This window comes from Benincasa hispida, chromosome 7, assembly GCF_009727055.1.
Source record: "Benincasa hispida cultivar B227 chromosome 7, ASM972705v1, whole genome shotgun sequence".
NCBI lineage: Eukaryota > Viridiplantae > Streptophyta > Magnoliopsida > Cucurbitales > Cucurbitaceae > Benincasa > Benincasa hispida.
The window spans coordinates 32,644,153-32,716,117 of NC_052355.1; the positions used below are offsets into that span (position 1 = coordinate 32,644,153).

The 71,965-nt window shown below is 33.3% G+C and overlaps 4 protein-coding genes and 1 long non-coding RNA gene across 6 annotated transcripts; 2 read left to right on the forward strand and 3 right to left on the reverse strand.

Moving 5' to 3' along the window:
* The first annotated feature begins 79 nt into the window (after positions 1-79).
* On the forward strand, positions 80-3,289 carry LOC120082037 (3-ketoacyl-CoA synthase 19-like). The gene is given in 4 exon segments (XM_039037251.1): positions 80-735; positions 738-886; positions 1,625-1,994; positions 2,993-3,289. Coding segments are annotated over 4 exon segments (1,440 nt in total). The 5' UTR covers positions 80-98; the 3' UTR covers positions 3,277-3,289.
* Positions 3,290-9,401: 6,112 nt separating this feature from the next.
* On the reverse strand, positions 9,402-12,354 carry LOC120081286 (cilia- and flagella-associated protein 298-like). Of its 2 annotated transcripts, none has more exons than XM_039036027.1 (5): positions 12,115-12,354; positions 11,958-12,007; positions 11,408-11,543; positions 9,819-9,925; positions 9,402-9,744 (listed from the first exon to the last, which is right to left on the reverse strand). In XM_039036027.1, exons 1-5 carry the CDS (start codon positions 12,302-12,304, stop codon positions 9,703-9,705), a joined length of 525 nt encoding a protein of 174 aa, XP_038891955.1. In that variant the 5' UTR covers positions 12,305-12,354; the 3' UTR covers positions 9,402-9,702. The 2 variants fall into 2 exon arrangements, with proteins under 2 accessions (XP_038891955.1, XP_038891954.1); XM_039036026.1 differs by having other exon boundaries at positions 9,819-9,964.
* Positions 12,355-35,647: 23,293 nt separating this feature from the next.
* On the forward strand, positions 35,648-39,575 carry LOC120082153. Its single transcript, XR_005483076.1, has 2 exons — positions 35,648-35,784; positions 39,200-39,575. It is a non-coding gene; the product is annotated as an uncharacterized LOC120082153 (long non-coding RNA).
* Positions 35,891-39,204, reverse strand: LOC120082152 (probable membrane-associated kinase regulator 4). Its single transcript, XM_039037399.1, has one exon. The coding sequence runs from the start codon at positions 37,802-37,804 to the stop codon at positions 36,758-36,760; it is 1,047 nt and encodes a 348-aa protein (XP_038893327.1). The 5' UTR covers positions 37,805-39,204; the 3' UTR covers positions 35,891-36,757.
* Positions 39,576-41,481: 1,906 nt separating the features above from the next.
* Positions 41,482-60,412, reverse strand: LOC120081482. The gene is made up of 18 exons (XM_039036406.1): positions 60,085-60,412; positions 59,133-59,354; positions 58,538-58,633; positions 57,485-57,537; positions 56,900-56,996; positions 55,922-55,995; positions 54,995-55,112; positions 53,907-54,017; positions 53,708-53,784; positions 52,942-53,008; positions 47,217-47,282; positions 46,710-46,817; positions 46,486-46,616; positions 46,239-46,305; positions 46,051-46,118; positions 45,881-45,971; positions 42,215-42,285; positions 41,482-42,105 (listed from the first exon to the last, which is right to left on the reverse strand). The coding sequence occupies exons 1-18, from the start codon at positions 60,232-60,234 to the stop codon at positions 41,730-41,732; spliced, it is 2,043 nt and encodes a 680-aa protein (XP_038892334.1). The 5' UTR covers positions 60,235-60,412; the 3' UTR covers positions 41,482-41,729.
* Between the last annotated feature and the right edge of the window lie 11,553 nt (positions 60,413-71,965).

Consider the following 71,965-nt stretch of genomic DNA (forward strand, 5'->3'; position numbering starts at 1 on the left):
CACAAGCTTAGTTTTAACAACTATAAATAAAAGACATTCTTTTTTTCTTTTTCTATGTTTAAAACAAAAACCCTTCTCTTCTAAACCCCATAGCCAAAATGGAAGGACTCATGATAGCACTATGTTTAATCACTCTCTTCTTCACTATCACCACCCTCTTTAAGCTCCTCCTTCAATGGAAAAACCAACCTTGTTGCTACATGCTAGCCTACCAATGCTACAAACCCTCCGACCCGACCCGAACACTCGACACAAATTCTTGCTTAAAACTCGTCCTCCGCAACAAAAACCTCGGCCTCGACGAATACCGATTCCTCCTCAAAACCATTGTCAACTCCGGCATCGGCGAACATACTTATGGCCCAAAAAACATCCTCGAAGGACGCGAAGAAACCCCGACTCTAGACGATGCGGTTGCCGAGATGGATGACATCATTTTCGACACGCTCGACAAACTCTTTGCGAAGACTCACATTTCTCCATCCGACATCAAAATCTTGGTCGTTACTGTGTCGTTATGTTCGCCTTCTCCTTGCTTGACATCTAGGATTGTTAACCGTTACAAGATGAGGGAAGATATTAAGGCCTTTAATCTATCCGGAATGGGGTGCAGTGCAAGCATTGTTGCCATTGATTTGGTTAATAATTTGTTTAAGTGTTACGATAATTCTTATGCCATTGTTGTTGCTACTGAATCTATTGGACCTAATTGGTATATTGGGAAGGAAAAACAAATGTTTTTTCCAATTGTTTGTTTCGATCGGGTGGTTGTTCGATGTTTTTCACAAATAAAAGAGAGTTGAAACATCAAGCTATGTTGAAGCTCAAGTGTTTGGTTCGAACCCATCTCGGTGCGAACGACGAAGCCTATCAATGTTGTATTCAGGTAATTGCTTCAAGTTGATAAGTTAAGGTAAATTTTATTTTTTCTTTTGTTTTTAATATGATAATATTAATACAATATTGTGTTAAAAGTACAAAGTGAATAAATTTAAACAGGTAGGTTATGGTAAATCCAATCTTTTTTTAATGCTCCATCTAATAACAAGTTTACTTTTAGGTTTTACCATTTATGTTTCTTTCTAAATTTTCAATTATGAGTTTACATTTGTTAAAGAAAGACTAGACTTCCTAATCAAATTTTATAAACAGAAAAAATAAAAATTTAAAATTAAATAGTAATTAATTATGAAACTATGCCTTAATTTTTATTGATTTAATTATCACTTGTGGTTTTGAAAATTATTGCAAAGCCTAATAAGTAATGGTAATTTAATTAGTAAAGAATAATTTTTTTTAACTCTAACATGTGAAGTGAGAATTCAAATTCTGTGATGTCCTAAACGAGTATATATGTCTAAAATCAATTAAAAATTAGAATATAGAACTTCTAGTTTGATATAAACACCATAAAATAAAAATTAAAATTAAAATTAAAGGAGTTATAGTACATTTAATTTTTATTTATAATTTTAAAAAAATTTCAAATATTTGTGAAATTCAATTTAGTACAACAAGTAGTTACGAGAATTGAACCTCCAACTTGGATATTAGTAAAAAGAAAATCGAGATCAATAATGATTGAACTATTTATTTATTTATTTATGTTTATAATGGTATGAAGGTTGAAGACGATGATGGGTATCGTGGATTTAGGCTAACAAAGAACCTTCCAAAAGCAGCAGCAAAAATATTTGCAATGAATTTAAGGGTTTTAGTACCGAAGATATTGCCATTAAGGGAGTTGCTTCGTTATGTGATAGCTAACTCTGTTAGCCAAAAGGGCAAACTAGCAAAAGAAGCAATGGGAGGGGTTGCTGTAGGTCAAGGTCCAATTATAGGTTTGAATCTTAAGACCGGTGTCGATCACTTCTGCATTCACCCCGGTGGGAGGGCCGTTATCGACAGCGTCGGGAAGAGCTTGGGCCTCAACGTTTACGATCTCGAGCCAGCTCGAATGGCTCTGCATCGATTTGGAAACACTTCATCTGCAGGTAAGGGTAGAACCAACAAAGGAAAATAGAGGAAGAGTAGTTACCTACTGTCCTGAAATTTTTTTCATAATTACAACTAGTTATCGTTCAACATAAATAAATAATAAGAAGAAGAAGGGGTTTTTTAAATATAAAAAAGTATATAAAAATATTTACACTTCATAACATGAAAAGTGTAAATATTTTTTGGGTTTTCTATTTATAAGAATTTTCTAATAATAACCTTTTTTTTTTCTCAGAAAAAAAATCTTTTTTTTATTGTCAGACATGTTTATATATATATATATATGAAAAAAAATATTTCATTTAATTTATCGATAGGATATTGCAAAGGAAGGAAACGGTGGATCCCTCGATTGTCTTACATTATTAAATGGAGATTTTCAAAAATAGAAAAATAAAGAAAACTATTTACACAAAATAACAAAGTTTAATCTTATAGAAACGGATAAAAGTCTATCAGCATCTATCAGTAATAGAAATGAATAGAAGTTTATCATTGATACTATGTGATAGACGTTGATAGAAGTATATCAGTGTCTATCAATGTTTTTTTTTTGCTATTTCCATAAATAGTTGAACATTTTTTCTATCTATGAAATTTTTTTTTTTGTTAAATTATCTATATTAAATTCTTTTTTTTTTTTTTACTTTTAATAATAGGATATTTGGATAATTTTCTAAATGGTTTATGAATAAAAAAAAATTTAAAAGCTTTTAAATATTTAGAATAATTTTCTAAATTTTTAAAACATTCAAAACATCATTTCAAATAGGGTCTAAAAAATATAAAAGAAAAATGTGGAGAAATGAGTAAAATTGTTTAATCCTAAATCCACGGTGTAAGAAGTTAATAAATCATGAAATAAACATTTTTTTACTCATCTGATCCACAAACTCCGTGGGTCAAACAAAGAAGTGGATATAACAACTCCACTCCCGACTCCTACTTTCGACAAACTTGCCCTAAAAATTTATAACTCGATTTTCTCTCGAAGGATTTTGGTACGTGTTCGGATACATGGAAGCGAAGAAGAGATTGAAGAAAGGAGAGACAATATTAATGATAAGCTTTGGAGCTGGATTCAAGTGTAACAATTGTGCATGGGAAGTGATAAGAGATTTGGAAGATGAAAATGTATGGAAGGATTGTATTGATTCTTACCCTCCTCAATGCTTGAACAACCCTTTCATGGAGAAGTATAGTTGGATTTATGATGAATCTTTGAACTTCATTAGGAATATAGATTTATTTAAGCAACAATTAATATCTTCCACCTAATTAAGTTTTAATTCTTGCATTATTATTGTTTTTACTCTATTTTATTTTTTGTGTTTTCTATTTGGTTTTTGAATTCCAATAAATAAATTTGATTGTAATTGTTCCATAATTTGGATAAATCTCTATTGTTGATTATTCTTCTCTAAAAGGAGTCATTTTATCATAAGTTTGATTCTCTCTCTTTGAAAGAGTTCTTCTATTATTATGAGTCTATCCACACATGATTTGTTAAATTTGGAGAAGGAAAAAATGGGGAGAGAATACAATAGACAATAATTTCATTGAATAATAGAAAGTGTATACTAAAATACAACCATAAAAAATATGTTTGTATATGGTAATAAAAAATAAATCTTATGACACAAGTCAAATACTAAAGTAAATCTAAACCAAATAACTTAATCTAAAACTTGTCATAATATCCTTCTATAGAGTGTGTTTGAAATATCTTTTCAAGTATTTAATTAAAAAAAAATAAGTTAATATGAAAAAAGTAAAGTGTTTGACAACCACTCGAAATGAATTTTGAAAAAATGAGTTTATAAAATATGTTGTCGTGACTACCACCATCCTCCGCCAACCAACTTTGGCCACCACTACCAACCATCTTCATTGGCCATCACCCTCACCATCATCTCCAACAGCCACTTTCAGCCACCACTGTCATCAATGGCCAACTCTAGACACTACTGCAGGCAACCATCTCCAGCCACCGCCATTGGCCAACTCCACCATTGGCCACCTCCAACCAACTCTAGTGACCTTCGCCGTCGACTAACTCTAGCCGCCACCTCCACCAACTCCAACAACGACCAATTCCAATGATCATTATTTTAAATAATTAGTTCATAGTATTTTATAGTCGATTGACAAAAAATATTAATATTACCTTACTTTGACGTTCAAAAAGTATCAATGAAAGGATTTTCATTGACGGTTGTTCCATACAGTTGATGAGCAATGTTAACGTACCTTTAGTTGATGGCCAAAAATGTCAATAAAGGGTCTTAGGTGACTTTTTTGGCTATAAACAAAACAAGTTTTCTAAATGGTCAGACTTTCTTGATGTTGGTTTACTTGACTTTTTTTGTCATGAACATAGATATTTTTTAACATTTTTTATCCATCAACAAAGATCAAATTTATAGTAGCATCTTTACAATAATTTGACATTAATAAAAATATTTTTAATATATAACAAACCAAACAAATTTATAACATGTGATTCAACCGATAAAGTTTGTACATTATTTTATCTTGAATTTACATACATTCTATTATATATATATTATTGCCAAAGTACTCAAATATCTTTTGGAATTCCATTGTTAGAAGGCAACACTGTTCCTATAATCAATTTTAATTTAATTTAATCTCAACTTTTACATTGGAAGAAGCACTTTTATCCTTATAGGTTGATTTCTTTCTGTTTGTCTGTTTCTGAGTGTGTGGTTGTGCATGAAGACATGGGTTTACATGCAAACATGCAAGAAAAGCACTATCAGAAAGAAATTGAAGTTTGATGAAGCCAAATAATAAATGGTCAAACAAAATCTCTGAAACTCAATAAATCTCTTTCTGAAATGGTTTTTATGTCTGACACTCTACTTGTCAACTTGTTTCCAACTTAAATTTTGAAGTAAATAACCAACCAACCCCACCCTATCATATATATAATCTCACTTCATTGTGTAGTTTTCAAGATGCTGATCTGGCATACAATAAATAAAGACGAGTATGAAATTTTATACTCCTATTTTATACAAATTTTTCTCAAATTTCTTCGTACTTTCGTAATATATAAAATTTTCTCTAAATATTTATTTTGTGAGTGAGAAAAGTTTCATTATTATAATTCTATACTACTTCCATTCATTAGTTGTCATGTAAATATATTTTTAGGTTAAAATATCATTTTGATCATCGTATTTGAAGTTTGTATAATTTTACTCCGTATACTTTCAAATGACATCTAAACTTAGTACTTCAAAGTTAGTTAAAAATAATAACAATTTTCATGTAAGAATATATAATATAGGAAATGTTTTGTTTGCAAATTTTGTTGTAAATTCAACGATAAACTATATATACTGAATTTAAGATTTATTGAAAATACATAATAAAATTAGATATTTGAAAGTATATAAACTATATTTGAACAACTTCAAAATATCGAGACTAAGAAATGATAACCAAAAGAATATTTACAATTTCATATATAGTTTTAACTCCTATATTTAGTTCACAATTTTTAATAAATATTTTATAGTGTTTAAGTTGTATAAATGAACATGGGTGATGAAACTTTAGTATGTATGTGTTTAACTTTGGTTTATGAATTATATTGATAATCGGTAAGGATTGATGTATATGTAAGAGAAAAGCATATAATAAGTTTTATTGTAAGCTACACAGACATTTAGATTGGCATGACAAATTTTAAGAACTTTAGGTTTTGTGTTGAAAACTTAGATTATAGTAAATCATGTAATCAAATAATGTGTTTACAAATACTAATTAAAGGTCCAAAAAATCATTTTTATTTAAATATTTTTCATAAAAAAAATTAAAATAAAAATACTAACGCATTTGGTAACGCTTTTATCAGAAGTATACAAACTTATTTGGTATATTATATATTTGTTTTTATTAATGTCAAATTACTGTAATGAACAACTATAAAATATTATGAACTAATAATTTAAAACAATAGTCGCCTGGGTGGTCATCACTAGAGTTGGTGGTAGTGGTGGTTACTGAAGGTGGTTATTGATGGTGGGGTCGAAGGTGATAATCGGAGTTGGCCAATGACAGTGGTGGACGGAGTTGACCGGCAAAATACGATAGTAGCCACGATAATTTAGTGAAAATGAAGTAGATGCCTTTTAAAGGTATTTTGGTAACTTTAAGAAATATACAAATCAGAGAAAAATTAGGCTATTAAACACTCAACAAACTATTTATCCTAAACAAACTTATTTCAACTCGTTTTTTCAAAGGCTATTTTGAGTATTTACATTATTTCAACGGTTTTCAAAATGATTTTTTAAAAAAAAATTAAACAAGTGAAAAAGTTAAACTTATTCTAAAGTTTAAACATTTGACAAACTTTGATACAATTTGTCTATCTTAATCTAAACTTTAAAAAGTTCCAATTCAAGGCCTCTTAAGTTCTAAATTGTGATATCAATGTAATTTATGTATAGTTAACAAAATAATGGTAGAACATATCTACTATTGAACAAATGTTAATAATAAAGTGGCATGCTTGCATAGAGTGTGTGTTTGCCACATTCATTTCCATTCATTTACTTTGTTACTTTTATGTTGTCCAACTATTCATTTTCTTTTTCCATATATTTGCTATCAAATTAATTAAATTTCTTTATGGGATAATGAGTTAATTTTAAATAGAAAATAACTATAAATTAAATCACTAACAAAAATGACGTAAGTTGATTCACTAATGAAATTTAGCCTTTGAGTCAATACAATTACGTGTTTATGATTTTTTTCAAACAAATTTCAATTTATATCCCTAAATTTCAAGGTTATATCAATTTATATCCTAAACTTAAATTTTTTTGGGTTGCATCAATTTAAATTCTGAATTTTGGAAGTTGTATCAAGTTAAACCCTAAACCAATAATTGTATCGATTTAACTCCTAAACTTTTATAATTATATCAATTTAAACCCTAAATTTTCATAATTGTATCAATTTACACCTTTCTTTAGATTTAGTTTAAAAGATATAAAAAAAACATTTAATTCTTTTTTACGATCAAACTTATGTAAATTTAAATATTTAATTGATAAAATTACAAGTCTTACACTATGTTTATCCATATAAAACATGATGAAGAGTTTAAATTGATACATTTATGAAAGTTCATGGTTTAAATTGATACAACCTTTAAAGTTCAAGATTTAACAATTATTAATTTGGGGTTTAAATTAATACAACCGACAAAGTTCACAATTTAAATTAATACAATTATTAGTTTAAAGTTTGAGTTGATACAACTCCCAAAGTGAGATTATAAATTGATTTTTGCCTTTTTTTTTTTTTTTGGTATAACCTCCATAATATAGATCATAAATTGATTTTTTTTTCAAAAAGAAGTAATAACATAAAGATATCAACTATGATTACTATACTTAATCCTCAAGAAAAGGGAAATAATGAATACACAAATTATTTAAATTAACAAGTAGCAATTTCAAATTTCTTAAATCAATTTCATTTTTTATTATGAGTATTTAAATTCATGTCGGTCGTATTTTTATTTTTCACGATATCATATTGATTATCCTAGCTGTCGAATCTTCCGATTTATGGAAATGTTGAAATATCATATGGTTATTTGGTCAATTTTTTACTTTTAAAAATTTCAAGAGAAAGAGAGAGATTTGAAGACAGTATCTGCAATGGTGTCTCTTTAGTCAAGCTTTAGTACATTCATTTTGTCATTAAATGTTGTCTCACATACATACGGACATTTGGGATAATGAGTTAGTTATTATAGTCTTAAATTATTATAATTTGTGTTTGGGATGTAGATTATTTTAGTTTGGGTTATAATAGTATGTGTTTGACATGTAAACTATTTTAGTCACGGTAATAAGTAATAAAAAAATGTGAATGTAAAATAATAAAAACTATAGTAAATAGTAAATACTGTAACAAATTGAGGTTTTAAAATAGTGTTAACTATAGTTAATTTGAGATTTTGAAATAGTTTTTACTGTAGTAAAAAGTGGTTATTATATTTTGATGATAACCTTTGTTTCAAATGCCCCATAGTTGTTGAAACCATAAAGGAAATATTCAAATATTACTTTCCTCATCTTTTCTTATTTATGGAAGAAGACTTTTTCTCCTTTTTCTTTTCTTCTTTTGTGGAACTTGATCTTCTTAATTTTGCCAGAGAAGAGGGTAAAAAGTATGTATCACTTTATTGGAGGATGTTTTTTCAAACCAAAAATTAGTTTGGACCTATGAAAAATATAGCATGAATGTGTCAGACCAGTGTAGGCTAATTTGGAATAGAAAAGTGATTATAAGTGTTCAAAATATTTGGGTAGTTTTTATTATTATTAAATCTCATTTTGATCTATGAACTTTGAATCTTATTCTATTTTGGTTTCTAACTTTAGAAAACATCTGTTTTAATGTATTTTGGTCCCTACTATTAAGATTATGTTAGATGAAACATGTTTAAGGATAAAATTAAATCTAGCATAAGTTGAGCAAGATAAAAGTAAAGTAAAATATCAACAATCAATATGTCAAAATAATAAACGACCAAAATCTTGGACACAAAATGACTTTTGAGATCTTATGTAGAAAATTGTTTTACCATTTAATTCAAAATTGAAACTTTAGATTTTTTTAGCATGGCTAACTTATTTGTCAGCCTAGTTATAAAAAAAATACAAACAATCTCACCATTATGTTTAAGAGTTAAAATAAACATAATGGGAGGGACCAAAAGTAAGCACTTTTTAAATAATTGGGGACTAGAATGGACGTTTTTAAAAGTTTAAGAACCAAAATATAATAAAATTCAAATTTCAGAGACCAAAATAAGATTTAAACTTATTATTGTTTATTTTTTTTTAATTTTTTTGGTTGTTAAATAACTCATAGGATAGGAAGATTCCAACCTCTCAATTGTGGATAAAAACCTAAACATGTTAACATAATTAAGGTTAACAAGGTTATAATCTTTTGACTTAATAACAAATTTTGCCCTCGTATGAAGGTTTATCCTTATAATTGGTACAAAAAGTCTTGAAGGACAAAATTAGGACTATTTATGAGAATTTATCAAACCATACCTTCTTAACTTGTAAAAGCATATAGTAGCTAAATTTTAACTTACCCCAAATAATATTTTTATAAATCATATTCCACACATTATAGCTAAGTAGTCTAGAGTATCTTGTTTCACTTAATCTATGGGAAGTACATAGAAAATACAAAAACTAAAACTAGACAATTGAAAATACATGACCAAAATGGAAAGTACATAGATCAAAATGGTATATTAACCTTAAATATAATTTCGAATATAGTAACTTGAATTTCAATATTTCAAAATAAGAAACTAATTGCTTGGATATTGACATTTACACCATTTGAATAACTCAACTAAGATATTCGATGCGATCAGTTAGTCGAACAAAAGGCTGCAAGGTTTCTCTCCTAAAACTAAAACATAAGTTTTAGGACCAATGACAAATATAACAATTAATATTAGCAGATATAGTACAATATAAAAGAATTTACCGATATAGTAAAATTTAGATAAAGCTCTCAAAAGTCTATCGATGATAGATTATATCATTGATAGGAGTCTATCATGTTTATATCATTGATGGATTTTGTATCATACATCAGATGGATTTTAAATATCAGTATTCAACTCAGGGGCATGATTTTCGGTTGTAGTTTAAGAACGATCTGATACATAATTGGAGCAATTGGTCATCTATATGGAGAAAACAAATGAAGGGAACAATCTAATCACGAAATACCTTAATTTTCTCATTTCTTCCAATATAGTCACAAAGTTGTTTCTCCCTCTTGAGCTCTTTTCCAGCTAATTTTAGCTGAGTCGTATTCTCGTCAAGAAGCTCCACATCTGAAGGGTGAGATAATAGACAATCTCGTTTCTTGTCACCTTCATCAAGAATTATAAGATTGATCTAAAACAAAGCAATTTATTTTCTGAGGAACTGTTCGAGAAAATTATAGATGTGTGAATTGATCTCTTCATCACTAAGTATAAACTTATCGATGAGCAGATAGGAATGTTATTTGGATAGGAGTGGGAATACTATGGTACTAGGGATATATTAGTATTTAGCAAAGGAGTTGTTGGAGGGAAATTGTTGTAAATAGAGTGGGGGAAGGAAAGGAATGAAGGTAGACAAGTAATCCGTTTTGGGGCTGGGTGACATCTCAAGAGAAGGAAGATTCGAATTATCTTGAATGCATGGGGGAGTTATATAGTAATTCTATAATCATTTATGATATATTTGGATTCCATCAAGCATTATGTTGAAATGTCTTGAATTTGTTGTATGACACTCCGAAGGACCAAACACGGGGTCTTGTTATAACCAAAGAAGTTTCATATTTATGTTATTTATGCTATTTATGATTTTGACTTTAGAGTTTAGAGAAGTGCATTATATAAACTCTCTAACTCTACTGTGTCCTTTGAATTTGGAATCTATAATATAATGCTTTTTCTCTAATAATAAATTGTTCTCTTCCTCTGCCAGTGAACATAGTTAACACACTGTTAGTGTACCACGTAAATCTATGTGTCGATTCTCTATTGTTTACTTTTTCTATTTTCTTTGTTTGTCGATTTCATAACACATTAGAAAAGATAGTTTCAAGGGAGGTCTTTCTCTAAAAACTTCTTTTGACATAATTTTCCTTGAAACTTAATGTTGTTCCTTCGGGGTAATTTGTGTGAACCAGACCAGATATTCTTCGTGTTAGTATGCATAACACAGAAGTTCATATTTCAAGTGTGCATGAACCAAAAACAAGCAGCAGTAAACACCATAAAAATATGGCCTCTTGTTTTTTGAGTCAACTGCAATCTTGTGCTAAAGAACCTCACTAACAATTGGACAAAAAGAAAAAGATCCATGCTCGGTTGTATCTTTGCAGTTGAGATATCGCTTGTCAGTTTGAACCCCAAACAAAACTTTACATGGAATCTTGTTTAATAACTCAATAATATAGAACTGATAGGAACCAAAACAGAACAAAAATGTAATGCAATACAAACGGTAAAGAACTTAAAAGATAAACAAGTAATTTGAGATACTTGCACCCTTTCCTTTTGAGATCTCTCTCAAGCTTTAATTCACCAACTAAAATAATACCTCGATCCGTTCCCACTCTCTCTATTCATAACCAATCTCCTGAACCACTTTCCTAGCTAATTACTAATATAACCTAAATAGCATCCCTATCAAAAACATTATGTTAAAGAGAGATCATTCTGAACCATCAGGGTAATGCAGAAGAACGGTACATAAACCATTAGAGCAATGGATGGTTATATTATTGTTCTTTAAGAAGTAAGGAAAATATCAAATACCTGATAAAATTTGTTGATACTGAGTGGAATCAGAATCACCCAATAAATCAAACTTTGCTACTAATTCCCTTTCAATAGTCTCAAAATGGTGTCTCAACACAAGATATGATAAAGGCCTATCGTGGATAACCATGTCCTGTAGTGAGAAAGTTGAAATCAATCAATGAAAAAGATGCAAAAGAATAGGCTAATATTACAACATTCCCTTCTCTAAAATATACAATTCTACTTCCAAAGCTATAATAACAGATTTGATTTCGAATAAGGGAAAAACTAAACATCAAATCAATTAACGAGAAGATGCAAAAGAATAGACTAATAGTCCAGCTCCAGCATTCCCTTTTCAGAGGGGAAAAAATCTACTCTCAAAACTAAAAAAGTTCTGATTAGGAAAAGTATAAACAACATTACAACAGTACTCATGAGAAGATGCAAACGAATTATAATGAATTGGAATTTACTCTGCTTCACAGTGTAGGTTTACTAAATAACAGAACTCTCGTCGATTTTCTCATCATTCAAACAATAAAGGGGGAATATAGAGAGAGACCTTAGATGCGTAGGACTTTGCTTCCCAAAAAGCTCTCAAAAGAGGCGTAACTTCACATCACAACCATCATCGAATCGATGAGCGTAAGAAGATTACAAAGAGAAGGAAACAGAATCGAGTAAAACAGATTATTTGTTCGAATGGCTAATATTCAAACCTTTGGGATCGCCATGAAAGGGAAGTAGACGGGGTTCGAATTCTGAAACAAGCCGATGGATTTTAGATTGGAGATTGAAAATTTGAATAACATCCGAAGCAATTTCTTTGATCAATGAGTCGCTTTGACACTCATAAAGAAACTCGTTTTCGCCGGAATCGTCGCCGGACTTGACGTGAATTCTCACCATTTTTGGGGCTGCGCGGCGAATCGCTTTTTCGTACTCACTGAAATTTTAACAAAAACTATAAATAAAGGTGGTAGCAAAAAGTCCCGAAAAATATTTTGTACTTTTAGTTGTAAATATTTTTAAATATTTTTTATATTTAAAAATGCCCCTATTAAAACCCTCGTTACACATATTCATAATTTTATTCATATTTTTACATTTTCAGCTAATCGACATTTTTATTATATAAAAAAAAATCCACGAAAATATAAAATAAAAAATATCATTAATGTTTATAATATATAATAAATATGTCATAAGATATTTATTTATTCATTTAAATATTTGAATTATTTTCTAATATTCTTTTTAGAAGTTTACATCAACATTAGTAATCCTAAGGATATTTTCATAAAATTAAAACATTGACCTTTCGTCAACGACCAATATTCTAAACCTTATTTAAAACATTGTTCAATGTTATACTTTTAATCTATCTTTTCTAGAATTTTGATCTGAGTTATTTAGAACATATTTATAACTTATGATTTTAAAGTCAATAATACAAGTTTCAGATCAATTGAATTACACTCATTTTGATAATATAAGTTTTAGGTTAATTAAATTATACTCATTTTGATAATATATAATTCCTTTTTATCATAGTATTTAATTAACTAAATTCGAAGTCCATAACCTAGAGCAAGATGCTAATGTAAGTATAGTCGAAGGACGAAGAGTAATTGACATGTACTATTTTTCTTGAAAATAGAGATCAAATCTTTATACCCACAATTATTGTAAGTAAAAAGAAAAAATATAGTAAATAAATATATATTAATTATTGTTGAACTATACTCATATTTTAGAAATATTATATATTGTTAAAGTATATAGTGAATATATTTTATTTCTAAAAAATATATATATAGTGAATATATTTTATTTCTAAAAAAAATATAGGAATATAAACATTTTCTACAATTTTGGGTTTTGCCCTCTCCATGCTCATGTTAGTCTTTTTGGATATTTATAGACAATTTGGGGTAAAACTCAATACACTAGCATAATTTGATAATTTCAACCAAAAAAAATTAAAGATTTAAATCTTCACTTTCATCTCACATTTAAAAAAAATGAAAAAGAATAAAAAATATATATGTATACATGATTTAATTAGTTAAAATATTTTAATGTAAATTAAAATGTTAGATGTTTGAATTTCTACCTTTATTTTTTTATTTTCTGAGACAAACAATTACACATGGTTGAACTCAAATAAAACACATTCCCCCCCCCAAAAAAAAAACAAAACAAAACAAAACAAAGAGAAAAAAAACATAATTATAAAAAATTACTCATTTACCTATTCTTTAAGGTTCCATTTCTTTTATTTTCGAGAGACCAAGTACAGGTCCTATTTAAATTATATAAAATTTATTAATAACTCCTTTATTTAAAAAAAGGAGATGTATTTAAATTATATATTAGCCCATAACTTCTTATATCATATTTAATTGTGAAAGTCTCCTATCGAGCAGATTATTGAAGTTAAGTTATGAGTCAAAAAAACTCTTTAACTTTTCACAACTCCTCGGTTTAGTGAGCCTAAAAAAGTCGATATTCGAGGAAAACTCTTTAGATCTAAAAATTCATTAAATTTTATGTCTAATAGATTTTTTTTTTTTTTTTTTTAAGAATGATGTCTAATAGGTATTTAAATTTATGTTAGATCTCCAGAATATCTAATGAATATTTGGATGTTTAGCTTTTTTTAATTTTTTTTTTTTTTAAAACAAAGAAATACTGATATCTAAGACCATTTTTAAATATAATATAATGAATAAAAAATATTTACAAATATAGCAAAATGCCAATTCATTGATAGATTGTGACATATATTTAAAATATTTTCAGCCATTTTTTCATTTAAAATAATTTCTTTAATATATATTATAAATCAATTAAAATGACAAGAATGTTACACTAGGTTTAGAGTCTAGTTTATATTTAATCTCTAGGTTTCAAAATATTGCACATTTATTCTTTGAGTTTTGAGTTTGTTTCAGTTTGGTTCCTACGTCTCAAAATATTACAATTTTGCCCTTGACATTTGAGTTTTATTCCAATTTGAACCATAAATTTTAAGATTTATACTTTGAACTTCAATTTTTTACTAAATACTCATTTTCAATATTTAGTGTTAATGTAGGTTAATAAATTTAAAATAATTAAGTTTACTATTTATCATCTTTTTAAAAATTAAATTTAAAATTTCATTTCATACTTATTTATAATTAATTAAGAGACATTGATGTCAATTGAAATTAAGTATTTAATGAAAATTTGATGTTAAAAATATAAAATCATAAAATCTAGAGACCAAATTGAAACAAAACTCAAATCTCAAAAGTAAAATTATAATATTTTGAAATTTAAGGATTAAATTGAAACCTAACTCAAAATTTAAGGACTAAAATATGCGATAGACTTCCTCTTCTACATGATAATCCTGTCGTTTACTCGATCATCTTCCTCCTTCACTTCAATATTTTACTCAAACCAAAATAAGTCAGAGCCCACCACTTTTGGATTCGCATACTGAGAATACCAAGGTAATCTTGTGGTAGTGTCCGATTTGTTCGAGGATCGAGTTGCTACTCGTTGTTGTTCAAGGGAGATCGAGTTGTTATTCGCCGCGTTCGTGAACGATCAAGGGATTATCTTGAAGAAAGGTTCTTCAAAGGTATAATCTCTTAACCTTGTTTTTTACTTTTAATGCATGTTGTAATTTAGTTTATATTACATAATATAATCTGTATGACTGTAAACACATGTGTTCATTCACAATGGAGTTTGGATAATCTGCTTCCGCTCAAAGGTCCTCTGTAATCAGAGATCCTTCAGTGTTAAGAGAACTTGGTTGGACACACGATAGAAGACTAGTGTTGGAATCTTGAGGGTGAAGATTGGCCTAGGGTTGGACATATAGTACGACTTATTGTCACACCCCCTCTTGAGCCTTGTTTCCCAGACCCGAAAGGAGACGTGAGGATGACAAATACCACCCTTTTGTGATACCTGCTGCCCATCTGAACCTGTTTTACTCACTAAACTTAAATCCAAATAAATAAAGAACGGCTCATTGGCTTAACTTATTTTATTACAACTAGTACAAAGTTTACACAATCTTCAGTCTTAACTAGAAATGTTTACAATAACAACTTAAATCCGAAAGTGTGGTTGTGGCGTGGCAGACTTTGACTTTAGTAGTACCCTAGAACTCCTCTCTTTCGCTACCTAGGAAGAAAAACATAGAAGAAAAGAATGAGGTTCAAGGAGCCCAGGGAGTGGTAACAGCTTAACACGTCTCTTTCAACTCATAGTAATAAAAGCATATCACAATACAAGGTTAATATTCAAACCTCAATCTTGAATGAGTTTGTTCTCTACCTTACCTATACACACGGTAGATAGTTTAAGCTAGTACTCATCATATCCACTCTATCTCCTATGTGCACATAGTTTCTCCTCTTATGGGCTTAGAAGCTAGGCCTGTTGACCCTCTGACCATCCCATACAAGATTCCTCCCACAGGCTCAGGAACTAGGCCTCATGGCCCCCTGACCATCCCTGAGATTGGACGATCCGCTTCCGCTTAAAGGTCCTCTATAATCAGAGATCCTCCAATTGGTATCAGAGCCAGGTTGTTTTGTTTCCAAATTTCATTGCTATATTGAATTTCGTTTACAGTTTTGGTGGGTTTTAACATTCTGCAATATGTTTAAGTGTTAAATGTGTTTGTGGATGTTGTTGATGGATGTTTCTGGATAATTGTCTCTGTTTAATGCTTTCATTTACTTTACAAAAGTTAATTGTAAGGGCCCCTGCGTTTTTGGGAATATTAACTTGCAATCGGGTCTGTATTCGTTTAAGTTTTTTAGTCGTTCGTGAAAAAGCTTCAAACGAAGGAGTTATTCGTTTTGATGGAGAAGACGAATCGATGGTCGCATCATGTAGCTCAAGCTAGATGATCGTTTAGATTTGACTATGCGATCGTGTAGAAATGTTCTACTTGATCGTGTAATATTTGTTAAATGGTCGCATAGCTAATGCTACACGATCATGTAAAGAGTTTACTTGATCATGTTGCGTTGGCTAGACACTCGGGAGTAAACGATTGCATAGTATTTGATACTCAACGCAAGGCATGTGCGCTAAACAATCATGTAGGCTATCATGTTCATCGCATAGTCAGTAGCTACACGATCACTTGGTATACGATACTCAACACTTGCTACCCGATCGTGTAGACTATCATGCTCATCGCATAGTCATTAGCCACATGATCGCATAACATACGTTACTCGAAGCGTATTGCACGATCACGTGGACTTTCATGCTCATCGCATAGTCCTAAGCCTGTCTCTTATACACATCTAGATGTGGACTATCATGCTCATCGCATAGTCATTAGCCACATGATCGCATAACATACGTTACTCGAAGCGTATTGCACGATCACGTGGACTTTCATGCTCATCGCATAGTCCTAAGCCACGTGATCATCGCTACACAATCGTCTATACTCGATGTACGTTACTCGATGATCAAAGGATTTGCTACATGATCAAGTGACGATGCTTCAAGGCAGGCGGTTCAAGACCTAGTTCACCTGTTCGAAGCAGCTGACTCGAATCTTTTGTAATAGTTTAGCATTTTTTCTGGTTTTGAGGCATACTATCCCGGTCCATCAATTTTTATTAAATGTGCATGTGATGTATATTTATTTTATATGTCATAATGTATGACATATAATTTTAAAACCCACCATAGGTTATGCATTTTTTCATGCGTCGTCTTTATATTATAAGTGTTATAACATATTAGTTTGCATGATTAAATTACTTAAAGCATGCTCATGCATCATATAATATAAGAGTTATAATATATGCATGCATTAAAGCATATCCATGCATCATTTACATTATAAGTGTTATAATATAAGATTCTATGTTAGCATGTATGCTTAGTTCATTACCTATTATATAAAAGTTATATAAACATTGCATGAAACATGACACCTAGGTTTATTTATAAAAGTAAATACCTTGTGAATGTCTAGCTTAGCAATGTGAATGGTTTTAATTGTTTCATTCCTTATAAGAGTTATAATTAATGAAATTAAAATTACAATCAATAAGAAAGAGTTTTAAAATATGATTCACATATACCTAAGATCACAAATTTCTAATAAGATTGAAAATTAGTTTAATCTTTTTAATCAGTTTAATAGGATTAAATTGGTTTTAATAAAAGATTAAGTTTGTAGCAAACGTATCTATAAGGGACCTTTTATGTAAGGGTAGTCTGTCTAGGCTGGGGTATTTAAGTTGACAGAAACGAAACACCCATACCTGAGGACTGACCTAGAAAGGTGAATTAGATAGATTTGCTACAAGCATGTAATTGTTGATTAAAGTTTGTTAAAGTGTTTAACAAACAGTAATCAAAATTGTTTAACTATCCAAAGTAAGTGTTACTTTTGGGCAAACTTATACAATCACTTAGTAAAAATAATTAGCCGTATTTTTCCTAAGTTAAATAAACCCTAGGTTATTAAATACTCAGTGGGAGAAAAAAGATGTATACGATACGTCAATTTTCACTCATACTTTCCCTTAATGGTCACACCGTGAGACTTATGCTTGGCCTTGAAGTATCCTGGGAATGTCCCCCTTTAGATGGTGTTTGCATGGGTCAATATCAAGGTGAATGGAGAGAGTATTTATAGTAAGTGGGAGAGAGATGTGTGTCAACATGTCCTACAGTCCCCTTCATTGGTTTGCACTGTGAGATCTTCTTGGAGGGCCTCGAGGAGTCCTGGGAGCGTCCCCTTTCAGATGGTTTGTGCAGTAGGTCAATATCAAGGTGAACTCCAGAAATGGATAGGATCCCTTTGGTTTTTGCCCCAATCGATTTTTTGCCTTCGGTTGGCTCATTGAAGTGAAACTCTAGGGTCTAAAATGAAGGGTCACACTTACAAAAAATTGTTAAGTTAGTTAATAATTTCTTGACCAAATTAATGATGATTGATTTTTATAGGAATAAGAGTTATTTTAGTGTAATAATTGGATGAGAGTGTCTTCGTTCAGTGAAGGGACAACTAACTACTCTTCGGTGGCTTTTGTTCTAAATCACTTAAACATCATTGCAAAATTAGATATTATATGGGGTTCATTTAGTTTTTTTTTTTTTTAAATTGATTGGATGTTTTAGAGCTATGCTAAAATATGATGTAGATCATTTTGTTTCTTTTCAGCAAAAATGTCAAACTGTAATTTTCCGTTAGTTGCCTCTAATAATTTGACCGTTTTTAATTATACAACGTTGAAAGATTCAATTAAAACTTTTTCCGTGGTTAACGACCTCAACGTTGTCATGACTGAGGATTGTACTCAAGTTCCAACACCTGATGCAACACAAAATGTTTGTGATGCATACGAAATATGGACAAAGGCTAATTCTAAGGCCAAGGTTCACATTTTGGCAAGCATACCTGATATTAACCAAAAGATTTGAGAGCATGGTCACTGCACATCAGATCATGCAATCAATGCAAGAATTGTTTGAACAAAAGTTCTCACAATTCAAGCAAAATGGGGTTGATGACAATGAAACCAGTATTGTCAGCACCTTAAATAAACTCCAGTCCATATTGAATGTCAAGGGACAAACAGAGAAAGCAATTGTTGCTAAATCTAGTGAAGTTAATCAACGAGGATTGTCCTCTGAGATGAAACTTGGAGTTTATGATATAAGTTGTAAAGCTGATCCCACTACTCTCTAAAAAAGGAAGAACTCCGAAGAAAATAAATTTGATTTATTTGTCTTGAAGACGTGCTTCGTAGAAAATGATGATTCTGCCTGGATAGTTTATTCAGGAGCTACTAATCACATATGTTCTTCTTATCAAGGATTTAATTCTTAGAGACAATGGGTAGCTGGAGAGATGACTCTTAAAGTCGGTATTGGTGAGGCCATTTCAGTTATTGCTGTAGGTAGGCTTAAGTAATTTTTGGACAAAAAACGATATATGTTATTGGATGACGTATATGTAGTACCTCAAGAGGAACTTAATTTATATTTCTTGTCTGATTGAATAAAAGTATTCTCTATCCTTCTTTGAAAATAAAGTGTTTATTTTTAAGAATGAAATGGATCTAGGCTTTGGTTCAATGGAAAGTAACGTGTATATACTAAGACTGTGAGTTACAAAAGTCGTGTTAAATACTGAAATGTTCAAAATGGAAACAACTGGTAAAAGATCGAGAATTTCTCCTAAAGAAAATGCTCATCTTTGGCATTTAAGATTAGGTTCACATCAATCTCAATAAGATTGAGAGATTGGTAAAAAAAAAAAAAAAATAGACTTCTAAATAGTTTAGAAGAAAGCTCTTACCTATATGTGAGTCATGCCTTGAAAGCAAAATGACAAAACAACCTTTTACTGGAAAAGGTTATAGAGCACCTGATTTGATTTATTGGAAAAGGCAAAAGGAAGAACTCCGAAGAAAATAAATTTGATTTATTTGTCTTGAAGACGTGCTTCATAGAAAATGATGATTCCACCTGGATAGTTTATTCAGGAGCTACAAATCACATATGTTCTTCTTATCAAGGATTTAATTCCTGGAGACAATGGGTAGCTGGAGAGATGACTCTTAAAGTCGGTATTGGTGAGGCCGTTTCAGTTATTGCTATAGGTAGGCTTAAGTAATTTTTGGACAAAAAACGATATATGTTATTGGATGACATATATGTAGTACCTCGAGAGGAACTTAATTTCATTTTCTTGTTTGATTGAACAAAAGTATTTTTTATCCTTCTTTGAAAATAAAGTGCTTATTTTTAAGAATGAAATGGAACTAGGCTTTGGTTCAATGGAAAGTAGCTTGTATGTACTAAGACCGTGAGTTACAAAAGTCGTGTTAAATACTGAAATGTTCAAAATGGAAACAACTAGTAAAAGACCGAGAATTTCTTCTAAAGAAAATGCTCATCTTTGGCATTTAAGGTTAGGTTCACATCAATCTCAATAGGATTGAGAGATTGGTAAAAAAAAAAAAAAAAATAGACTTCTAAATGGTTTAGAAGAAAACTTTTACCTATATGTGAGTCATGCCTTGAAGGAAAAATGACAAAACAACCTTTTATTGGAAAAGGTTATAGAGCCAAATAGACATTGGAGCTTATACATTCAGACTTTTGTGGTCAATGAATATAAGAGCACGAGGAGGGTATGAATTTTCATCTCTTTCATAGATGATTATTCTAGATATGGGTATATATACCTAATGTAACATAAGTCTGAAGCACTTGAAAAGTTCTAAGGAGTACAAGACTAAAGTTGAAAACTTGTTAGGTAAAAAGATAAAAACACTACGATATGATCGTGGTGGAGAGTATATGGACTTAAGATTACAAAACTATATAATAGAACATGGAATTACGTCCCAACTCTCAGCCCCAGGTACACCTCAACAAAATGGTGTATAGAAAAGGAGAAACATAAGCTTGTTGTACATGGTTCGGTCGATGATGAGCTATGCTCAATTTTCTGACTCATTTTGGGGATATGCAGTAGAGACTGTTGTTTATATTTTGAACAACATTCCCTTAAAGAGTGTTTCTGAAACACCTTTTGAGTTATGGAAATGTTGTAAAGGTAGTTTACGCCACTTTAGAATTTGGGGATGTCCAGCCTATGTGCTAATGGCAAATCCCAAAAAGTTGAAACCCCGTTCAAAAGTATGACTATTTGTAGGCTACCCCAAGGAAACGAGAGGTGGGTACTTCTTTGATCTAAGTGAGAATAAAGTGTTTGTCTCGACAAACACTACCTTCTTAGAAGAAAACCACATAAGGGATCATAAACTACGAAACAAAATTATTTTAAGTGAAATTTCTAATGAATCTATTAAGACTTCAACAAGGGTTGTTGAAGGGGTTGATACATCAACAAGAGTTGTTGATGTGGGTTCGTCTAGTCATTCACATCCATCTCAAGAGTTGAGATTGCCTCGACATAGTGGGAGGGTTATAAACCCACCTGTACGTTACATGGGTTTAACTTAAACCCAAGACATCATAGCTGATGATGGTGTTAAGGATTCATTGTCTTATAAACAAGCCATGGAAGATGTTGACAAGGATGAATGGGTTAAAACCATGAATCAAGAAATGGAGTCTATGTACTTCAATTCTATCTAGGAGCTTGTAGATCAACCTGATGGGGTAAAACCTATAGGTTGTAAATGGATATACAAGAGAAAAAAAGGTGTAGATGGAAAGGTACAGACCTTTAAAACTAGACTTGTGGCAAAAGGTTATACCCAGGTTGAGAGAGTAGACTACAATGAAACTTTCTCACCTATTTTCATGTTAAAGTCTATCAGAATTCTCTTGTCTATAGCCACATATTATGACTATTAAATATGGTAATTGGATGTCAAAACTTCTTTTTTGAATGGTAATCTTGACAAGACCATCTACATGAATTAACTAGAAGGATTCATTAAACAAGATCTAGAGCAAAAGGTTTGCAAGTTTAATCGGTCCATTTATAGACTGAAACAAGCATCTCAATCTTGGAATATAAGATTTTATGTTTCAATCAAATCTTATGACTTTAATCAGAATATTGATGAACCTTGTGTTTACAAGAAAATCATCAACAGCTCAATAGTTTTCCTCATGTTGTATGTGGATAATATCCTACTCATTGGGAATGATGTAGGTTTTCTGACTGATGTAAAGAAATGGTTGGCTGCCCAATTCTAAATGAAAGATTTGGGAGAGGCGCAGTTTGTTCTAGGGATCCAGATCATTAGGGATCGTAAGAACAAAAGGTTGGTCTTATCTCAAGCATCGTATATTGACAAGATGCTTGTCAGATATTTGATGCATAATTCCAAGAAGGGATTGTTACCTTTCAAGCATGGAATTGTATTGTCTAAGGAACAGTGTCCTAGGACTCCTCAAGATGTTGAGACAATGAGATGAATTCCCTATGCATCGGCTGTGAAGGAAATCGGACATGGGGATTTCCATGAGCAGTAGAAGGATCATTCCAAATTTCAATCGTATATGAACATTCACAATTATAGTCACAAACGGAAACAACAGGCTATGCACATATCGAAATTACAACATACTTTTTTAAAGATCAAAGGATAGAATTAATATACCTTTGAAGACTCATCTTCAACACCTTTAATCACGAACACTCGAACAACTTGCAAGACTGCAACACTCAAACGCTCGTACACAACGCCTGTTACACTGCACGATCACAGTGAACTCGAACACAACGATCTCCAAGATCACGAACACCCTAAATTCCACGAACGGCCTCCACAAAACCTCGACTGTGTCGAGTTGAGTATGACATCACCACAATGGCTACCTTGGTATTCTCGATTTGAGAATCTAGAAGTGTGGCTCTGTGTGGACTTGGTTAGAGGCAGAGACTGAAGGAAGAACAATCGTGTAAACAATTGAGCAAGTAGGAGATGACAATGTCTATCGTATAGATGATGCCCAATCGTTTAACAAAAGCTATGCGATCGTTTAGCAGAAGTTGCACGATCATTTAGCTCATCGGCCAGCTGAGTGTCTATCATATAGAAACACTCAACGATCATCTAGTCTCTCCAAGTTGTCATTTAGTAAATCGTAGTTACTTGACAACCTTTCCGTGAGTAATTTCTGAGAATGGAAATCTCAATTCAACATTATTAAAATTAGGAAAACATTTTTCCTTTTATCTCACGATTACCATGAAACCACCAACAACCTCCCACTCAATTGGTTATTAAAGAAAAAGAGATAATTATCCAATAATTAATATTATTATAAATATATATGATAAACAACTTACCTTATTATATTTATAACCTATAGTTTTAATATTTCATCTCATGAAACATATAAACCATTGCTCTTTTTCTATTCCATGGTCCTTAATGTAAATCTCATTTACATTAATCCTCTACTAGATGTATCTCATACATCACACATATCATATCATATATAATCGAATTACCTCTTATCAATTTGAACATTTTAAATCAACACCAAGAACTGATCCTCAACTTGAATCCACTAAGCTAACAAGGGGACCTTATGGACCTGTAGCTCAAAGCTCCAACGTTATGTGAATAACTAACTAAACTCTTAGTCACGGGATCCACCATCCGTTAACTGCCAGACACTCCATTAAAGATCGATAACTACACTCTCCTTACTACAGATATATTATGTGTCCATCTTAACCAATCAACAGTACGATAACTCTTCGCAGATCGCTCGTAAGTAAAGCTCGACCAATAACTGTTATGCCCTTGTAATTACATCTAACTCCTTAAGTACCACTAATCCCTCTAATGAACATCAATCATAGTCCTACTATGATTGAATCCTCTCTTCCAAAGAAAAACTGTGGCCACTATGTTCAAGCCCCGGAATCAGCCCTTAAGGGAGCAATCTATCTATTTACCCCTGCTTCGGGGAAGGATTGAATTCCATCTTGTGTAACTGAGTTCCCAGCTCCTAAATCAGACAAGTCCCCAAAAAGGTAGGCATATTGAGTTGACAATCTGGCCACTCTCATCCATACTAATCAAAAGATCACCCTAAAAAATAAGAGTTCCCAAAACATTCAGGATTGAGGTCATGTCATTTATGGTCGTTTAGGTGAGATGTAAGTCTCCAGTATCAACGACATTATATACAGAGACAAATCATCTCATGGTTTGGTCTTATACAAACTCTTTGTATAGGACACCTCCGCTCGCATATCTCCACATGAATGGTCAGGATCTGCCATCTATAGTAGTTTACAACACTTGCAAACCTCTACAAAGCGGGTCGTATCTGTAGTATCACCAAGATCAGGAATCCCTCCTTAATCCTATACAGACCTATTTAGGTTATCACTTAAGGCATGATCCACTTGTATATCTTATATACATGCTTAAGTTTACATACAATAACTATGGAGCTTTGTTTATTGGATATGAGTAAATGCCAGAATGAAATAAATCTTATTTTATTTATAAACAATGTGTATATATTACAAACAACAAGACTCTGGGAGAATTAGGTCACCAATCCCAACAATCTTCCACTTGTCCTAATGCCTCAGTACATATAAGTTACTCTCCATTGAACCAAAACCAATCTCCATTCCATTCTTGAAAATAAACATGTTATTCTCAGAAAAAAAAAAAAAAAAAAAGACGATATATCCTTGTTCAATGAGACAAGAAACCGAGATTAAGTTCCTCTTAATATGAGGAACTACGAAAACATTATGCAGTAATAGATAACATTTCTTGTCCAAAAATAACTTCAGCCTACCTACAACAACAGCTGAAACAACCTCATCAGTACTGACTCGTAGAGTCATCTCTCCTTGTGGCAACGTTTGCCAGGAAAATCCTTGGTAAGAGGAACTGACATGATTAGTAGCGCCCGAATCAAGGATCCAGGCAGAATCATCATTCTCTACCAAACACGTCTACAAGACCAATAAATCACATTTATTGCTTTTAGACATCCTCCTCTTTTGAAGAGTAGTGGGATCAATATCATAACCTAAATAAGTTTCAAGTTCCATTTTAGAGAAAACTTCTCTTTTATGAACTGTAACAGAGTTAGCAACAATTGCTTCCTCTTCCTGGAGTTTAACTTTGGAACTGACACTACTGGTTTTGTCATCCATCCCTTTGTACGCAAAAAGTAAGAACTGACGTTCAAACAATTCTTGCAACAAGTCCATGATCTCGCATGCAATGACCATGTTCTCAACCCTTTTGGCCAAAACATCAAGTATGCTAGCCAAAATGTGAAGTCGGGCCAATGAATTAGCCTTCATCCATACCTCATATGCATTGGGAACACTTCGCGATGCATCAAGGGTCGGGACTTGAGGACATTTTTCAACCATGACAAATTCGAGGTCATTTACCACGAAATACGTTTTATAAGACTCTTTCCATTGTATGTAATTGGTCAAATTAAAGGCATTAAACGGAAATATTAACAAGTTGCTGAAAACAAAAACACATTGACCTACGTTAGGTTTTAAGCAAATACCCGTTGAAAAAACAAACAACACCCAATAAGGTTTAGCAAAACTAACATGAACATCATGTGACATCTAGTTTCACAATGATGCTTTAAAGGTTTAGGACAAAAACCGCCAAAGGGAGGTCAATTGTCCCTCCTCTGAATTGAGAAATTCTCAACCAGTCATTAATACCAGAACAACTCTTGCTCCTATAACGACTAGCCATCATTGATTTGGTCAAGAGATCATTAACTTAATTTACAACCTCCTGTAAGTGTGACCCACTATTTTAGGCCCTAGAGATCTGCCCCAAGCAATCAATCCGATTGGGGCAAAACCTAAAGCGACCTTATCCATTTCTGGAGTTCACTTTGATCTTGACCAACTGCACAAAACTCATCCGAAGAAGGACGCACCTAAGGCGCCACGAGGGAATACAGAATGATCTTACAGTATAAACCAATGACAGAGACCGTAGAACGTGTTGATACACACTCTTCGCCCACTTACTATAAACACTCTCTCCATCCACCTTGATATTGACTCATGCAAACACCATCCGAAAGGGGATGCTCCCGGCCAAGCATGAATCTCACGGTATGAACATTCAAAGAGAAATGTGAGTAGAATCATTGACATATCAGATACATCTCTTCCTCCCACTGAGTATTTTATAACCTAGGGTTTAGTTTACTTAGAAAAAACACGGCTAAGAATTCTAACTAAGTGACATTTTAGGTTTGCCCAAGAGTGATGTTTACCTTGGATAGTTGAAACAACTTTTGATCATCATCCATTAAACTCTTTAATGGAGTCTTTGACCAACTGTCGCATGCTTGTTGAAAATCTATCTAATTCACCTTTCCAGCTAGGTTCTCAGGTAGGGGTGTTCCATTTCCGTCAGCTTAAGTACCCCAGCCTAGATAGAACTCGCCTTAGACAAAAGGTCCCTTATAGATAGATTTAATACAATTTTAATCTTTTATGCCAATCAATTTAATCCTATTAAACCGATTTTAAAAAGATTAAACTAGGTTGCCGATCCCATTAGAACCTTTGAACTTAGGTCTATCTCAATCCAATTTTAAAACCCTTTTAAAACATGAGTTAACCCTAAGTTCGCATACAGCTCTTTCTTATCGGTTTTAGTTCTAATTTTTATTATAACGCTTATAATGGAAAAAACCAAAATCAACCACAACATGAAGCTAACACATAAAAGGCATTCATAATGCTTATAAACAACATAAGTTTCATGCTTCATGCAATGTTCATTCATTTTTACCTTTTTATATAACTCTTATACAAACAAGCAACGAATCAAGCAAAACATGCTTCCATACACCCTTATACTATAATGCTTATAATATAAAAATGATGCATGAATATGCTCACTACATGCAAAAATATAACTCTTATATTTCATGATGCATGTGCAATGTTTCATGTAATTTCTTCATACAATATTATAACATTTATAATACTTGATGCATGAATAATTGCACAACCTAAGGTGGGTTTCTAAATCTATATGTCAAACACTTTGCCATATAAACCACATACATGCATCATACATGTATAATAAACGAATGTTGATGAACTGAGTAAAATTGCCTCAAAATCCTAAAAAACTAAAGCTAACTATTACAAATACAAAGAATCTCCAGTTCAATTAGGCAAACTGGGTCTTGAATCGTTCGGTCGAAGTTCGCTTGTCTCTGCTGATCGTGTACCAAACTTCTCCGCGATCGTCTACACGAAAGAACAAACGTTTTGCTCAATCGTTTACCAATGCTCCATGAGCTAAACGATCATTTAACAACGATCGTGTACCTTTTACTATGCAATGAGCATGAGGTATGTGATCGTGCAGTGTGCTCCACAACGCAAGCCTTAACGATTGTCTAAACGACTATGATGCGATGAAGCATGATCATTTAAATGATCGCTGAGCGAGCGCCTTCGTATCGTATACCGCATGATTGTGTAGTCAGTGACTATGAGATGAGCATGCTAACTACACGATCATTTAGCGTGCTCCTTCTAAACTATGAGCATCATGTGCTCCCACTACGATCGTCTACCTCTAACATCTATGCAATCGGGCAACCAGCGCTACGCGATAGAGTAAACAATTTACCCCATCATTTAGTAAATATTACATGATTGTATATAAAAATCTACAATATCGTTTAGATAAATCCCAACGATCGTTTACTTGAGGCTATACGACATGACCAACTTTTGATCTTCTTCTTCACTGAGAATTGCATCTCCATGCTTCGAAACTTCATCACGAACGACTCGACTAACTCAAACACTTTGAATTATAGACTTGATTGCATGTTAATTATGCCCAAAAACACAGGGCCCTTACATATTAACACTTTGTAATTTAAAGAAAGCTTTAAATAGAGGCAATTAAACCTGCAAACATTCATCAATGTCATCCAAAAAACGCATTTAACAATTAAACGCAATGCAGAAAACCCACCACGACTGTAAAAGAAGTTCAAAACAAAAGTGAAATTTGGAATATCAGAACAACCTGGTTTTGATACCAATTAAAGGAAATCGGACATGAGGATTTTCATGAGCAGCGGTAGGATCTTTCCAAATTCCAATCGTATATGAACATTCACAATTACAGTCACAAATGAAAACAACAAGCTATGCACAAATCGAAATTACAACATATTTTTTTAAAGATTAAGGCATAGAATTAACATACCTTTGAAGACTCATCTTCAACACCCTTGATCATGAACGCTCGAACAACCTGTAAGACTGCAACACTCGAATGCTCGTACATCACGACCGCTACACTGCACGATCACAGCGAACTTGAACACAGCGATCTTCAAGATCACGAACACTCCAAACTTTATGAACGACCTCCACAGAAGCTTGACTGTGTCGAGTTGAGTATGACACCACCACAATGGCTACCTTGGTATTCTCGATGTGAGAATCCATAAGTGTGGGCTCTGTATGGACTTGGATAGAGGTAGAGACCAGAGGAAGAACAATCGTGTAAACAATTGAGCAAGTGGGAGATGACAATGTCTATCGTATAGACGATGCCTAATCGCTTAACAAAAGTTATGTGATCGTTTAACAGAAGTTGCACGATCGTTTAGCTCATCAGCCAGCTGAGTGTCTATCATATAGAAACACTCCACGATCGTCTAGTCTCTCCAAGCTGTTGTTTAGTAAATCGTATTTACTTGACAACCTTTCCGTAAGTAATTTCCGAGAATGGAAATCTCAATTCAACATTACTAAAATTAGGAAAACATTTTTTCTTTTATCTCACAGTTACCATGAAACCACCAACAACCTCCCACTCAATTGGTTATTAGAGAAAAATAGATAATTATTCAATAATTAATATTATTATTAATATATATGATAACCAACTTACCATACTTTATTTATAACCTATATTTTTTTATATTTCATCTCATGAAACATATAAACCATTGCTCTTTTTCTATTCTATGGTTCTTAATGTAAATATCATTTAAATTAATCCTCCACTAGATGTATCTCATACATCACATTGATCATATCATATATAATTGAATTACCTCTTATCAATTTGAACATTTCAAATCAACACCAAGAACTGATCCTCAACTTGAATCCATTGAGCTACTAAGGGGACCTTATGGACCTGTAGCTTGAAGCTCTAACGATACGTGAATAACTGACTAAACTCTTTAGTCATGGGATCCACCATCCGTTAACTGCCAGACACTCCACTAAAGACCGACAGCTGAACTCTCCTTACTACAGATATATTATGTGTCCATCTTAACCAATCAACTGTGCGATAACTCTTTACAGATCGCTCGTAAGTATAGCTTGACCAATAACGTTATGCCCCTGTAGTTACATCTAACTCCTTAAGTACCACTGATCCCTCTAATGAACATAAGTCATATTCCTACTATGATTGAGTCCTCTCTTCCAAAGAAAAACTGTGGCCACTATGTTTAAGCCCTGGAATCAGCTCTTAAGGGAGCAATCTATCTACTTACCCTTACTTTGAGGATGAATTTCATCTTGTGTAACTGAGTTCCCAACTCTCAAATCAGACAAGTCCCCAAAAAGGTAGACATATTGAGTTGGTAATCTGGCCACTCTCACCCATACTAATCAAAGAACCGCCCTCAAGGGTAGAAGTTCCCAAAACATTCAGAATTGAGGTCATGTCACCTATGGTCATTTAGGTGAGATGTAAGTCTCTAGTATCAACAGCGTTATATAATACAGAGACAAATCATCTTGTGATCCGGCCTTATACAAACTCTTTGTATAGGACAACCCTGCTTGCATGTCTCTACATGAATGGTCAGGATCTACCATCTATAGTAGTTTACAACACTTGCAAACCTCTACAAAGCGGGTCGTATCTATAGTGTCACCAGGATCAGAAATCCCTCCTTAATCCTTATACTACATACCTATTTAGGTTATCACTTAAGGCATGATCCACTTGTATATCTCATATACATGCTTAAGTTTACATACAATAACCATGAAGCTTTATTTATTGGATATGAGTGAATGCCAGAATGAAATAACTCTTATTTTATTCATAAACAATGTGTATATATTACAAACAACAGGACTCTGGGAGAATTAGGACACCAATCCGAACAGGCTGTTGGTAGTCTTATGTATGCAATATTATGTATCAAACCTAACATTTGCTATGCAGTAGGGATTGTCAGTCGATATCAATCCAATTCAAGATTAGATCATTGGACAGTGGTCAAAACAATGCTCAAGTACTTTCAAAGAACAAAGGACTATATGCTTGTGTATGGAGATAAGAATTTGATCCTTATAAGATACACGAACTCTGACTTTCAAACTGATTGAGATTCTCAGAAATCCACATTAGGGTTAGTGTTTACTCTTAATGGAAGAGCTATAGTTTGGCGAAGCATCAAGTAAAGATGCATCGCAGACTACACTATGGAATTCAAATACCTAGCTTCTTTTGAAGCTGCTAAAGAGGTTGTTTAGCTTAAGAAGTTCCTTACCGATTTGGAAGTTGTTCCAAATATGTCTTTATCCATCACACTTTATTGTGATAACAATGGTGTTGTGGAAAATTTTAAAGAACCTAGGAATCATCGTAGAGACAAACACATTGAGCGAAAATATCACTTGATTTAGAAGATTGTGCATCGAGGTGACGTGATTGTCATGAAGATTGCTTCGGAGCACAACGTTGTTGATCTATTTATAAAGGTTCTCACGACTAAAGTGTTCGAAGGTCATCTAGAAAGTCTGGTTCTACGGGCCATGCGACATATTGTCTAGGGCAAGTGGGAGATGTTACTGAGTAAAGTGTATGACCTAATTTATTGTATTTTGTACCTTATTTGTATTGTACATTAGGCTCCCTAAGATTTAGGACAAATGGGAGATTGTTGGGATTGAATCTCTTGTATTCTCGTAGTTTGTAAGCATTGTATAAATAAATTATTGTTAATAAAATAATTGTTATTTTATGAGCATACACTCAATCCAATAAACTAAGATTCTAGATTATTTTATGTAATTTAAAAAAGTATTTATAGACACACAAGTAGATCTTGTTTAAATAATAACCTAAACGGTCTGTAGTAGATGGATAACTCTGGGTACCTTATCCTAGTGACATTACGTATACAACTCGCTTTGTGAATGTTACAGGTGTTGTAAAATGCTACAAATGATATGATCCTGATCATTCATGTAGAGACATGTGAGGGGGGTATCCTATACAAAGAGTTTGTATAAGATCTGACCATGAAGTGGCTAGTCTCATTATATAAAGTCGTTAATAGTATAGAGATTTGCATTTCACCAGGATGACCATAGGTGACATGACCTAAATCCTAAGTAGGTTATGAACTTCTGCCTATGAAGGCGATCCTTTGATTTGTATGGGTGATAGTGGCCAGACTGCCAACTCAATATACCTAGCATTTTGGGGATTCGTCTGATTGGGGAGCTGGGAACACAGCTACACAAGACGAAAATCACTTATTCTCCGATATTGAGGTAAGTAGATAAATTACTCTCTTAACGGCTTATTCCGGGGCTTAAACATTGTGGTCACACCCTCTCTTGGCCCAAGAGAGACTTGGTCATAGTTAGACTATGACTTATTGTTCATTAGAGGGATCAATGGTACTTAAGAAGTTAGATGTAACTACAAAGGCAAAACGGTAATTTTGGCCAATTGTACTTGCGAGCAATTTGTGAAGGGTCATCGCACTATTGACTGGTTATATTCAATGGACACAGAAATATATCTATATTGCGAAAAGTACAACTGTCAATCTTTAGTGGAGTGATCAACAGTTAATGAATGTTGGGTAATTTAATTAAAGAGTTTAATTAATTATTCAAATATCATTAGAGCTTCAAATCTACGGGTCCATAAGATCCCCTGTAGATCAACAAAGATTATTGAGAACTAAGTTTTGGATTAATTTGAATTGTTCAATTAATTAAGGAAATTAATTATGTATGCTATAATTAATTAAATTAATTATGAGTGATATAATTAATTAAATTAATTATGTGTGAAATAATTAATATAATATATTTGATACATTATAATATAAAGTTTATTTTTAGAGGAATTAAATATTTTAATATGATTCAAATATTAGTTACATGGATGAGATCCATATAATTGAATTTAATATAAATATGATTTATATTAAATGTCATGTAATGTTGAGAGAAAATGAAAATATAGGTTATATTGTATTTGATACAATATAAAACTATAGGCTATTTGTTATATTTGATATATATATATATATATATTATTAATTTAATTAAAGGGAGGGAGTTCTCTCAAAGAGATCATGGAACTACAGAGGGGGGCAATCAGTTAGTTAGTCTTCCCCAATCTCTCTGAATGTCAGAGAAAGCTCTCTGAAAAAAGAAAAAAAATCCTCTCAACCTATTTTTTTCCCTCTTCCAAGATTGTGTAGAGCCCACCACTCCTACATATTCTTCTTCCCAAGAGAATATAGAAGGTTCTCAAGTGGTGCTGTCTTGGTATGAAAATCAAGATCCAGAACAAAGGGTTCGTGATCCGAATCGAGGGATTTCATGAAGAAATTTGGCTTCAAGGGAAAGCGTTTTTTCTTCCTTATTCTTTATGTAATCAGCATGCTGTAATTTTTAGTTTGTAATGCATAATTTTTTTTTATGCTCTGTAATTTTATAATTATGTGAAAACGAAAATTGGGAACGATCCCTGCTTTCCACAGGGACCTTCATCAGTTTCCTTCATCTAGTAGGGTGGCGTCAAGGAGGGATTTTTATGTTATGGGTACTTCTCATGCTCTCAAGGCTTCTGCTCTTGATCAAGGTGCCCTAGACGTCAATTTTCGTGTGCGAACTTTCTGACCCATAATTGGCCCGAAATAAATATGGTGGGTCAGAACCTTAACAAAACATCTGGCACTAGAGGGTTTTGGAAACAGAGCTCATTTTGAGCACGAAACTTTCATCCCAAAACCGTCACCCAGAAACTGTAACTTTAAACCCACGAAATCCGTGCCACTTTTTCTTTGCCATATAAATGGGTCCAGTTGATCGAGGGCATCTAGTTGAATAGCATTGAAGAAATATTTTCGGTTCCATGAGCAAACTTTTCATCCCAAAATTTTTCTGAAACGAATACAGTTGGTTAGAACCTTTACAAAACACCTGGCGCCGGCGGATTTTGGGAACGATTTATTAAGGTTACGATTGTATAGCAATATATAGACGATTGTTTATTACAATATAAAGGCTTGTTTAATTATATAAATGATCAATTAGTATTTATATAAACAATCGTTTATATAATACTCTATAATCGTTTAGTATTATATAAACGATCTTTTATATTCTACTTCATGATCATGTAGTATTATATAAACGATCGTGTATATAATACTGAACGATCGTTTAGTAGTATATACGTGATCGCGTATACAATTTTAAGCAGACACTTATAAATAGTTGTGTGATCGCTTATCAATTACTGGGTGATTTCTTAAAATTTGATTGGGTATTGCTTAATTGTACGATGTTCAATTTTAAGCGAACACTTATAAAGAACTTCGACTACCATGTAAAGAAGTCAACGAAGAGCTTGCTAGTTATACGGTGTTCGGCAGAGGAATGTAAGTGGAGGGTCCGTGCAAAAAAATTGAAAGAAAGTGGTTCCTTCAAAGTAGGGTACCTCACTGTACCCTAAACAGTTCCATAACTGGGCAACATATTTGTTCTACATTGTATTTTTTTAATATTATTCGGTTCAACATAGATATATAGTGCAAATTACTTCAAGAAATTCAAGTATAGATTACCATACATATTGATTAGCCTACAACTGGGCAATGTATTGTTTCCTAAAAAATTCCATATTGTTCTGTTCTAAGCTATCCCTATATGTACCCATTACAAGATATTTTTACTTTGTTTAGCTGAAATACATTCTTATTCAATGATTTATAAGATGGAGCACAAGAACAAGTTCATCTAAAAATTCTAGGAATTGTAACCTTGCTGACTTTGGTGGCTATGAACTTACTTGACGTGGATAAAATTTCGTAAGCCCAAACCTATAATATGGGAGCTTTTGTTACACATACAATATTAACACACATATTAAAGTGAAATGGAAACAAAAGTACATACCTGAAATGTAAGTGCAAATCCCTATATATAATAATATGAGGCAAGATGAGCATTTTCTGCTTTCTTTTTCTCATGTGCCTTCTGCTTCCCACGTATGATAGTCTTCATGCTATTCAAGGTATATTTGAAAATGACAGAAGACCAGTCATAATGTCTAAATATTTCTGGGTCATAAAAAATCCTAAATATCTTCACATCAATTTGGGTTTTCTTGTCTTTTCCAACTATCACCATTTCGATGAATAATGCCAATGCAACCTTGACGACATCTTCATCATTTGTAGAAGTAAATTTCTCAAATGCTTCTCCATATCCTTGCAATAACTATCTTTATCATTTGGGTCCTTCAGTCCAAGAATGAGTTGTTGCAGTCTCTCATCGCTTGTTTCTCTTTCTACAATTTCCTTGGTCAACCACAACCTAGTTATCAGATTAAAATCGTTTTAGGAGAATGTTACCTTCTTCACGAATATGTTGAATGATATAACGTCTAGGTTCACATCCGTTACCTCCCTCAACAGAAAATAGTGAAAAAGTTGCCTATTAAATACAAGATCTACGGCCAATAGTGGACCAAAAGCCATTGTCCTAAACATTCTCATCTGCTCTTTTGTCAACTTATTCTTAATAACTGATGCAGTTTTATGCACTTGGCAAGAAATTGTAGCAGAAAATATTTCTCAGCAGAGACAGTCATCTTATCAACCTGTAACAAATGTATACATTACACAATAAGTAAAATATCGCGTAATAAAAACTAAACGATCGTGTAACATAAGACAAAACGATCGGATAACAAACAATTAAACGATCGTGTAACAAACAACTAAACGATCGCATTACAAATACCTAAACAATCGTGTAACATACAACTAAACGATCGCATTATAAATACCTAAACGATCGTGTAACAAACAACTAAATGATCGCATAACAAACAACTAAAAAATTGCATTACATATACCTAAACGATCGTATAACAAATAACTAAACAATCACATTACAAATACCTAAATGATTGCATAGTGAGTCCACTAAACGCTCATACATTTTTTTTTCTAAACGATCGTTTACGTTTCTCTAATCGATCGATTAAAGAATACTAAACGCTCGTCTAGGATTATCTAAGCAATCTCTTAAGAACGAATACATGATCATTTAACAAAAGCTGAGAGATTGTTTAACAAATGGTAGGCGCGAACCCTTTGCGAACCCTAAACGACCGACAAGAATCCTAAAAAAATATCAACATACATTCAAGGAGAAGAGTCACATACCTTTCAGAGATCGACAACAGTGGAAAATGTATACAAACGACCAGCAAGAAGATGGCCAAACGCTCGGATGAAGATGGGAGATGATAAGTCAGGTACGAGAGCAAAAATGAGAGAAAACAAGAGTCAAAATCGCACATTGAGAGAAGATGTAAGCGAAAAAGTAAGATGAATAATGCTTTGTAGTATAGTTGGAAGAGTTTTTTAAATTTAGAATAAATTTGGTATTTTATAAGAACAAAACGTCAGTCATAAGTTTTTTGGAAAAGGTCATCCAATAAAAATTTTTTAGAGTGGGTCATTTCGTGAAATTTTCCTTCGTGACACACTAGCCATTGCTCCAAGCATTTCCATGGCTTTGAACACGGTGCTTGTTTCAGGTGAATCCTTTCTTTTCCATTTTTCTACATTCGATTTCTCAAAGCGTATCGTGGTTGCTCTAATTTTGGAAGGCAGAGAATTATGTATTCGGAATCCTGATTGTTCTTTTTTTTTTCCTATGATCAAAGAACTGTAAATTGATTGATTATCGAAAGATTTTCTTTAGAAATTATGATGATATCGCCGACTATTTGAATTTTGAACATCGACTTAATGTTCTGTTCATCGAGAACAAAGTAACATGCATTGCCGTCTTCTAGTTTAGGTTTCTGGATAGTGTAGTTTGCGCCCGAGTAATTGAAAGCTTATAGAATAGATTCAGTCAAATTCGTGAATAGCTTTTTACACAGAATAATGAAATTTTTAGGTTAATTTCTTGTGTGGATTTGAGCTAGATTAATGGGGATTCTACATTAATTTTTCGAAACTCTGGAAATTTGTGTGGTGTACGTACATTGCACGAGAATGTATGATGTAGAATTTTCTTCTACTCTAGATTTTTAAAAGTACAGGCATTCCAATTCTAGACTTTACAATTTCAAGCTGTACGGTGCCTAATTTTTCAGACCTGATTAATAAATTCCTCCTTAAAGCAGTGATGGTTTCCTACATAATGGAAATTTTTACTCCGAGAGTGTTAGTGCAAAGAGAAGGGGATTTCTTGAATGTATAGTGAGCTCTATGAATTTTGTTGATTAATTAGAAGGGCATCTTTGGTGCTTATTTATTAGAGATTCGAGTTTATCTAATAAAAAGATCGGAAATAGTTGCTGAAATTGTTTGAGACAGACATCTTATGTTGCATGTTCATAAAGTCCTACATATTGTACTCAACAGTACAAATTACAGATAGCCATGAACAACATTTTGCGTTGACTTATAGCATACCCCAAGATAGGAATCTAGTAAGAAGAAAGAAGATGTCATTAATATCTTATAAGTCTGTACTTTCTTATTCTCTATCGGTCTCTATCAGCCCCTGCAAAGTTCTGGTATTTCCTGATCATCTGAAACTGTAAGGCTGGAAGATGATAATAAGTAAATCCCAACTTCACTAACTGTCTTCCTTGAACGCAATGGTTGCTGAGATTGAGACTGCTTGCAGTGTGCAATTGCTCCCTGAATTGAGTTCTCAATCTCCGAATTCACACTGCCACATCTCTTTAGGTAATTCCTGCTCGAAATATTTGGACATGAAGAGGAAGAGGGATATTGTGGTGCAGAAGATGGTGATTTGATATTTGGTTGTCTCTTAATGACCATTGAGAATGATCTTCTGTTGCGACTACTGTTTTCCGTATTGCCTTTGTCTTTGTTGGAATTAGCAATCGAGCTCGAAATTGGTCCAAATGGCTTTCTTTTTTCCACTTTAGCGCTCTTTTTTGAATATTCATTCGCTTTTGAAGCTGATCCTTCATCTGCAATCTTTGCAGCTGCTGCACAGGACTCATCTGAGCAACCTGATTTAGTAAACAAAGATTTGATGTAAGCCCTGGAAGCTTTCAGCTTGAGACAAAGGGTAGAATGCTTAAGCTTTTTGGTCCAGGACTTTTTCAAACTTTCACCATTCAAATAGCTCACATCTGCTGAATACTCTAGAAGATACTCATCTGGATTTAGTTCCCTACTAATCCGAAAAGATTCCGAAGGAGAAATGTTGCAGGATTCAAAAGGAGTACTGGTAGGTGTATTGACAGAAGTGGATAATGGAGTGGTGTAAAATTCTTCAAACGTGTCTTTTCTGTAATCATAATCAGAACTAGACTTTTGCAAGAGTTTCTCTATCATTTGCAGGCGTGGGGGATGATGAAGGGGAAGAAGCTTTCCATTGTAGAAGAGCTCATCAGCTGGAGAAGTCGTCGGCTCTCTCCCCCGAGAATTCAAAGACATTTGAAACTCGAACTCTCTGGATTGTCGTGGAGAGCTTTTGGAGCAGCAGTGAAAGTTGGTGTATGAACCAATTTCCATGTCTATATAGTCATCATCAGATGGATCACAAGATGGAATGTCAACAGCCATATCTAGTAACTCCCTCTCTCTCTCTGGAATTTGCTTATTTGAAACTGTGCTTTATCAGGTGGTTCAAGAGTAGGAGCACCTTTACAAATGAGGATGCTGGACTTTATATCAGGTCTATAGAGAATAAAGTATGGGGAATTTATAATTGATACTCTTTTAATAATGCTTCCAAATAGGAAATTAGAACATAATTGGAGCTAACCTGCTTATCACAATTTTATTAATCCTCAGTGAACTATTTCTTTTTTCTTTATCTTTTTCCTTTTTTAACGCATAGTGAACTAGTTTTTTTTTTAATTTTTCTGGGTGTGTGTGGCTGATTTCTCATTGCTTTTCACTATGCTACTACAAAAGAATGCACTAAATTAGTCTGGTCTCTTTCTTTAGTATTATTCTTTATAGTGATGTAGAAAACCATTAAGAATTTAAAATAGTGAAATTTTGCATATTTTTCATTGGAGCTTACTTTGCTTGCAAATCACTGAAATTGGGTAAAATGTTTCTCAACCATTATTAAAGAATCAGTTGACAAGAATTCATCAAACAAAATAATACACAGAAAATTAGAACCAAATAAACAAAAAGGGTTAGCTTAGGCATTAACCTTTATTCCAAAGGAATAGATGTAGAAGGTAACTCAATCAAAACAATATTGTTTTCTGTAGCTTAGAGTAAAAGGGATAAAATCTCAAAGTTCCCTTTCTAAATGCTAATCTAAGATTCTTAGTTCGGGCACCTGAAAATTAATTAAATTAGTAGAGCCATCTTTTTCAACAGCTGTCTGGCTCTCCAGACAAATATCAGTTTTAAGAACCAAACCATGCCCTAAAACCAGGCTTTTTTGCTCTCTTACAGCATGCTAAGTTCCTTCATATTTCCATGTGGTCCTTGAAATAAAATAAATTAATAAACAAAAACATGATTGAAGACAGCTCCTCTTTCAACTAGAACATTACTTAGGCTGCCACAGAAGCACTTTTGTCTGATTTTATTTCTGTCTACTGAATTCCTGGGTGGCTTTACTTTTCAACAATCTTACCAATCCAAATACACTGATTGGTTAGTGTTGAAATCTTTTTTCCTCTTTTTATTTTCTTTCTTTTTGTTTTATATGTTTTACATCAAAAACTCACTTTTAAACTGCTCTTATAAATTTTTCGGGCAATATGAAAAAGTTATTGACCCCATAGAGAATTAACAATGTCCAGACATTTAATAGTGGAGGAGGGAAATTCCGGATTTATTTGCCTTAAATGCTTGATACTTTTACCATTGTCCTCTGCTTTTAATACATTCCTCCACGTTTTTTATTTGTCTTACTCTCTTCAAAGATAACTTATTTTAGAATTTTGGAAGTTCTCAGTTCCAAAATGCTTACAGTTTTGATATAATTAGACTCAGAGGGTGAAACATGGACTCCACAACATGTGAAAATGCTCAAGAAGGGAGAAACAGGAAGCTTCAGAATTTGTCTGTGGGCTCTGCAAATGTAGATCAAAAGCATAGTATTCAACTTGATTGGAATGATTTGCTCATGGATTTTAATAAGATCCGAGTTAACTCAGAGTTAGTTTTGCAAGGATGCTTGTGTATCTTACTCTATTTAGTTTTTTCTAATCTTTTCTTTAAGAAAATAAAATGAAAAATAACTCGGAGTTGTGTAATTTGTGTTTGGTTTGTACAAAGGAATAAGTCAAGGAAACCTGAGTTTTAATTATGTGTTTGATTTTGAAATTTATAATCTGCAGAAGTACAGTTTGTAATTAGCAAATCTACCTATCAAATTACACAACCTGGTCTCGACAAAAACTCAATCTATCATGGTTTTTCAAAGTTTTTTTCTTTGACAACGAAGAAGTTTAAAGTCGAATTTTTTAATGATATTTTGGCACACTCAGGTTTTGAATTCAAAATTTGAACTGTTGATGTCTTGTGAGACTTTTATTATTGTATCACAGTCTTCATAACTATAATCTATAACTAAAGACTATATAGGATAATTTATAAAGTTATCATATTGGATCTAGCAAGTGTCTAATCTCAATCTAAAAAATTTAAAAGTGTGAAAAATACAAAACAAATTTTAGAAGGGTGTTTAAAAAAACCAACCATTAAAAGATGAAAACTCACTGTCCATCACAAAGGAGTTTCTAATTTGCCAACTTGATTTATAAATGGAAATAATTGCTGCAAATTCCACCTTTTTTTAGTGTAAAAAGAAATTGAAAACAAACTAAGCAACAAGAACATCTTGACACAAAGCACCATGGAAATCCTCTATTCAGACTCCATTCCAAAAATTCTCTAGTATATATTAAAGCATTTTCACCATACTTTATAAATTCCACCTTTATGGTTTTACTTAATTTACAAATTGTATCTTTATGTTTCAAAAACAGTTCCAATCATTACCATAGTTTATAAATTAACAAATTAAACCCTCCTGTTGATAAGTTTGAAAGAAACCTATATACATTATGCATATTATTAAATTAAAACCACAAAGTTAACTTTACGATTTCACAAACTACACGCTTTCAGAACTAATGTTAAAATTTTTAAAAACGTGCTTTGCAAAATAAACAAATCACAAAATGTAAATTTGCAAGTACCCCTTGAGTGAGTGTGAGAGGCCAACTCACTGACATCACAAAACAAAAGTAATTCAAATATTTAATCAAAATCAAGATAACAATTCTAGAGAGAGAGAGAAGGAAAGAAGAGGAGAGAGAGGCTACATTTAAGAGCCACAAATAAGATTCATCTCAGAGACCCACCACCCAGAAAATCAGGATGAAAAGCTATCTTCTAATTGGCTAAGGCCTAAGGGCTGACAACTTGAAACTTTTATTATTATTATTATTTATCAAGATAGGGTGCTTATTAGCCATAGAAATTTCTTGTTCCATCCACCAACGGGGTGCTTGGCCCTCAATTTGCCTATCAATTTGCCTAAGAATTTTTCTAGTATTAGAACTATGCATTCCTTTGTTCAACTATAAAATTATCTTCATAAATTTTTGTGAACTCCACGTTAATGTTAAGTGAATCTCATTTTATTTATTTCACTCATTTTATTTATAAAAGTACATTAATGTGACACACGATGATAATAGTATGAAAAATCGTCCATACTTCATAGTATAGGAAATTTTCCCATTTTGCCTTAGGTGAAAAGGACTATTATAGTCCACTTAATGTTGGAGCCTCCCATGACCATTATGATAGTTGAAATTCCAAATTATTATAACTCACACTTAGTTATAGGTACAGATTATTATCACCCACAAGTTAGAATTACCCATTATAATAATCAACTCAACACCCAAACAACTTCAAAACAATGAGTTGCAGCCAAAAAGATAAAACTACAAGTATTTAAGAACTGCCCTTTCAAGAAAGATTTGGGCCAGGCATGTTTCAGCCCACTACTTTCTGTGCCCTATCCTTGAAGGCAGAGGAGGCTCATTAACCATCATGTTGTCCTTTAAAAGATGAGACAAATTCCAACTACCATATCAAGGAAACCTTTCTGAGACATATCAGTATTAACAAAAATCTTCTAACCCCGCACCAACTGATTCGTCAGAAAACATTGGGGTCTCCCACTAAAGGATGGTTTGCTTAAGAAACTAATAACTTACCCCTTTGAATACCAGTTTATCTAAAAGGTTGGACTTACTTTCATATCAAGTCTTCTTGATTCGACTGTTTCCCTTCTTTGGCTTTATATTACAACATAAATGTTCCAGTGTTTATACAAGTGACCAAATTAAAAAACCAGAAAATATACAGAGAACAATTACAAAGGAAAGATTATGATGAAATCATGCAGCTTCGGGGTTGGGGGTATGCCAAAAGCAAACCTATGACCTTTCTTCATAATAAATTAGGCTGGTTCATTCATGAGTACATAATATGACAGCTAGTTCTCTGAGTCACCTGATCTCAGTTCCTTTTCGAGCTCATCGAACTCCCATTCACCAATGTCTTCTGATGAATAGTCGTGACTGACTTTCCCGAATTCTGATTCCAGCTTTGCTAGCTCAGCTGCAGCATCTAGTGTTTGTTCTACCTTGACTGCAGGTAGTTCAGGATGCTTACCAGTTTCGATCTTTGAGTTCTTCTTGTCTTCCATCGAAGGTTGGGGAACATTACTACTCTCCACCTCCTCTCTAGATTCATTTTCGGGTTTTGGAGGTGGAGTTTCGATTTCTAGATTGGGTCTCTCGATAGATTCAAATTTTTCCCGTAGTTCTTCGATATCATCAAACAAATCTTTAACTCTAGAATCATCTTTCCTGATTTGAGGTAAAAAGAAGAGTTACTTTTGGGTCATGAGGAAATGTAACATAGATGAGTCATGAGTGTTAGAATAGAATGCGCATGTCACAGAAACTTGGATCATACCTGGAAACTTGAGCTTGCTGAGCCAAAAACTGCTCTTTCATGTTATCCACCACACTGAAGGTAGTAATAATCTGAAACAAGAAAACAGATCAAGGTTATAATTGTTCAACATCCAAGATGAAGTCAATATTACACTTGGCAGGAAAATTGAAGGCAGCAGATATATGTCCTATAATTGGGACAATCTTTTGCAACGTATTCATTAAAAACTAAAACAATACAAAAACAGGCCAAACACTGCACCGGAAGACAAGCCCCATGCACGAACCCACTCAAAATTTGCAAGTCATGTATAACCATCCCGATTATACATATAAGATATAGCAAAAAAACAAGAAACAACTCAAAACAAGTAGAATCCGAAAGAAAGAGTAGTGAAGTGCAGTGCAGCATTCTAACATCCTAACAATCTTGAACAAATCTTGAATATTTATCCCATTTCTCTTCACATAAATAGCCCATGCACAAGAGTCAAAGGTCTGAAACACTAAAACCTGCCTCTATTATGAAAGGATCAGAAGCTCAATCAACAAACCATACAAGACAAATTACGAACAAATTTCCCAGAAAGTTAGAAGAAACCTGCCCAAATGGGAGGAGAAAAAAAATAAACAAAGATACCCTTATTATCCTTACCACCCGGTAGTAGTAAGCATTATGAAAGGAGGCAGGAGGCATATGATAACAGACCTCTTATTCTCCTTGAACAAATTTTAAATTTACAAAAAGTATCCATCATCATCTTTCCACCTTGACTTTGCACAGCCCATTCCCAATAGAAAAATGGAGACAGGAAAAAAGGAAAAAGAAAAAAGAGGGGAAAAAAATGGGATATGTTCAGAGATACGAATTTCCAGAGACACCACCACAACTACTTTGCATGTGAAGCCATTATTTTTAATTTGAAGGTTCTCGATTTCTGACCTCCCTCACAGTTAGATTTAGGCACATCATCCCATCTACCAAAGAAAGAACTGTTTTCCTTATCCACCCACTCCCAAGGAATCTCTCATTAACTTCTCTAAAACATCAGTCGCTAAGCGCAAATTTTTAACGGAAAAGATTAGCAGATAGGAATCCTACTTGAAAGTCGATGAAGGTCTTTCTCAAAAGAAGAAAACATTTTTCCAGCTGTAGTCTATTTCCAATTTTTATGATAGGTTCCAAAAAATTCCTAGACCTTAGCTTATGTCCCAACCAGAGACCACAGTACTAAGGTAGCACAAGAGAAGCAGGACGACAAGAAAACCAAGGAAACCAGCATGATAAGCAATGTGCACTGTGAACACTCCGGTCTATTGATAGTAAGAGATCTGAAATCGACTGGAAAGTGGCAGGAACCCCAATGGTGTTCTCCAAATTAAAAAATGAGACATTTTGGAAGGAAGAAATTAGATGCACAAGTCAATCTGATTTAAGACTGGGTTACTAGATCGCAACTACTTTCTTTTCCCCTTTTCTTCTGTTTTTGATAGGACAGATCACACCTACATAAATTAATAATGCAGAAAAGATCATTCACAATTGCAACGAAGCACAAGCATCATTTTTTCTCTTCAATTCTTGAAGAAGCATTCCTGCTGAAAAACAGGAATAACCCAGAATATTATATGAGAAACCAAACCAAACATCCCACCTTATGCAAACAAAAAGAGAGAGAGAGAGGAAAGATGAGATCTTGAGTTAAGATGATATAAAGGGACTGTTTGGACGCGAAGTTCAGATATGATGTCTAGAGTTCATATGTTTGTGTTTGGGATGCAAAGTTGAGTTCATATCTCTAGGATATTTGGCTCAGTTTTTTGAATTCTAAATAATCTGATTTTATGATGACTATTTTCCTCTTAAAAAATTACTCATAATTCTACTCATCTTTGTGTTGAATAAAATATGGATTGCAATTTTTTCTTTTAATTTTTAAGTTTTTCTTTTTCTTTCTTTCTTTCTTTCTTTCTTTCTTTTATCGGGTAATGAACAATGATTAACCCACTACATTTCTTGCAGAATATACTTAAATAAAATGGGAAACCAAAGAGAAATCAAAACTTTTGATTTTTAATTTTTCTCCATGAATTTTATCTTCTTTTTCTTATTCTTCTGTGTTGTTGTACTGTATTTTTACTCTATCATAAATTTTTTTATTTGAATCTCCCCCATCATCTTAGCAGCCAATGGAAGTTTCATTTTCAATTCCTCCAAATTTGGAGGATCATTACCGAACAAATCTCCATTTTTCACTATTTCTTGTCAGAAAATGTTCCAAGAAAAAAATCTTCATTTTATCGACTTTTTTTTTTTGTGTTACATACTATTCAACTACATATACATACTTTTTCAAATATTATTAACACCCATTTGATATATGAAGTCAATTAAATAAAAATATATTTTAGCACTAAACGTAAACAAAATACTCTTATTTATATAATCAACCCTACAACATACTTTAACAGTCATCAGTCTTATACTAGTCGAAAGTGGATGTCGAAGTTGATTATCAAAGATGATTTTCGCTAGAGTTTGTAGTTGGAGGTGGTTGTTAGAATATGAAGTTGGCGCATGAAGGTGGTATAAGTTGGTAGCCGGAGTTTTTCGTCAGAGGTGGTTTTCGGAACCCGAAGTTTTTCATCGAAATTGGTCGCATGAAGGTGGTCGTCGAAGTCGGAGATGGTTGTCAGAGCTCGAAATTGGGCGCAAGAGGGTGATATTAGAATTGGTTGTCGGAGTTTTTGTCGTCGAAGGTGGTTGTTGAAGACCGGAGTTGGTCGTCAGAGTTGTTCACTCGAAGGTGGTCATAGAAGGTTATTTTCATTAAATTTTGTAGTTGAGGTAATTGTCGGAGTTGGTCGTCGGAGTTTATTATTAGAGATGGTTGCTGGAGTCCAAAATTGGTCGTCGGAGTTGGTCGGGTTCGCGTGAAGGTGGTCATCAGAGTTGGGCCACCAGAGTTATCACCAGAGGTGGTTGCCGGAGCCCAAAATTGGTCATCGGAGTAGGTCGCCAGAGTTGTTATTGGAGGTGGTTGTCGAAGCCCAGAATTGGTTCTCGAACTGTGACAACGATAGTCGCCAACAATGGGCCGATGGGTGGAGACATTGAAAGCATTGGAAGAAGGGAGAGGTGGGATGAGTTGATAAAATATACCAACTCAACTCCACCAATATTTAAAATTGGTGGACCAAACATTGAGTTTGTATATTATACCAACTCAACTCAACTCATATTGGTGAGCCAAACACTCCCAAAAATTTACATGAGTCTGCCCTCTCCAAAGAATAAAACAATCAGTCAAGCCTAGATTTCTACCATTCATAGAAACTTTAGTTTCTTTATCCTATTAGTGGAGCCTAGATTTCTACCATCTATGAATGATTCGCCCATTACTTTCAAAAGAAGCATCCCTCTGTTTATAATAATTATATTTGTGGCTCGACTTCTCTCATTGCCAATTAGAAATGTTTTTTGCAACTTTCTTTAGGCATGAAGTTTTATCTCCCCACTTTTTGTAACTATATCACATCGACGAAATGTTTCTTAACACCAAAAAAAATAATAATAATAATATAAATAAACAAATCTATTAAAACTGTAAAACAAAATCTATTCACCAACTGCATCCTGCATTGAAATTAAAATAAATTTGGATAAGTAATCAATGGTTTATACCTTTGCTTCATAGCCTAGATATTCCTTTTCAAGATTATTTGTAGGGCTTAGAACTTTTGACTCATCATTTTCCAGTGTGGATTCCTCCGACCTGTCCAGAGTGATCTGATAGATAAGTAGCCATGCTTCAGAGCAAAATAGGATCTTGATGACAAAAGAAAAAAGGTTACCTCTGCCTCAGATTCTTTAAATTCTCCACAAATTTTTCAATACGGCTGATTGACGACTCCAACTCTTTCTATATCAAGTGATCCATGCAAGGTTTCAAACATGGGAGATCAGAGCTTATTCATAAATTATTAAACATATTTCATGTTACATTTAGGATACATATATTCTCAGAGAATATTATAAATACCTTATAAGCAGATAGGAGATCAATAGCCAAGTTCACAAAGTAACCTTCATGGTTTTCCAACGCATCACTTCAGAAAGAAATGAAGCAAGTATTTAAGAATAACAAACCTCGATTGAGAGAAGAAACATTGTGCAAAGCTCATTTGCAGATTCCCTCACTAGAGCACTCCAAAAAAATCCCTTCGAAAAGTTCTAATACTAACCACAAATATTGATTAAAAAAAACAAGCATGGCCTAAAATACATACTTGACCTCCTTTTCTTTATTTTCTCTATATAGGCATTGGATATTCCACGTATCTTCCAGAAAATTAAGCCAAATACTCAAAACATTTGATTCTGCCTTACACGAGGCAATGGATTTTAACAGCTCGTCTTCCTGAAAGAATTCAGAGAGACCATACAATGAATAAAGATGAGAACAGACAAGAAATTAATATAATAGTACATCAAAAGTAAACAAAAAGTGCACCCTTGTCTTCAAATGTGCGACAATCTTGTTGTTGGCCTCCTCAAACTGATCTCTCTCTTCCACCATATTACGAAGGCGTGCATGTGCAGCAGCCAAGGAGATATTAACCTACGCCATTATGCCATATAGTAACAATATATGTTCAGCTATACAGAAGTGTGGAAAGTGGAAAAAAAGAACATAAAATTTAAAATTCTATGAATAAACAAATTTCATAAGCCACTCATGAAACCGTAGAAATAAAAATGTGGATTACGTCTGATAAAGGAAAACCATAGTGAACTCTTTTAATCTACACAAAAATTGGGCTTTTCTAAAATTACAAGTTTATAAAAATCCTCAGGCAACTCGGGTATCTCAGGCACAGGCATGACTTCTATATCAATGATAACACTATAGCATAAAAATGTATAGAAGTACGTAAATGAGCAACACGTATAAAAAAGGCTCAATTCTTCATTATATCATGGTTAACCAAAAGATCATGGATGGAAGACAGAGAAAAACCTTTTTCAATTCAGCTTCAATATCATCTCTCTGTCTTTCAAGTTCTGCAATTTCTATAGCTAGTTCCTGTAATAATTGAAAACATAAACTCAAGATTTCTGCATAAAAGTTGAAAATAATCTGTATGGTTGTAATTAAGTGTCATCGCTAAAGTCTCTACCATATACGTGAAACAGAGTTCAAAATGGATATGAAATATGATCGAACATACACAATAAGATAATGTCGCAAAGTATGTCCTTAATACGATTCAAGATCAAAACACGATCAAGATCCTGACATAATGTATAAGTTGAGAAAAAGACTGGCCTCGTGGAAGATATATTTTCTCTAAAGGTGGCAGAATGACCCTCATTAGCTCAGTGTCGAGTGGGATCTATCTACTTCTCCATTTCCAGAACTTTGTGTTCTGTGCATAACAGTCTTGAGAGACGTATGAGGGACTTCCTCTGCAAAGAGTAAAGGGGCACATCTTGTGAACTGGGATGTGGTAAGGAAGCCGGTAAGCCTTGGGGGTAGAATAAGGGAATCTAAGGATTAGTAACAGAGCCCTATTAGCAAAATAGTTCTTGCAATTCCCCCTCGAGTCTACTACCCTTTGGCAGAGGGTTATAGTGATGAAGTACGGTCGTCATCCTTATGAGCGGATGCTTGGTGGGATCAAAGGCACTTACAGAAATTTATGGAAAGAAATGGAAAACGAGTTCTCTTGTTTTCCTAACCTTGTTCATTGTTTTTGTGGGTCGAAAAGGAAATGTACTTCTAGGAGGATAAATGGGTGGAAACCCTATGATTGTATCATTGTCCTATATGAAAAACTGTTTTGTGGCTGATGTTATTTCTTGTATCATTTTGGGAGCTTTCCCTCTCCTTCGTTCAATTTCCGACGCTCTTTGTCTAATAGGAAAACAACAAAGGTAACGATTCTCCTATCTTTGATTAGGAAATCTCAACTTAGGCAGGGGAGAAGGAATGTTTGTCTTTGGAATCCTAATTCTATCGGGGGCTTTTCTTGCTGTTGATTCTTTCGCTGCTTATCGGACCCTTCTCCCTCTAGGGACACCATATTTTCTACTCCATAGAAGGTGAAAGTTATAAAGAACGGTCAACCAATGATATTGTTGATTTTTCAAAAAAAGAAGGTTATAAAGAAGGTTAAATTCTTTGCTTGGTTAGTTATCCACAAAAGGGTGAACACACTTGATTGGCTTTCAAGGAAGATGCCTTCTTTGGTGGGTCAATTTTGTTGCATTCTTCATCAGAGGGCAGAGGAAAACTTGGATCATATCCTTTGGATTATTTTGGCGTGTTTGGATTCCAACTTGCCAAACACAAAGACGACATGAAGAGGAGATCATCGAGAAGTTCCCTCTCTTTCCACTTGATAGAGGGGAGGATCTCGTGGCATGCAAAAATTCGTGCACTTTATGGGAGAAAGAGGAACAATAAGACCTTTAAAGGAGCCGGTAGGGACCCTTTCAATGTAAGGTCTCTAGTCTCTCATTAGGTTCAAAATTTCTATTTAAGTGTTTGAGATGACATTTTTTGTAATTATTCTTTGGTCATCATTGAAGTTTTCTTTTTTTCATTATTACTCGCTAGGTCTCATTCTTCTAGAGATTTGAGCCTCTATAACTAGTTGGGCTCCCTTTTGCTAGGCTTATTACTTTTTAGGATGTCCTTGTTGTAAATCCCTAAACTCGATTTACTAGTTAATTATGCTTAAGTCCTCTTAATTATGTGTTTAATGTCATTGTAAGTATGTTTATGATAATGGTAATGTTTGTAATAATATGAAATGTAAGAGCATGTATGAGATGTTAAGGGAGAAGAAAATTTCTAAGTGTTAAAAGGATGGCCCTCAAGCATTTTGAAGGTAGAAAATATTCTAAGTATAAAGTGTGGATCTCGGGTGAATTGAAGAGGGGTTCACACTTAGAAGGAAAACGGAAGGTCCATGCGACAAAGTCATGTCAATGTATGCGGCCTAACCCTTCCAAAACGCTATGCGGCCAAGTATTTAGGGAAGAGAAACTATGCCAAAGTATAGCCCATGAAGTATGTGGAAGGTCATGAAGGAAGTTAAGCTAGTTGTCAAGTTTGATGTTTAGTAAGGCTTGTGAGAGAAGTATGCGACCAACTTCACCTGAGGTGGAGAATGGCAGTATAGGCAATATGCAAATAGCTAAGTTGCCTAAACAGTAAACAAGCACTCTAAAGGGGATGTAAGGCAAAATGCTAGGATGGTCGCAAGAGAATTAGCGGCCGTGAAGTTTAGAAGTTGATAGGCAAGACTGCCATGGACAGATGCGATGATGGGTCACTCAGTTGATAAGAAGAGGTGTGTTAAGTAAAGATTGAAGGTGTGCTAAGAACACCTAAGACAAGGCAATGCAATTACAGCTAGGAGTATGCGATAACCAATGATGAGGCCTAAGTGATCGCAAGCTCTATGCGATGAAAATTAAACTAAGCATTAGGCTTAATCACCTGTTAGTAGGTTAAATGGAAACCTTAGAGACGCTAAGTTAAGGATTAGCATGCCAGGTAGTGATTAGTTGAGATTAGCTCACATGCAAGCTCAAGTATAAATATGGTTTGCAAGGAAGAAATCAGTTTTGCCAAATTTTGCTTACACGTAAGAAGAAGTGTGAGTGCCTATGAAGTTCTAAAGGTGCTAAGGGATTGTTGGACAAGCTTGAAGGAACTTGAAGTTTTCTAGCCAATTCCTGAGAATATCCCATTCCCCTGAGAGCAAAGATAGACGATTCTAAGGTCAACTCGTTAAGAAGTTTTTTTAGCACATTCATGGGAAGAAATTTAGTTAATTGATGGCTGGAATTAGAATTATAAGGTTTAAAAGATTGGAATCTGAAATGATACTATGGATCGACGCATAGACACAGAAGTGTGCCCTCATGACCATTGAGCACCCAATAGAGAGGGTAGCCAGTCTTTAACCAAGAGGAATGTAAAATGGCTAAGTATAAGTGATGCGATGAACTCAGTCATGATGCGATAATGATAAGTTAAGTGTTATGTTAAGCTCAAAAGGGAGCTAATGACATTAGTGTGTATTTGGAATACATTTTCAAGTGTTTAATTTAAAAAATAAGTCATTTTGGAAGAAATTGGAATGTTTGGCAACCACTCAAAATAGCTTTTCAAGTATATTTTAATAAGTTTTTATCAAAAGTGTTTAAATAAAAATGAAATTTTTGAAAAACATTTTTTTCTTGAGTCAATCCAAACAGTCCCTTAACCAAGGGACCTCTTCTTATTACAAGGCAGACGCAAGTGGGAGAGGCTTACAGACCCCTTGGATAAGTAGCTTAAGACAATGATTGACGAGTTTTTACAATGTTTTCCAATGCTACTTTTTATGAATGAAATTCAACGCATAGGCAGTTCACATGAAGTTTTATATCATGATTTTCTCAACGCATGCCTTAAAATGATTGTTGATCGCATGATCTACGTTTTTTAATGATGAAGTTATTTATAAGTTCAGCATGTGTTTTCTGTAAGCCTATGCCCACGTTTTATAAGCATGCTTGATGTTACAAGGCATTATACGATGATATACAATTTATGAAGTATGATCAACTCAAATGGGTATTCTGTTTTATGTTCATTAAATGTTTTCAATGTTTGCGCCTTATATGAACCCTACTCCAATGTTGGTACCAGAGGTATGGTAAGGTACCCAAATTTCAGTTATGTTAGGGATCTTTAACACCGAACGTATGGTAAGGGGGTCAGAACCCAATCCAGCTCTGCATGCATGCATGACTTATGTTATTGAAGTTGATGGGATCGAGCAAAAAGGTTCTCTCTCAACTCAGGCTGGTAGATGATTGAGCAAAAGGGCTTTCACTCCAGTCTAGACTAGCATAGTAGGGATTGAGCAAAAAGGCTCTCCCCCATGTTCAGACAATGGAATAGTGGCATTTTACAGTATGATACTGATAAGCCTTATTGCAGGGTTTTTATTCGATTTGATTTTATGTTTTCTAGTTATAATTTCTAAACCCTGATTATGATCATGTAAATGTTTATGAAAGCATGATTATGTTATTTATGAAAGAAAGTATGAACTAAATAGTCATTCACCGAGTATCCTAAGCTCATGTTTTTAAAAGTTTTCCTCCCCAAGTAGTGGTCGACATCCCGAAGCCGAGTAGATCTGCCCGTCAGTCACTATTTAGGATTCTTCAAGAAATTGAAGCTTAGGTGGCTCACCATGTCTGTTTAACTCTGAGTTTGTTTGTACATGTCATGGGGTTCAGGGTAGGATTTTGAGTTAAGGGTTGTAAATATAAACACTTAATATCGTTAATGTAAATAAATGTGAATTTCTCTGCATGGTAGCACACTGAGTTAAAAAGTTGGTGTAGAAGTTATGCATATATTGAGTATAAGATATGAACTGTATATTAGGTTAACAGGTGCTCAGAAAACAAGATTACAGCAGTATGTTGGGCAGTAATTGTCATAAGAGGATTGACAACTGTTGTCTTCACATCTCTTCTCGGATTAAGAGGGTAATCTGAGAAAGGGTGTAAAACTTGCATTCTTTCATTTTCTTCTCAATAAAAGTTGGTTCTCATTAAAAACAGTTTAACTATTCCTAATAAAAATATCTTTTTTGTTCCTAGGTTTTGGGTCTAGTTTCTATTTGGTCCATAAGTTGCAAAATGTTACACTTTTAGTCCTTAAGTTTTAAATTTGGTTTTAATTCAGTCCCTAGACTTCAAAATGTTACAATTTTATCATTAAGCTTCGAGTTCTGTTTTAATTTGGTTCCTAAGTTTCAAGACTTATACTTTTAACCTTGATTTTTCACTAAATACTTACTTTCAATCATTGGAATAATGCCTATTAATTACTTTAAATAATTACGAAGTGAAATTTTAAATTTAAATTTCAATAGCGATGAAAAATAGTGAAACTTAATTAATTATAATTCTTTTAAATTAATTAATAGACAGTAACACTAAAGACATAAAGTGCATATTTAGTGAAAAATCGAGGTTAAAAGGGTAAATCTCGAAACCTAGGGACCAAATCATAACAAAACTCAAATCTCAAGGATAAAATCATAAGATTTTGAAACCTAGAACGAAATTGAAACCAAACTTAAAACTTACTAAAAATATAACTTTTTGAAACTTAGGGACCATATAGAAACTAGACCTAGGGATCAAAAAGGTATTTTTCCCCTTTTTAATTTGTTAATTTGGTTGGTGAAGATATCTCTTATTTGTCTTCTACTTTTTCTTTTATTTTCATATTGTTTTCATATTGTTTTTTTCCGTAGTGGAGGTGTACTGCCGAGTGCTTATCTGGGACCGGGAGAATTAGGAGAAACGAAATCTGAGGATCTTTGAAGATAAGTCTTTTATATGGCAAAATGTACAAATTACTTTCCTTGTGGTGCCTAAGAGACAAGATATCCCATTGCCATTATAGCCAAGCTCAAATCCTATATGAAATGCAGTGTTTCATTATTTCTTTCAGGAGGGGGGCTCCTCACCCCTTTTGCCTTAGGTTGTGTGGTAGATTTTTGTTTATACATTTCTGTTTCTTATCCCACGAATAAATAAATAAAACATATAAAATAATTATAAAACTACCCCATGAGATATAATTTTCTAAAATAAAACTATTTTTATTTAAATAAACCAAAAGCTATTTTTAAACGGTACTCCAAAGAACACCCAACCTTCTCTTTTTCACCAGATTCACTTGCTTTGGTGATACGAACATTTAGGGCTTCCTCTTTTTGCGATCTGCAAATGAAAACAGAAGAAAGCGTCAAAAATATATACATGAAATGTCAAAAGTAAAAACAGGCATCCCTCGTGGTGCACCGCTTTTTAAAAAGACAAAAAGTCAACCTGAAAGGATTAATTGGATTAGAAAGATCTACTTCCATTCCAACAGGAAATTAGTAAATGGAAGAAAAAAGAGAAAATTACAAAAAAAACACTTGATATAGAGAACCTCCAGAGAGGTATTAAGCCTAAATCTATCTCCTAACTCCTACCTCCTACCTCCTTGGCTTTTGACTACTCCTCAGAATGAGAAATACCAAATACATATATTTGTTTCTAATTTCCAGATATCAAGGGAAGAAAAAAGCACCATCACATCAGTTCATACGATTTATAGTATAGGTTAGCAATGAAAAACCCCTCCAGACGCTTAGATAAGAAAAGCCTTTTGATTGTGAAGGATCACAGACAAGCTGGAATTACAAACGAATTTCCTATAACTCTAAACTAAGGAATTAAGGCCCAAAAGCTTAAAAAAACCAGTCATCAACGAGAAGAGATTCAAATGGAAAAGAGTTTGATAAGCTATAAACAATTTCTCGTGTTGAAGTCCCAAACAGATAATACAGTGAATATCAACATATATCAGCAAAGAAAAAGCAGCTACACGTATGAATTCTTATTCATTGCCATTTAGGATACTGGGATCTTTACCTATGGTCTGTAATGCGCTTTTCAGCTTTCACAGAGGAGTTTGAAAGAGACTCTGACAAAACTTTCAGTTTATCAATCTGTATATAAGTAGACAAGTTTACAGCTGTATACCACTTATTGCAGCCCATAGGCTAAATTTAACACGATGGGTAAAAATAAAAAATTTGACTGACAGGTCAAGGCATCTCCAGATCAATACCTTCTGAGCATGGATTTCAGGAGAATCTCCATTGTTTAATAATTTCTTCTTCAGCAGAAGTCCTTCCACTCTAGAACAAATTCGTATGTGTGAGAGTGCTGCTTTCAATGCCTGCCATATGGATGGGACAGTGACCAAAGACCTTTTTCCACTCCGTCAAATTCATAAATGAACTTTACTTGACAGTTCATACGACATATCAAAAGGTGATTACTTAGTAGTACACACTATATGGTACATGTGAAGATATCACTTTTCAGAGAAACAAACGTTCACCCAGTAAATTGCACTCTTCAGTCTGATAATAGCTAAGTTGGAATGAGAAATAAAGTATAATGTACAGCCTTCAGACAATGAATATACATACACTGATACCGTAATAAAAATTTTAAGATTTGTCGGAAGAACAATTCATAAACAATACGAAACAGATGCTCACTGCTCTGAAAATCATCAAGAATGAATTCAAGCCATATTTATCAGCCGCACTAAACGTATGTTTATTTATGTAGGACATTTTTTTCTTATAAAAATTGTGGTGTTGTGTCAGTTTTTAAGAGTTTTTAAAAACATTTTTAGACAACTTACGTGCACCTCAACTAATTTCAGAGGACAAACCGCCTAATCCTATAACATTTGGGTATAAATGGAACCCGTAGGATATTAAATCCTAGGTAGGTGGCCAAATCATGATGGTTGAGTGCTTTTAAACAATTAAAAGCACTTTTTAAAATCTGCAATAATAAAACAATTTGAGAGATTCTAAAAAAATAAATAAATCCTTAAAGTAGACAAAGCTTTGTTTGCTTCACACACACACACACACACACACAAAAAAAAAAAAAAAAAAAAAAAAAAGAAGAAGAAGAAGAAGTCTAGTGCTTAGATTACAAAATAAAGGGTTCACTCAAAAACATTTTTTTCCCAAGACGCACCTCAAACTCATCCATAGTCTAATGCATTAACAGATACATTTTTGTTTTTGTTAACCTTCTTTACCTTTTTTTTTTTTCTTTGAATCGATGAAAAGTTCCATAGTTTCCATTAAAAAAATAATGACCACAAATAACTTCCATTAACAGGCTCACCTCGATTGTTTCTATTGTGGTTTCTTCTGATGTCTTGCCATAATCTGCATTTGATGACATTGGGGAAGCTGACATTCCTTCAAGTTTTGTCTTCAAATTGTACAATTCAGTATCTACCCTGTGGCCAGAATCCCAGACAAATAATAGAGAAAAGACCATTATATTAGCTTATTGTGACCATTTAACATCTAATTTCATTTTCCCCTATGAAGTGCGTCTTAGCAGGTGAAGTTGTGCTTCTGGGTGTAGTTCAAATAAAGAGACAACATACCAATCCCAAAACTCATCTTTTTAGCACGCAGCCTAGACCTGGGGTATCCTCTTTATTACTTAGGAAATACATACAGAAATTGAGAATTATTTTTTCATTAAGAGACTGAAAATCATTGAGCAGGTATCTAGCAGCAGCAGTATGAAATCAAAAAAATAAAAGGGAAAAAAATATAAAAAATATAGCACATCATCTTTGAAGGTGAAAATCAATCCCCTACGACCAATGCTTGAATAGGAAAGGCATCTGGTATCAAACTGTTCTTTATTTTCTTCAATATGCTCACTATCTATGGGTATGACAGGATTAATATTGTGGTCAGATGAAAATTGAAATGACTACATGGCACCTTTTTTTCTTTGAATAGAAAGCATTACATGACTGAATTTGTAGAGGCATGAGAAGATTTTTGATACCACTAGCAAGCTAAGGAGATCACAAAGGGACTCCCCCATAGACTAAATCAACAAAAGAAACCTTTCTTAAATGAAACAAGAAGGTTAAAATAAAACCTCGATCCCTAAAGCTACTAAACCCACTAAATAACATAATTGCTATATAGCAGATGTAATAAATAATATAACTTCACACTCATACAAAAGCTATAGAAGTAGCGACCAAGTGGTAAAGAACAAAATAACTCATTTCTTACCCACCTCCCAAGATCAGCGCTGATCTTCAACCCTGAAATTGCGCTTTGAGCAAATTGGAGCAATTCCTCCCGCTTCACCTGTATTTAAGATTTCCCACAAAACTTTGAACAAATAAAAGAAATGGAATGAGGAAATGTGATAGGCCTAGCAGCCCTGTCTAACTAATTCATAAATCCACACAGCAGAAATCATATGAAGACCATTAGAGTTGAATTTGTAACATACCGATGATTAATACTAATATGAATAATAATTAAACTTAAAAAAGAAGAACAGTTCCTTTTCTTTTCCTTTTATCTTTTTATCGAACTTTCATTGAGAAAAAATGAAAGAACACAAGGACGTACATAAAGAGAATCCTACACCCCCAAAAAAAAAAAAAAAAAGAACCAAACAACATACTACAAAAGGGGTTCCAATCCAACAACAAAATAAGACCCAACAAGTAGTACAGAAAGACTTGGTCACTGAAGCCCAAGGAAGCCCAAAGAGAAATATATAATCTAACAAGGGACCAAATATCGCTACAATACCTCTCCATGCCAGAAAACAGTCTATTATTTATCTCACACCAAAAGCCCAAAAAAGGGGACAAACACCAGCCAAAGACACTTCAATTTTTTCCTAACTTGTCATGTAAGTCTTCTATTTCATTAGGATATAACTATTACCATCTGTTATGCTTAACATATCTTAAGCTTCAGACTATAACATCTCTTTATCAAAATATGAACAGAGAATGAAAAAGCTCTAAAGTAATTAGCTATTTCTGAAAGGCTCTAGATACTTGGTTCCAAAAGGGAACGTAGCAGCCTACAAAACTCACAGTTACAACTTGCACATGTTTAAACTTGGATGATGAAATCCTCCGAGAAATAAGAAGAAAGCATTTTCATACATAAAGAAATTGTAGAATGAGAGGGCCCTTGTGGATTTCAAAAACTTTAAGGCAAAAAATATGAGTTATTCTTAAAACTTTACCAATACTTCATCATCATAGCTGGAAAAAGATTTTGCCAGATCTTGTATGCTGCTAACTATTGCATTGTGAACTTCCTTCCCCCCAATTAGACATAATCTGCAGGAAGTCTTATTAGAAATGTCTTCAAGAAAAAGCTGATCTCAAAGAAATATCAGTGTAAATTCATATTCCCATCAGAAACCAAATAAGTGAATTACTTTAAAGAAGGAAAAAAAAAAGCATGCACACAACAACAAATACAAGATCAGATAAGAGAGCTTTATCTCGGAATAGAGGCACGGAACGCTAAAGCAGATGACTCATTGACTGGAAACCAATCTCAAATTCAAGGTAACAGATTGAGGTCAAGAAAAGTAAGGATAATGATGGTCAGGGTCCAAGTATAGAACTCCAAATATCTCCACCTCGTACGAAATATTAAGATAAAATAAAATAATCCCCTTAACTTCATGAATGAGAACACAAATTTTTTTCTTTATGAAATGAATATGAACACAATGAAAAATTGAAGCTTGGATTTTTAATAGTTAGTACTTCAAGACAGCGATAATGAACTATACTATTAGCTCAAGTGAGGGACAGACCCAAACATGTCCAGGAGAAGGGACACTTCTTCCTCATTTGGCGCTTCAAGAATCTGTGGCATGGAAAATAGTTAATTTGTTGGTGTCTCCTTCATGACCAATTAAAAAGACAAGTTGGTGAATGGTAAAATAGCAACTAAACAATTCAAAATATGATGTTGCACTTGCATATATTTCCACCATATTCAATAAATCTAATTCATAAGTCACGTCAAAGAAGGTGGAACTAAAACTTGTTTCCATCATCATTTCATAGTACAACCTTTTATATCTCCACCTCACACAAATACCATGTGCTGCCTCTCCATTTTGAATAAAATCTAGTTAACATGCATAGTTCAATAACTGAAAGGAAAAAATATCACAAACTTGAAGCTTTTGCATAAATTTCCATATTCCCCTAAACAAAAATTACATCAATCAGCACTGAGATAGCACAGTTATACATTGAATTCTACATTTCTTTTAATATAAAAATATGGTTACACATTGAATTCAAAATTGACCTTTGAAATAAAAGAAAAATTCTTAGGTGGCTTATTCGATATCGACCAATGTTGTCGATAAGACAAGTCCAAACGGCATGTATAATCTTGAATTCCAAAGAAAAATTAAAAACTATAATTGTAACCACCCGCCATGCAATGGTCTTCCTTCTCTCAAATTTTATATTTGCACTCTTAAGAAACTACAGTGTTTTAAATGCAAGAGTTCATTTTTATTTCTTAACAGGTTATTTATCTTATTTAATGAACTATGTATCTCTTCATCAACAAATTTAGTAATAAAAAGCACACATCTTTTTGTATGAGCGTTCCATGATTCCATCCTAGTCAAAAGCTAAAATGGGTCATTCAATTTGGGCCCAATAAGTTCCTGATCCAGCATCAAAACCTATGCAGAAACATCCTACTAATGAACAAATACATCATATTGTCCTTTTTGGTGCATTCAAAAGACCAGAGTAATTAGGTCACCGTAAACATGCACAACTGCAGCTTTCCCAGGAACTAGTAACAGATTTAGAGAAAGGACGTCATGAAATTAACATACCATAGATAATGTAATTCCCTCCAGAGCTTGACTTTGAAGAAAAACCTCACAAAAGTTCATTGGCTCCCCTCCAACATCAGGATCGTAATACAAAATCTGTTCATAATGGTAAAGGTCAGAACGTAATAAACACAGAAGTAAAGAAGTTCTGCAGACTAACTACTCTCGCCTACATGACCATAGTTCAACTGACATAAAGTATGTACCCTTGACCGAGAGGTTAGAGGTTTGAGTCCCTCACTCTGCAGAACCAAAAAAAAGACTAAAATCTAAAAACCTCTCATAAATAAAGGTCAAAAGAGTTTAATTTACATCTCTAATTGCTGCACAGTGAAAGAATGCATATTTATAGGCTTAGATATCCTTCTGGATCTCCGTAATATTGTAAAATCAATGTGCAAAGCAACTTTTAGCAATTTTTAAAATCCATGAGGTTAGAATGTGGAATTCATGAAAATGCACCAAGGTTTTTGAAAATGCATCAACTATGAACGATAACTGCCCATTAGATATGGGTAAGCACGAGTATTTATAAAAATACTTGAAGGGAGAGGTGATTTAAAAAAAATAATAATAATAATTAAAATGTGCTCACAATAGCAGGCTTTCTTGGGGTCTCCTTCGCATCTTCAAAAGCAAGATGTTGCTCCAGGGTCTTTGCTTTCTCCTCCAAGGGTGCATCAGATAATTTTTTGACCTCTTTAAGCACAACCAACCATCTTTTCAACAACTGAGCTCTTTCAGGGCCCCTACAAGACACAGCAGCTTCTTCCAATCTTTGTATAGTCTGCCTGATGCTTCTGAAATTCCGTGCCCCCTACACGATAAAAGCCAAAAAAACGAACTCAATTGTAGAATAGCCAATATCCCTGGTAGGAAACCGTAAGTGGTTAAGCAGAACCAGCAAAACCAACCAAAAACGCTCGGAAAGAAATCCAGGACCCTGAGGTAAAAGATAAAACTAAATGGTTGGAAAAAAAATAATAATAAGTACTAGATTGAACGATGGATACACTGAATCTTTAACAAAGTTCTAGGAAGACAATTTTAGGTGACAGCTCCCAGAAACGTCAAATAGGTTTGCACTTTGTTTCCATGGAAACCCCGAAATCGATATTCAGTACTTTGTTTTCCATTTCTCCGATTCAATTTTCAAATATTATAAGGTACTACCCCGAAATTCCCCCCATCCTCGTGTTCCCACAAAAGATTCTGAAGTCGATTTCTGAATGCTTCAGCGTGACATTTCAGCAAATACTTGATTTTTACATAAAGAACGAAACGTGGAGGGATATCAACGAAGAAAAATACACAAAATTAAACGAATAATAAACAAACCATCCAACATTTCCAAATCCCACCACATGCGCAAAAATGACACCAGATGAAGAAAATGAATGTGAGAAGATATCAACGCGAAGAAAAATACACAAATTTACGAGATTATAACGAACCATTCAACATTTCCAAATTCAACCGCAGCTCAAAACGACACCAAACCAACAAAATTAATAAGGAAAAAAATGAAATTGAAACAGAGGAAGTACAATGCGATCTTGGAGAATTTTGGCACCCTCCGCAACGGCTTGACCGGCGTGGTGAACGACGGTGTCGGCATAATTCTTGACGACCCGAGTGAGGTTATTGTTGTTCCCAACCTCCACTGCTTTGCTCACTGCCAATCTTAGCCACGACATTCCGAATTCCCTCTTTATCTGTAACGAGATTTTGGGTAGTAATAAGCAATTGAATGATAAGGAATGAGAAATTTGGCTATGGAGGAAGATGATTTTCCCGCATGGAAGACAGCTTTGAGGGGTTTATGTGTTCTGCAGAAAATGGCGCAAAGTGTTCCTCCGCAACAGGGAAGCATCAATGTCAATTGGGAAAAGTCAGCGGAGGAATCGAAACGCTGTCGTTTTGAGATTTCTAAATCAGATAACGGGTGGATCGAACCCGGGCCCATACGATACTCCCGCGGCCCACTCACAGATGGTACTCTCCCAGGCAGGCTCAACTTCAACGGCCACGTGTCACCTATTTTATTTAGAGATGTCTACGAGCCGGAGATGTCATTCCCCATCCCATCCCCATTTCATTCTCTATTCCGTGAAAGTCCTGATAATTTGCGAGGATCGGTTCTCGAAATTTTGTAAATTATAATTAAATAATTAACTTTATCACTAAATTGTTTACTATGGTTAATTTTACCTAATAATTTGAATTTAAAGATAAATTACTCAAATTTTGGCCTAAAAAACTAATTAACTTTTAAGTATAAATAATTAAATACAAATCAAATTATTCACATATATAATTTAAATTTAAACGTATTCATTATCTTTTTCAATAAATAATGAAATTTAAAATTTAAATGTAATATTTATAAAATAATAATAACGTAATATTAGATAACTATACTAGATAAATATGTGGAAGCTAATCGGGGTGATAGTTCACGCGAATTTTTTCCCCATTCCCTCTCCGCTTAATTGGAGATGGGGAATACCGGACCCTGTCCCCGTGGGAAATTTGGACGTCTTTAGTCCCATTAAAAAATAAAATTTTAAGAAATTTGCCATAATTAATATTTCAGGAATGTCATAAGCATTAGTATTTTTTTCATAACTAGATTTTAACAATATTTTGGGATGTTTTTTAATCTTTTGATAGATTCTTTCTCGTCTTTTAATTTTTAATATTTTAAAATAAAAATATATTATTTTTCATATTTAATATTAAACTTTTAACACAATTTAGTATTAATTATATGGGAATTTTATTTTTTTGAAATATTCAATTCTTTCTTTATTAACATCATTTTCGAAGTTTTACTCCGTTTTTTTGTTATTTATTAATTTCGGTTGATATTCATTTATTGCATGATATTTCAAATTAATGTTTTCTGTATTCTAGAACATTTCATTTATTTTTTTTTTCATATTATTAATTGATAATTGATCACCCCTTCTTTGATATTTCAAATATATGTTGAATATATCGGTAATATATTAGAAAGTGTAAATAAACATCACATGAACTATGATTTTTTTTTTTTTTTTATGTATGCTTACAAATATACTGAAAAGTGTAAACATACATTACATATATTGTTCGGTAAATAAATCACTATATTGTACAGGTTATCTAGTTCATACACTTATCAAATATATCGTGGTTTATTTCAAGAAAATTCAAATATATAGTATTGTATATATCAAATATTCTTTGTTTTCTCCTTTGAATCTTCTTACCAAATTTTGTTTTCATCTATGAGGATAACAATTTTATATATTTTAAATAAAATTTCCTTACTTAGGTGGGTTTTGGAAAAAAAATCATTCTGAAAAATCTATAACTGTGGTAATTTTTTTTTTTACATCTTTTGATATAAATATCATTGTATCTTTAAAGAAATGAATGGTAAGAGGGTCGAAAGGTAAATTGGGTCATACATATATGTAAAATAATAGTCCATGAAGTTGTTCTTATAAAATATAGAAAAATTTAAATAATTGTGTAATTAGATCTATTTATCGAGGGTATGAGTATATAAAGCCCTGAAAGAAAAGTTTAAATCTAATTTTGATTTGAGGCCCAACATTTTGAGGGTTTATTACTATGGCTAAATTATATTTAAAAAACACCATTAAAATTCATCACCTGTTTAACATATATATTTAGGCTTAGTTTAGGATTGTTGTAACTTTTAAAATAGGGATAGTTGCAAATATAGATATTAAACCCAAAGCAATAACAGATATAACATATTGTAAATAAAATTGTAAATATGACTAAATTTAAATAATCTATCAGTGATGGACCATATTATTGATAGGAGTTTATTAGTGATAGACCATATATTGGTAGAGTCATAAAAGTCTATCGCTAATAGACTTGTCTATATTTGCAATTTTTTTAAAAATGATGTTATACACTTAGTTATTATTCCTATAAATACTACCAATTGCAATTACCCTTTAAAATAATTGTTGCCAGATTTTGTTCATGAAAATTCAACAGTGAAAGAAAATAAAATAGTGTTTGATAAATGTTAATTTTAATTTTTTTAAAAAAAAATAGTTACAATGTTAGATAAATTAATACTAAATTTGTGTAAATTAATTATATGAAGCAAAGTATGCTTATTATTTTAATTATTTTCACATTAATAATTAATTTATAATTTGTTATATATTTATATAATTTGATTTCAACTAATTTTGTTTGATATCAATTATTTGATAAGGGCTTAAGAAAAATAATTGTTACAAAGAAATTGAATTAATTAAAATTTTGAAAATATACATACAAAATATATTATTAAGAAATGATATTATTATAATATATTTATTTTAATGGTTAAGAAAATAATCGATTTTTAGAGAAGTTGAATCTAAAAGCTACTACTCTAAGCTTTTACACATTAGTTAGTGATTTTAAAAAATTAATTAATAATTTGATTTATCAAACAAGGGAGACGGTTAAGATTTTTCCAAAATCACTTTCTAGGTTTGCAAATTGCAATCCCAAATTGAGCCTTATTATATAAGAAGTTAGTAACATTATTTTTAACTTTTCAATAGACATTTCAAAATTACTCTTGAAACTAATTAACATTTGGATACGTTGATTTTTTGTCAAATATTTTAATGATTTTCTACTTCAATGATAACTTTTAAATGTTAATGAAAGATCAAATGTAATTATGCAACTTCTGAAAGAATATGAGACTTCACTAAAACAAATATAGCTCAATTGACATGGTACGTATATTATTAACCTCAAAGACATAAGTTCGATAACTTCATTCCATATATTGTCAAACAAAAAAAGAGTAAAGTCGATGGATAAATTATATAATATAGCTTATTATTTGTTATAGATTAACTCACACAATTTTTTTTTTCTATAAATACTTACATTTATACTTATTTTCAAAATTATCAATGTGTTTTGAACCTTATTTGGCGTTTGAGAGTGTTTATTCCTTATCTTGGTTCTTAAACCCTAGATATTTTATTTTATAATGGCACAAAACTAAGTCTAGCCATGGTAATTTAAACTATAATAAAAGTATTGACACAAATTTACATTTTTTTATTCGTTTATATGGATATGTTTGTAGGTCAAACGTTAATGGACAAAAATACAAGTCAATTGGTTGAAGCTAACATATAATAGATAAGTTATGTCATTGTTGGATAGACAATAAATTTGTATGTGCAATTATCAAATGCAAATAGCGAAAGAGTTGTACTTGCAAAACCAGCTTTATTTGGTACTCGTATAATTAGGTTTGTCTTCTTTTAGAATTTTTTACATATCAATTCAATGATAGTATATGATTCGTTTTAGACATAAATTTTTGTAGCTTTGTTTTTTCTAGTATCATAGTCCCATACCATTGAATATGTTATCGATCACAGTCCATAGTCATGATATTCCCCTTATCTAAGCAAGGTGAAATTTTGATTATATTTCCAACAATTCTTCCCTTGAACAAAGAACATTTGTAGTCTCTCATCGAACAAAGGACCATATAATTTTCCTTTAGATAGTTAACTATTCGTTCATCTCTCTAGCTTCAACAAAAGTATATTCTTGTCTAGATTAACTATTCTTCTCTTTAGAGCACCTCACATATATGGTAAAACTTAACCACATTATCACAAGTACCATACCATTGAAATTATTTTACCTTTTTATTTGTTTGTTGCATTTGTATTATACATGCTTCTAATACCATTTGTTACAGATGATAGCTCTCTAGATATCTCTACAATAGTATCATATCGTTCATGTGGAGGGTAAAATTAAACCTAATTAATTGAGTTCAAGCCAAGATTCGGGTAAAGATAATTGAGTTGAGAAATGACCTTAGTTAGCTCAACCAATTTGAGCTAAAAAAGTAAGTCAAGCCAAGAGACCAAGTTAAGAGAGTAGGTCCAATTGGAAGATTGAGTTGAGAAAGTAGGTTGAACAAAGAAAGGCAGGATGAGCTAAGAGGTCGAACCAATAAGCTTTTAGATGACTTTTATATATATGAAAGAAAATAAATAAAATAATAAAACAAGTAAATAAATATGAGGAAAGGGATCGACAACTTTTCGACCCCACTTTCGAAAGGCCAACCCACGAGTATTGGCAAGGCAGCCCGACTGCCCAAGCTCAGCCGACCTTAAAGGAGCTCAGCACAACGCATAAAAAGAAAAAATAAAAAATAAAAAAGAGAGAAGAAAGAGGGGTCGGCAAAATTGAGTTAAACCTCAATTGGGCTCAAGCCCATTTGAAGTAAAAGGTACTTCATGAAAGGTACCTCAAGGCCATGCATAAGATTTTGGAGGAGACTTTGCTCCATTCATGAAAATATGTGTATATATATATATACACACACATATATATTATCATTATAGACATTCATTGGTAGAATTTTGCATGGTTTGGCCATGTGAAGGCCATGTTAGGTAGGGGTATTCATGGATAGGGTTGAGTTGAGTTGAAAGACTTTTTAGACCCTACCCAATTGTTCGGATTGTAAATTTTTTCAATCCAAATAACTCTTATGAAAAAATGAACCCAACGCAACCAAATCATTAAATATTTGGGTTGGGTTGGGTTGGGTTAATTGGGTCATTTACTTAAAATTTTGTTCTAAAAATAAGCGAAACGTAAATATGTAAAAATCTAATTTAATTATTTTCATATATTGAATTAAGATTAACAAATCAATTTCAATTTATATAGTGAAAAATTTCTTTCTAAAGTGCAAAGAAACTACTTTTAAGAGTTGTTGAAGAATAAATTATTCAAAACTATTGGAATTAAATAAAATTAACATTAATATAAGTATAAATAATTGTGTTATAAGTAATAAAAAAAATATTTTAAAGTTAATGATAAATTCGGGTTGGTTTAGATTATATTAAGTGAACCCATGAACCAACCCAACCCATAAAATTTTTAATTATTTGAACTCAACCCAACCCAAACCGCACGGGTTGAGTTGGATTGATCGGGTTTTTTGGGTCATCAGATTTTTTGAACACCCCTAATGTTAGGTGTTATGAGAGGGTTCTTGGTATGGCTTAGATAGGCATGAACCATTGTTCAAAGTTAAAAAATAATAGAATTGTCGCACATGATCACTAACTCAAACAAAGAAATAAAATCTCTGATCTCATACTTAATACCCACAAACGTAGTAAAATAGTAAGAATGAGGTCGAATTCATAGGGAAACTAATGACTAGCCAGGTTAATTAGAGAATTCCAAGTGATGCGAATTTGGTTGGATTTGTGGAAACAATGACTAAAAATTAACATGCAATGTAAAGAAAAAAAAATGAACACACAAAAAGGGTTGGATTAAATCAATGAAAAAGCCTTGAGATTAGTATATATGTTTAATATTCTATCATTAGGCACCAATTAACTGTATTAAATCTGCGAATCCCTCAACCTATTAAAAAATCTAATAGCCAAATTAGCCAAATTCGATATTAAATCAAATTAGTCCTAATCCAATTTACAACTTTTCTTTCTTAACTAAATATAAGTTAAGACCGAATTGCATTACGAAGGGGTTCAATTGTTGAGACATACTACAAGTCGGATAGTCATATCTTATAGCATGATTAATTATGAACGATTAAATCAGGGCATACTGAGTTTGGTTAGAAAAAGTCTAGACAGTCGGATAGTCATATCTTATAGCATGATTAATTATGAACGATTAAATCAGGGCATACTGAGTTTGGTTAGAAAAAGTCTAGACTTTACACATACGATCCTAATTTGCTCAACTAAATCAATCAATTTTTGCATAGGCTATGACGATTTTGTAAACAAAAATTTCAATAAACTAATTTATCATATCAATTTAGAAAAATTCTATTAAAATTAAACCAAATCATCCCAAAGAATTCACAACAATTCGGTAAATTAACCAGAAATCCTTCAAGAATTTAAACATACAACTAATTCCAAGAAAAATTTATCTAGCCTAGCATAAGCATATTGAAAAACCAATCAAAGATATAGAAAGAAGGTTGAATATGATGAAATTTGCCCAAAAATTCGACTTATCGGCTCCCAAAAACGTCCTTAAACTCTGTTTTTCTTCACACCCTCGGCTAGAATAGAAAATACCCATATATAGATTTGGCCCAGCATCACAACACTAGGGAGAGCATTGCAACGCTGCGGTGGCATCAAATTCAACGTTGAGGAAGCGTTGCAATGGGGCTATGACGCTCGGTTGTACGTGCGAAGGAGTTCGTCCGTTGAAGTTCGTAGCATTGCAACGGTTCCATGTTCGATAGCTACTGTCATGTAGCATTGAGCTAGAGCGTTGGGGTGGTGTCATGACAATGACGCTGTGAGATCTTTGGAGTGTTATAGCGCTCGAGGCAACATTGTGACATTGCCCTGCACACCAGCATACTGCCTTCAAGTGTCAAACGAGCGTTGGATTAAGAAAATTGGTGAGCGTTGCAATGCTAGAGCATGGCATTCTGGTCTTTTTGACATTGCCGCTCAGTTTAGTGCATCCGACCCCCAATTTTCCATCCTTTTGGCTCAATTTTTCATCTCAACAACACAGTTGCTTCATGGGATCAATTTCCTACAAAATAAGACAAATAGAACACAAGAATCATCCAAATCAGTAGGATTAAGGACATAAAATTAGCTCTTTTTGAGAGCTAACAAACACCCCCAACTTAATTCTTGATCGTCCCGAGCAAGGTCAAAACGCTCAATCATGCAATTGACAAGAAACTATTCACTCAATTTATCGAATCCTATCTCAAGTCTCAACAATCCGTAGGGTCGCAAAATAAACCACATAATAATCCAAATTCAACTAATTACTCCACTGAGACTCATTATTTAAAAAATAAAAAAATAAAAAAAAAGTAAAAAACCTTTACAATCAAAGCCATGTATGAATGAACACTAAGGCATGAAAACTTTTTCATAAATCGAAAAGCGCCTAGAAAAGTTTTTTCCTACTTCCATTTCATCTTCCCTCGGCTCGGTTATTAGACCAAGACGTACCATTCTTGCTAATCAAAGAGCAATACTAGCCAAGAGTGCCTAAAACTCATACACGCAAAACATAGAGAGCATTTATTTTACCTAGAGGGCTAGCTTTCACACCTCACCGCCAGGAACCTATCACTCTTTTCTCGCGAGCCCTAACTAGACACGACAGAGATAACTTCTTTCACCTCTATCCATGCACATGTGCACACTATTATTTTTTTTGCAGACACGCTAGCATATGCCTATTGGAAGAAGGAAAGGAAAGGGCCCCATGAAATCCATACACCAGATATCGAAAACCTCACACACATTAATAGAGTTAAGTCGCATTTTGTTGGATTTTATGTCCTAAAACTCGTAGTTTGTAAATTAATAAACATATTCTGTTTTGTTTTTCGATAAAGTTGTTATAGAAATTGTAATCTTGAATCCAATAACCTAAGGTCCTGAGGCTATTTAATGTAGTTTGAACTTTATGTAGTGACATAAATGTGGATCAAGTTCAAGTATATAGCCAAAATGGTCTATAGTATATGAATAAGGTTGGGCGCCTTATTCTGAGGACACTATGGATGAGGCCCACTTTGTAGTTAGTACAAACGATGTGATCCTGAATCGTTCATATAGAGATATGTGAGTGGAGGCATCCTATGCAATGAGTTTGCATAAAACTGAACCATGAAATAGTCATTTTTTACGTTCTAAATGTTGTTTTATGTATAAAACTGACTATTTCGTTAATTGATGACTTAGGTAACTTAATCTTAATCCTGAACTAACTATGAACTTCTGATCACTCAGAATTATCCTTAGATCTACATAGATGAGGGCAGCTCATCATCGCTGGCCCAATAAGCCTCCCATTTTAGGGGTAAGATCGGGTGGATAGCTGGGAACATAGGGTGCAAGACGAAATTCACTCCTACCCGTTATAGGGATAGTAGATAGGTTGTTCCCTTTAGTACTGAATCCAGGTTTTGAACAAGGGGCCCCACCCTCTCCTTGACCCGAGAGGGATTCGGTTTATAGGTTGGACCTTAAACTAATTGTTCATTAGAGGATCAGTGGAACTTAAGGAACAAGATGTAGTCTTGGGGGTAAAACGGTTTTTATAACCCAGCCAATATTACGAACAACCTGTGAAGGATTAGCTTACTAATCATGGTTATATCAAATGGACCAAATATATCTATAGTGAGGGGAGTACAACTACGGGACTACTGTGGAATGACCCGTTAGTTAACGAATATTGATTAGCTTCGTCTAAAGAGTTTAGCTAGCTAATCTTGGATCGTTGGAGCCCATGATCTATAGGTCCATTAGGTTTCCCTATTAGCTCATATGGAATAAATTTAGAACAGTATGATAGAATAATTCGAATTGTTCGAATCAGGTGAAGAGAGAGAAACCGACAAGTATATGTGATATAGTGGTCGAATTTTTCAGTTTAGAGATACAAATTTAATATTTAAATGTGATTTAAATATAAAAAATATGAATACGTTCATATTCCGAAGCTCGAAAATGATGGAAATGGTCAAAGATGTAAAAAGTCAAAGAGTTGACTTTTGACTTTGAAAAGTCAAACTTTGACTAACCTTATATTTAAATGTGATTTGAATTTTAAGAAAATAAATGCGGATTCATGCTCGGGAGGTCAAAATTAGTCAACATAAAAAAATCATAAAAAGTCAAAATGTTGACTTTTTGGTCAAAGTTTGACTTTGACCAAATGACTATTTTGCCCTTTGACTAAAGTTAGTGGGAAAATCCAAACTTTTGTTAGATAATTCTACTAACAAAATAGTGGACTAGGTGTTGGCTTATAGTAGAGACATTAAGCCCACTAAGATAGTAGATTATAGATGTTGGGTTTTTATGGATTTAGTTCATGCAATTATTGCATGACTTTTTTCTATAAATTGAACTTTTCAATTTGGTTAAAAGAATTTTGACCATTTTTGTAAAAATAGTTTTTCAAAATTGGGCTAAAAAAAAAAGGAAAACCCAAAACCAAAATTCTATCTTCTTTTCTCATCTTTTTCTCTCTCTCAGTTTTCTTCATCCACCGGGTCCCATAACTCGGTTCTGAGTCCAGAAGATAGTAGGTCAACTCTAGTGGTGGTCCGAAAGATTTTGGGTTGAGATTCAGTGAGGAAAAGCGTTGTTCGGGAGCTATAAAGGTTGTTTCCTATCCACTTTTATTTACTGTTTTTCCTTTAATTGCATGTTAGTTTCAGTTGAATTAAAAGCAATTAAAGTGTAATTAGATCCTAATTCCGCTGTGTATGTCTCGTGTTCCATCACGTGGTATCAGAACATGCTTTAATTATGCTCAATTGCTTTTGGTGGGTGTTTTTTTTTTTTCTTTCTATTCAAGTGTTGAATGAAATATGGACTAAATTGGACAAAAATTGCATCAGAGACCTGAATTTGGCCATCAGACTTGGAATTAAGTTCCAAGACCCGACCCGCGAGCTCGAATCCGACTCGGTTCGGAGTAGCCCATGTGCGCTAGCTGTCGTTGAAGGTATTCGATCGGTTTCGTGACCCGACCCGGTTTCTCCCGTCCGAAGCTGCCTCGCACGCGTGCTTGGCTTTGTCGCCTGCCCGTCCAGATCCGACTCGCCTCTCGTCTGCTCGTGACCTGTGTGTTCCGTCGACTCGCCCCGCCCCGTGCATCCATTGACTGGGTCAACGAGCATTGACCAGACGGTTTGGATCGGTCTATTTGGCCTAGTTGAGCCGGTTTGACCGGTTCAACTTGGTTTTTGGTGTTTTTAGGCCGGTTTGAGTGGTTTCTTGGCAGTTCCAGATGGTTCAAAGTGTTTGAAGCCCATTCCAGGAAACTGGTTGCTAATTTTTGTAATAAATTAGTTATTTATTTGTTTTTAATGCCAAAATCGATCCACTTTAGTGTTGTTTACCTATTATGTATGTGATGTATAATGTTGTATGATTATGTATGCATATAGTATGCCATATAGTTTTAAAACCCCACCATAGGAAAAGCATGTGACATGCATTTGTTATATCTTATAAGTGTTATAAAAAATATACTATGCATGCTTAATTTTAATATAAGTGTTATATTAAAGCATGTTTGATTGAAGGAAGCATGTTATAGATGAATGCTCTAGGGTTATAATTTTTATAATTTATTTTATAATTGTTATAAAATAACCTAGACTTCTAAAATCTATAAGAAAGATAAGATGCATGCTCATTTAGGGTTAACCATCAAGCAATCCCAATTTTCATAGAAAATAGGTCAATATCTTGTAAAACCGAAGTTACAAGAAAACTCACCCGACAAGATCTTGGCAAAAAGTCAGATAAGATGACTAAGGTTGAAGGTTTTTAAGTTGACGGTTCACGAAACACCTATTACTTAGATATCGAGTCAGCGTCTAAGTTAGGTTAAACCGGTTTTATGAGCATGCGTCAGCGGTGTGAGATAATAAAATTTGTTTATCACCTAGACATCGTAGGTTAAAAATCCAGTATAAAAGTTATACTCGGATGAATCACCTAGACTTAGGATATGTTTAGTTAGCCGAAATGTATCGCTAAGTATTTTATACCCTAACCGTCTAGAACACTTCAGCTGGAGAGAAGTAATGTACTTTTAGCTCTAACGTCCCTAAGAGTTCACACCGTGAGATTCATGCTTGGCTTTGGGCTGCTTGGGAGCAGATTCCATTCAGAGAGTGTTTGCATGAGTCAATACCAAGGTGAATACGGGAAGTTGTTCATAGTAAGTGGGAGAAGAAAGTGTGTCAACACATCCTACGGTCTCTTCCATTAGGTCGCACCGTGAGATTCCTATAATGCGCCTGCATGTCTGCCCTGGAGCGACCTTACCAATCGGAAGGTTGTATTATAAGATTTGGAACTCCGCGAACTCTAGAAATAGATAGGGTCTCTCAGGTCCATTTTCATTCTTGTCTTTCCAACTTCGGGAGCATAATGATTTCGATCTTTGAGGTCTGAAAATGAAGGGTCACACTTACGAGAATCACTAAGTGTTAGTAAATTTTTAACCAAAGTAGCGATAACTGAGTTACTATCAGAATAAGAGTTATTCTAGTGATGGTATCTAGCCAAGATAGTCGTGGTTCAACGGAGGAATAGTCGATCACTCCTCGGTGAAGGTTATTCTAAACCGTTGAAATATTGATGCAAAATATAATAATGAAGGGTAATTATAGTTTTTTGCTAAACTTGATTGGATTTAAAAGATTAATGTTTTTACTAAAAAGGATATGTTTTTCTTTTCAGCATGACTAGCTCTTTAGATCAACTCTTAGCTTCCGAGAAACTAAACGACGATAATTACTCAACATGGAAAACTAATCTGAATTTAACACTAGTAATAGAT

Excerpts from the sequence above, each read along its gene's own strand:
- LOC120082152 (XM_039037399.1), bottom strand. The coding sequence starts at position 37,804 with ATGGCTGTTGACATTCCATCTTGTGATCCATCTGATGATGACTATATA.
- LOC120081286 (XM_039036026.1), bottom strand. The coding sequence starts at position 12,304 with ATGGTGAGAATTCACGTCAAGTCCGGCGACGATTCCGGCGAAAACGAG. Across the intron at positions 11,544-11,957 it reads CAAAGTCCTACGCATCTAAG|GACATGGTTATCCACGATAG; the intron begins GTCTCTCTCTAT and ends TTCTCACTACAG. Across the intron at positions 9,965-11,407 it reads GTATCAACAAATTTTATCAG|GTGACAAGAAACGAGATTGT; the intron begins GTATTTGATATT and ends TTCTTGATGAAG.
- LOC120081482 (XM_039036406.1), bottom strand. The coding sequence starts at position 60,234 with ATGTCGTGGCTAAGATTGGCAGTGAGCAAAGCAGTGGAGGTTGGGAAC. Across the intron at positions 53,785-53,906 it reads CTGAAATCCATGCTCAGAAG|ATTGATAAACTGAAAGTTTT; the intron begins GTATTGATCTGG and ends ACTTATATACAG. Across the intron at positions 42,106-42,214 it reads CAGCAAGCTCAAGTTTCCAG|GAAAGATGATTCTAGAGTTA; the intron begins GTATGATCCAAG and ends ACCTCAAATCAG.